Raw genomic sequence first — 70,366 nt, 5'->3', positions numbered from 1 at the left:
GCTAAACCTTGTTTTTTGACCTTCCCCAGAGGAAAAAATTATGGTCCTTTTAAAATCAAAGGCTGGGCCAAGCCTGCCTTGCCAGCCTCAAGTGTGGTTTTCCAAAGCTGCTGGGAAATTTAAGAACTTGGAGTTTACACCTAGGTATCTTGAAATGACATAATACTGAATTAAATGAGATCTGAGTATGCCTCATACAAAATCTAGAGGACACTATTAAATCTGTTGGTTGATTATGTCTTGCATTTTTAAAGTTTAGTCTTAATGTTACTGATTGAGAAATGAGTTGAAATTTAATTAATATCTCTTAATAATAATAAGTATATAATTTTTAAATCATATGTATATATATTTAATGGTCTTTTCAAGTTGGATTTCAAAACTATACTTGAAATCACATGGAAAGCTTTATCAAATAAAAAGTAATAAATATATTTTAAGTTTTTGCCTCTGAGAAAGGGCAAAACAAGTTATTTTGTTTAATATTTCTTAAAATACACCAGTGAAATTTTAAGATGTAATTTGAAATAACAAAAGCTCCTCACTACTGCATTTTGAATTAGGCTGGAAGTGGTGCAGCGTTTGCCCCTTGTGAATCAGAAGTTTACTAAATACTAAATTTACTTGCTTTGCTTTTTAAAAAATACTTACTTAAATTTACTAATCTTTGTAAGCAATTGAATCCTAGTAAAGTAAAATTCTTCTAAAAAGTTACTGAAGGCTTCCCATGATCCCTCTGTATATGCAAATAAGCCGAAAGGGAACGCCGTTTAAAAGCATTATTTTAAATTTAATAAAAAGGAGAAATTTTAATATTTTGAAATATCTTCCGCTAATATTTACAGGATAATCTAATGATTTGCTGTTAAAATACCAGATCTGAAAATAAGTACAGTCACCATAAATGTTTAATGACTTTGACTTGGAATACATGGCCTTGCGGCACTACCAGTCAATATCCAAGAAGTAGCCCTATAGGTTACTTTGTATAAAAAAGAAAAGAAAGATTTTTCTTTTTTAAGTTAAAGTTCTCTAAGTGTAATCTAACAGGAGAAAGACAAACCAGACACCCAACAGCCCAGAGACCACCTGGGGCATGGTAAAATAAAGTACGGTAACAATTAATTTAGGTAAAGACTGTAATTCAGATAACATGCCTAAGTTTTACCTAGTTTACCCAAGGACTCTAGATAATGTGTTTACCCAAAACTGTAGTTTAGATAGCATGCTGTCTGTTTCTGTAAATTGCTTTTATGTGCATTTATCCCAAACAAACTTACAAATTAATATTTACCTTGGATATTTTGAGAATGTGAAAGGATTTATTCCCTCCTGGGGAAGGCACTTAAGCATTCGGTATTGACCTCTCTTGACCTTTTTTTAGGAACAGCATTGCATACCTATAACAAATTATCTAACCAGCTAATTGACGATGTCCAAGCTCTCTCAGGCACTATCAATGATCTCCAAGATCAGATAGATTCCTTAGCTGAAGTAGTACTACAAAATAGAAGAGGGTTAGATTTGCTCACAGCAGAACAGGGAGGAATATGCTTAGCCCTACAGGAACGCTGCTGCTTCTATGCCAACAAATCCGGGATCGTCCGAGACAAGATAAAGAAGTTACAAGAAGATCTAGTGAAGAGACGGAGAGAATTATTCGAGAACCCCCTCTGGAGCGGATTGAACGGACTCCTGCCCTACCTGCTTCCTGTTCTCGGCCCCCTTATAAGCCTTCTCCTAATCCTAGCTTTCGGCCCCTGGGCTTTTAGAAAATTAACAGACCTTGTAAAACAGCAGGTTGATAGCGTCCTGGCAAAACCCATTCAGGTACACTACCATCGTCTAGCCATGTTAGACAGTGAATATGATTATAATGACTGCTAAAACTCCCTCCCTGCAGGGACAGCATGACGCCAGAGGGATGCTTGCCTACTCCCCATAGAAGGAGAAAGGCATGGGCACCGACCTGGGTGCACGGCAAAGCACTGCAAGGGAAGGTCACAAAAATTTTCGACCGCCTCTGGATTTCCCTGTGAGCACACCTGGTTTGCATAGAGGTTGGTATCCATACATAACTTTCGGCTCTGCCTCTCCTCCCCAAAAGATACCAAGAGCCACTGACGGTGGGACCCCACCATCCCACGGGAGGAACCAGGTCCCTACTCCCCCAGTCGGTTAAAGCCCACCCTTAATAAAGAAAAAGGGAGGAATTGTTGGGAGCCATTAAAGATATTGGCTTAAACAAAGCCATCTTAAGAACTATAAGTTTCTGGTTCCTCCAGAAACTCCTAATTACCAGAAACCACCTGTGTCTTGCAAATTGGCCAGCAGTTACAGATAAACTACCCTCACACAGCTGCTAAATCACACATCTCCACTGATAAACACACAACCATCCCGGAGCCTGCTAAACCACACATCTCCGCTGATAAGCACAGCCATCAAAAGCCTAATAAATCTCTAGTAAAAGGTTACTGCCCATAGACCCCTTTACCCACCCCCCTTTCCTAAAACAGTATATATTCTGCCGCTGTGAGAATAAAGTTTGAGGCTTGATCAGAACTTGTCTTGCCTCCATTCTTTCGTGTCCCTTGTTTGTCTCATTCTCCTAGGGTGTCTCTTCGTTCCCCCGTTGTTGTCCCGCGGGCAGGGCCTTATTCTGAGAGAAGAATGTACATGTCCCTCAGCTTGCAGCCTCCTCCTGTCCCTTCCCCGGAGAACCTGACCCATCCTTAGGCCCTGGAAGGTGCAGCCCCTTGTACCATGGGGTCTCCCACCACCACCACTGGCCAGAGCAAGGCCATCTATAATATAAAAAGTAGATCCAACCTTCCACATCCACTAGTAGGGAAGAGGGACATCCATTTTATAATGAGGAACTAACATGTAGCCACAAGGTAGCACGGTTTGGCTAATTTTTTTTTTAACAGAATTTGCCACAAATGGGTCTGTAATTTTTTTTCTCATTTCCTCATAGCCTCCTCCCACTTCCACCCCCAAGTATGCCCTTATGACCTAGGGACACAGCACATCCAGCTGTAGTTATTTAACTGCTGTATTGCGAGAGCCCCTGGAAAATGGAATCTGATTTAAGAAGAATAAAAAAAAAAGATCATAAAAAGAGTTAAAAACGGATGTACTTGGCTTTTTTTTCCCTTCTTTCCCGTGTTGATAAAGTACAGCTGTGTGGCAAAACAGATCTAACATTCAATGTGAGAAGCGTATGTGGATTGAGCACTTACTATATGCTGGGCACTGTGCTACATGGTGGGGGAGGGGAGCAGCCATGACTCACTACCGTTGAGCTGCTGCCCAACATGAACTTCCAGTCTGCGGGATTTCCTGACAGCCCATCTCCACCCCGGCTGACTCCACTAACCCGGCTGCCCCACTGGTTGCGGTGCATTGCTGAATAATCCTGCTTTCTGGGCGGAAAAGAATTTGGGTTCCTCTCTTGATGACAGTATCTTCAATATCCTAAGGTGTGGATGTATCTGTTTATTTCCTCCTTGTTGGTTGCTATTTTTACAAGAGACAGAACCTCAAACACTTAAAATACTAGCACTTAAGAATCTGAATGTTGATGTACTTTTTAGAAACTCCAGTCTCTCCCCACCCTCCTGTATATTGGTGCTAATGCTTATGCAGTTAGCATAATCTGTTCATCACGGACTAGCTTCTGGTGGACACTGACAGGTATTGACGGAACCATCTTCAGCAGTGTGATCCTGGTCAGGAAGAAATCATGATTGAAAATGAGTCAAAAGTTCCCCGAAGACCGACTGATAGACAAAAGGTGCTTAGCCTACTCTATGAGTGACAACAGTATAATTGGTAAAATAACAGCTAACATCCACTAAGTGCTTTACTGTGTGCTGGGCACTGTGCTAAGCTCACTATAAACATCTTATTTAGACCCTGCAGCAGCCCCAAGGGGGCAGTTCGCTACTGTCTCCATGTTACGGATGGGTGACTTGGCTTCAGAAAGAAGCCAACAGCGAGGGTTAGACCCCGGGTCTGACGCCTACCCACTAAATGCCATAAGAACTATTTTAAAAAGAGAAGTTGCGATTCCTGTCTTTTTGATATCTATCTATATACACGCCTATGTCTATATGTGTATGTCTATATATGGGCATGTCCATAATAGTCAACCTTGCAACACAAATATTTTAATAGCCTCACATTTCCATAGCTAAGAGGGGCCTGAATTCATTTTGTTGCCAGTCCCTGCTTTTTATCTGGGCGGTGGCTAGGCGCTTAAATAAAAAACAAAACACCCTGTTTGCATTCTTCTGGTTCCCCTCCGTTCCTAAGGCCTTTTCTCTGGGTTGTCCTGGGCAGCCAGTTGTCATGGCAACTGCCAGGCCGCCAGGAGTGGGTCAGGAAGGTGTGGCAGAGGAAGGGGACCCGGGAGGGCTTCCAGGACAGGGTCTCTCCCGGGGCAGTGCCATGCGGAAGCAGAAGGACCGCTCACCAGGGCCTCGGCGGGGAGGGCCACGGCCCGCCAGGACCGCCAGGACCGGGCTTGCTTTACTCTCCTTTCGGACTTGGCCGGGCGCTCGGTAGAGAGAGGCGGCTTCTCTCATTTCTGTGTGAGAAGGGCAGGAAGGTAACTTCTCCCCCGGGAGACGGATCGCGGGCAGCTTCCTCTCCACTCACCTGAGGCCCTGCTGCCAGGACCCGCCCTTCTCCACGAAGGGCTGCCTCTGTGCCAGTGCCCTGCTGGGCATGATGGGAAATCCCTCGTGGGGCATGATGGGAAGCCTGTCCTAGTGAATGATGGGAAATCCCTCGTGGGGCATGATGGGAAGCCCGTCCTAGTGAATGATGGGAAGCCCGTCCTGGTGAATGATGGGAAGCCCATCCTGGTGAATGATGGGAAATATTGGCTGGGAGACCCCTGCAGGTGGATTATGGGACGCCCCTGCTGGTGGGTTATGGGACGCCCCTGCCGGTGGGCTATGGGAAGTGTCTCCCCGACAAGGTTTCTAAGGGGTAGCAAAGGATGCCCTTCCGCATGTGCCCCGCATTCCCCGTTAGGGAAGAGGGAGCTGGGTTAAGCGCCTTTTGAGGCCTCCAGCGTTGGAACGAGCTGCTTCGATGATCACCCAGCACTTCTGAGACACCCAGGGGATAGGGGGTCGGGGGGTGTGGGGTACCGGGAGTCAGCTTAACGGCTCTCCCCAGGACTCCCCAGGCTCCAGGGGAGAGAGCACGTGCGGCTGTGCCTGACCTGCGCAGGGAGCAGCCTGTTTCTGGAAGGAGGAGTTTGGGTTTTGTCCAGTGGCTGCTGCTGGGGGCTGAGCGGCATCCTGTTGTGTATTCCGTCTTGCCTTATTTGGACAATTGCTAAACCTGGAGTGCAGTGAAACTACTGTATTGGAAGATTTTTGGGGGGGAGAAACTCTGACCAGTTTGCATGTGTGGGACATAAATCGAATTTTGAATTTTAGGATTCCCAGCACTGTGGCTAGGCACCCAGCTGCTAATGATGTGATCCAGAACAGGGTTTGCTTAAGCCACTTTCTGTTTGTTTTTCTTTCAGTCTAAGTAAAGACTTATTGAGCCGTGCTTCTCCGCTTCCTAAGTGGTTTAAGGCCACTCCCAGAAAACCAGTGATTCATCTAAATCGGAGGTCTGGGAGGCAGGAGAGGGTAGGGATGGACAGTAATGGCTCTTAAGTCAGAATACTTGGTTTGAGGCCCACTATCTGAATAATCTTGAGCAATAATTTTATTTCCCTGAGGTTGCCTTTCCTTAGCTGTGCAATGGGGAAATGACCATGAGGATTTAGTGAGATAATTCGTATAAAACTCTTAAAACTTACCAGCACAGTCAGAACTTAGCAAACAGTTACTGTCATTGTTAGAGCAAATTTGAAAGTTAAATTTCTGACAATTATTTTTATATGCAAAAAACTAACATTTATTTGTATATTCTTGATTACCATTCCAGATTTCTAACACTTAAAATATTTTTGATGTTTTTATTTTAAAGACATGCTCAATTGTAGTAAACGTGGCAACTGCCATGTTTAAAGAAGAAAATAATGACCTATTATTCCAAACTCCTCACGCCCTGGTCCCCACAAAAAAACTGTTATTTTAGTTGTTTATAATCTTTTCATCTTTGCAACTAATTAACAATATAATTGTAAGGTCTTGTGTGTTAATTTGCTTGTAAATGTTTCTTTTTTTTTTCACTAAGCCATGTGTTTGGGCCTGAGATTTGGTTAAGATTGCACCTTCCATTATTTCATTGTTTCTGAGGGAAAGGTCTGCATGGTTTGTGTGTTCAGAAAGATCTGCGGATTATTCATCTGTGGATTTCGCATCCATAATGCTGCCAGCAGGATCAAACTCTGTTTACTCAGCCATTCCTCCCCTTTTCCCCCACAGCAACAGCAAACACCACACCCTGGGGTGGGTGGGAGGGGACCTTTGTATGAATGGTTTGTGATTTCTTTCTTATTAGCATTATGTGGTTATCATAATAAATAACAATACATTAATAAAATATCATCTTTGATCCCCATGGAAGCTCTTTGAGATTGGTAAGGTTTATTCTACCAAGTTTACAGAATAGAAAACTGAAGCTAGGTGTACAAGTTTTGAGGGAGAAGAAAAATATTTTCTTTACCCAAGTTCTTCAGGTCTAATAATCAAATTAATGTGAGACAGATCAACAGGAGAAAAATAATCAAATTTGTTACATAAGTACATGTGGGGTTTCTTAAGAATATAGGACCTGAGAGTAGGCAATGCACAGGTAGATGAGGAGGAGCAGACCTTTGGTACACAAATTCATCCGGGCCACCCGGAAACAGTGGGACACAGAGGGGAGTCTAACAGACTTTGCTAGGTTCCTGTCTGCCTATCACACTTAATTCATACTATGATGCTAAGGTGAGGTTCTCTTTGTTTAAGCAGGTTTTTCTATGTGAATTTCTTTGAGCAGGTAAGCGGGAGGGTCAAAGATTCTTCCCGAGTCTTTTATTTCATAAAAACAACCAGCTTAAAATAATCAATATTCCAAAAAGGTATATTTTGGGGTGGCGAACTTTGCTTCTCATCAGTTGCCTGAGGTGACCAAATCTAATAAGCCCTGGGATCCCAGAGTTTGGGCATTCTGGCTGAAGGTGAGCAATGTTTTTCTCAGACGACAATGACTTCAAGACCTCTTGTTCTTCCATTTTGATAAATTATTTTTAAGACTTGAATATTAGATTTAAAGAAATAAAATCATTGGCTTATGATTACTGTGGAAGGTTTTAATTTCAAAAGCAACTAAGAGCACCATACAATATTTAGATTTAAGATGAAGCACTTATTTGTGTAATTTGCAAAAACACACTAGAAACTGGATATGCAAATGTACACTGGGCAGACCATATGGAAGCATAGAACTCTGGCCCCACACCTGCAGCGACCAGCCCCGGAAACCAGCCCGCTATCTGCAGTGAACACCCCACAGTGCCAGCTGCTGTAAGTCAGACCTGCGGGAAATCCGGTTGCTATCTCTACCAGCTGATCCAGGAACAAACAGTAGCCCTCTAACAACGGACCTCAAAGGGCCAGGACTTGATTAATGACGGAGAGTTTATCTCATTTTGTTCCTGCACTTACAACCTAGGACCAGTGACAGAAAGTTGAATTGGCACACTAACCCATCACCTAGGACTCCCTACTTCTACCTGGCTTTCCTGCTGACGCCCAACATCAACAACCTCCAAGCAGGGCACACCCAAGCCTTCCCCTTTTGCGCCTATAAAGTGTTCCCACATCTCTGCCTACCTTGGAGTCTGCCAAAGGCAAATGATAACGGCTTACTCCCTTGCTAGAGCAAGCTCTGAGTAAATAGTCATCGATTGTTCTCATTTTAATGGTCTTGGGTATTTCCACATACAAGAAGATTCTTTTAAGTAAAACAAATTAAAAGCAAAACAAACAGAAACCTCAACCACGGCTGGTGTGGCTCAGTGGATGAGCCTTGACCATTGAACCAGGGGGTGGAGGTTTGATATCCTGTCAGGGCACATGCCCAGGTTTCAGGCTAAATCCCCAGTAGGGGGTGTGTAGGAGGCAGCTGATTAATAATTCTCTGGCATCATGGATGTTTTTATCTCTCTCTTCCTTTCCCTTACTCTCTCTGAAATCAATAAAAACATATTTTTTTTAAAAAAAAACCCACCTCGGCCATATTTCACTGGCTTGGTTGAGCATCTACTGCGTGAAAACACTTTTCTAGGTGCACGGGGAGACACATATAAGGGTGGCACAGCTTCTGAGCATCCAGAAATGAGATAACACACAGATGACTATTATATGAGACAGAACTTGTCTTGTGTGTGATAAAGATGATTTGAGGTACTATGGGAGTTAAGAGAGAGAGAGAGAGTAAGCCCATCTAACTAGAAGTATCTATACAAGCTGCAGGAAGGAGTTTTCACATATTTAAAGTAAAAAATTAAAATACAGAGAAATATGCTTAATATATATGAACACACACATCACATAGAAGTGATATTGCATTTTGTCACACTCAGACCTTTAAAATAGATGATGGATGGATGATGGACAGATAGATGATACATAGAGTTGAAGTCCTTCCTCTTTCTCCAAGTCCCATACCTCCCCCCCCCCCCCACCGAGTTCCCGTATGAATTTGGAGATTTTTTGGGGGGGGGAGGAGTGGCCCCGTAGTTAGTCTGAAGAATGGCTATGCTGTTAATGGATAGAGCTGGGGGAAGGAAGGCATACCAGGGAGGGGGCATGGCACAGGCAAAGGCATAGAAGTGGGCGTGAAGGATGTATCTGGGGGAACTGCCTGTGGTTTGGTTTTGTATGAAGCAGGTAAATACAGGGAGGGGTTGGCGGGCCCTGAGGCTAAGAAGATGGCTTGGGCCTTGAACATGGAGATACTGAATTCCAGCGTGTGAGATTGGTCCGCATTTGGGTTGCTGGGTTGAGGAGGAGCGTGGGTGCTGAGAGGGCCAGAGGCTGGAGGCTACTGCTGGAGATTACAGGGTGCGTAGACGGCCTGGATCCGTGGTGACCGGGGAATTGGGAAAGATCAAGAGGGGCCTGTGCAGGCGGCGCCAGCCGGCTGCAGGAGACGTCAGGTGACGGGAAGAGGAGTGGAAGTTGTGTAAGTCCGTGCGAGCGCCTGGGCGTGTGTGCACGTGGACGTGCATCTGCTAAGAGGTCAGAGCTGCCTCCGAGTCAGAGATGCTTACGAACACGGCGAACGACTCAGAGGACACAGCTCTGTGGACCGCCAGCACCGCAGGGCGGGACGAGCCCGGAAAGGCGGGGTGGAGCGGCAAGTCCGCAGGTGCCCCAGACACCGAGGAGCGGGTCGGAAGGGCCAGTGCCAACACCCGGCAGGGTGAGGCCCTCTCTGGAGGTGGTCCCAAGCGCCTCCTGCGCCCCTTCTCGTTAGGGGCCGGACTCAGGGTGGCTCCGCGTTGGAGCATCACCCAGCAGCCCGAAAGCAGGGATTCCTGGGTCAGCCACGTGGCATCGGGTTAGACAGCGGGCGGGTACCGAGTCCGCCCCAGGCCCCGCCTCCCCTATCGTCCCGGGCGGCGATTGGCCGATGTGTCCCGTTGCTATGACAGCACCCGAGGGTTGCGGGGTGGCTCCTCCAGGCGCCGTCCCATCCCTCCGCCCGCTCCGGGAGGGAGGCGGGGCTGGACGCGTCTCTATGGCGACGGGGGACGCGGTGGTGGTACTTACGGACTAAAGTGGCGCCGGCGGCGGCGGCGGCGGAGGCGGGGATCTAGGTTGAGGCGAGGCCATGTCGGACCTGGGCTCGGAGGAGTTGGAGGAGGAGGGAGAAACTGATCTTGGGGTGAGAGCTCCAGCAGAGGGAAGGGCTTCCCGGGGTGCGCGGAGGCAGGCGGACCCCCGGAGGCCAGGTCGCGTTCGCACAATAGGGAGGTCTGGAGGCCAGTTACGGCCCCCCCCCCACTCCCGCCCCCGCCCCCTGCTCCGGGGGGCCCAGCCAGGGACGAAGAGCACGCGGGCCACAGTGGGCGCTGCGTCTTGGAAGTCGGTGGTGAAAGGGGAAACGTCATGACGTCAGCTGGCCACATCCCTTCTCGCTCTGTCCCCCTCCCCAACCCTCCTCCCGTTAAAGGCAAAGATTTCCAAGTCAAAGGCCCAAGCATCCTCCTCCCTGCCATTACCTCACCAGTTAGGTCTAGAATCAGCTGTGCTTTCTTCACTCTTGTGGGACCGACCCAGGTTATTGGAATTGTTCCTTGATTCAGGCAATAGGAGGTAAGGCACGCACAGTGAGGTGAGCGGGCTCTGTGTGAGCATATGTGGGGAGATTAACCTCTCTAAGCCAGAGGGAGGCCATTTCCTAGCCTTGACCTCTGTGTGTGCGCAGGGCACAGGGCTGAAATAGTTTCCAATTAACAGAAAAACCTAGCGCCTCTTCTGTGGCTACCATACCTTTTAACTAGTTCTGTACCTCCATCTCCCAGCTCCTACTTGCTTTACTGCTGCATGAGCCTCTCCATGCACTGGAGCCACCTGGAAGCCAGAAGTGCCAGGAGCCCAACCCTAGGCAGCCAGCGGCTGGTGCTGAAAACCAGGGCAAGCTGCAGTGATTTGCACTCCAGAATGCCCTGTGTGCTGCGGCGGAGTCCGGGACATCACTGGACATGAGCCGTGCTTGGTGGCCTCCTCTGCCGTATCTGTTACCCCTTCCTGGTTTCTCCCTGGAGCACTTAAAAAAATCCACTTGCTCAGGGTCTGCTTCTGAGGGAACCCAACCTACAACACCTGCCCAGTCAGTTGTCTAGTTTCTCTCCTCAAATGGCCCCACTGGACTTGTAACTTTTTTCTAAAAGTTGATTTCAGAGAGGAAGGGAGAGAGAGAGAGAGAGAGAGAGAGAGAGAGAGAGAGAGATATCAATGATGAGAACCATTGATTGGCTGCCTCCTGCACACCCCCTACTGGGATGGAATCTGCAACCCTGGTCTGTGCCCTTGACCGGAATCAAACTCAGAACCCTTCAGTCCGCAGGCCAATGCTCTATCCACTGAGCCAAAACAGCCAGGCAGGTTTGTAACTTTTTAGTGCCCAGGTATGGTTAGCTGCCTTTCCGAGGACTGGGAGGATTCAGTGGGATACTATTTATAAAATGCTTAGCACATGGTTGGCACTCAAACGGCGGCAGCTGTAATTATGCTGACTTTCTTGTTGTTGCCAGGAATATGAAGGGGAAAGAAATGAGGCAGGTGAGAGGCACGGCCACGGGAGAGCCAGACTGCCCAATGGGGACACCTATGAGGGGAGCTATGAACACGGAAAAAGACACGGCCAGGTCAGAACCGGTGACTCGCGTGGGTAGTTTTCTATATTTAATGCTCTACTAGCGAGTATTTAACTCAGGAATGATATGAATCCTATAATCAATGTGTTTCAGGGCATCTACAAATTTAAAAATGGTGCTCGATACACTGGAGAATACGTTAAAAATAAAAAACATGGTCAAGGCATTTTTATATACCCGGACGGATCACGATATGAAGGTAAAATGTTCTCGCAAAGCAGCTTCTTGTGCCGCAGACGTCTGCTTTTGGGATTGAACTCTTCTGTGACTACTGAGAAGAATGAGAAAGTTTAAAGTCCTCTGGATTAGTCAGTCACTCAACACACACACACTGTGTTCCTGTGTTCACAGGGTTGATGCAGAAACCAGAAAGCCTTGTAATTATGACAAATGGGACTGTCCCTGTGCCCAGCAAATTCTCCTCTGTGAGCCTGTGTCCTGAGAAGCAGATGCCAGAGAGGGAGGCTGCTGGGCAAGCACAGACCTTGGGGAGTGGGCTGCACCCAGGATGTCCAACGCTTGGTAGCATCTGTCTCTTTGAAGTTGTTTTTGCTGTCTCCATTTCTGGTAGACCTCTCTTCTGAGGAACACACTGCCTGTTTAGACCTGGTAGTGCCTTCACTGAGGGCGGCTGGGCAGAGAGGCATTCTGCCTTGTTAAACTAGTGTTCTTTTTTTTTTTTTTAAATATTTTTTTAATTGATTTCAGAGAGGAAGGGAGAGGGAGAGAGAGATAGAAACAACAATGATGAGAGAGAATCATTTATCAGCTGCCTCCTGCATGCCCCCTACTGGGGATGGAGCCCACAACCTGGGCATGTGTCCTGACCAGGAATCGAACCCTGACCTCCCTGTTTATAGGTCGATGGTCAACCACTGAGCAATGCCGGCTGAGCTAACCTGGTGTTCTTATTTCCGCGATAGGTCTTTACATGCCAGTGTTATGTCTCAGGAAGATCCTGGCTCCCTTATTTCCAAGAACCCCACTGCTGCCCCAGCACCATTGTCATCTGGTGGTGCCTATAGTGTTAGTCTAATCCCAACAAGGGATAAAGGAAGTTCCTGGGAAGAGAGACAAGTGGGGAGTGGGCACGAGCCTTCAGAAACTGTGCAGAATTCTGTGTTCTGGGCTTCCTTTCTGGGAAGAAGTTATCTAGTTTCATCAGATTTCCCCACAGAGTGTGACCCCAAACGACACGGTGTGACCTTGTCCAGGGGACCCCATCCCTCCGTGCCTTGGCTTCTCATTTGCAGGGAATTACTACATGTGGAACACGCAGAATCATGCTTGATGCATGGGGAACACCCAGTGAATGTTGGCTGCGTAACCACTTACGTGTGGGATGTCATCACCTCTTAGGAACCAGGGGTGAGGTGGGGAATGGAGTGAAATGCTGGCACCTGGCCAGGATCGAGCCTTGACGTGGTTGCTGGATCCCTAACCACACACAAGGCAGAGGAGTGTGGTGCTGGCACCGTTGGCAACAGGGCAGGCAAGCCCTGGTTTGAACCCTTGCTGTGCTGCTGGCCACACACACGTGACTGTGGCCCTGATGCATACACGGGCCCACCCCCGTGCTCAGTTACCGTGTGACTCAGCCTCCCTCAGCCAGCTTTCTACTCCATGCCATCCGGCCGGGAGGTAGGGGCCGGCGGGGAGTCGGAGTGGAAAGGGACAGCGGTGAAGGGGTGAAGGGCGGGTTCCCTTCTCACAGGGCTTGCTTTTGTGTCGTGTCTTCCAGGGGAGTGGGTGGATGACCTGAGGCAAGGCCACGGCGTCTACTACTATGTCAACAACGACACCTACACTGGAGAGTGGTTCGCCCACCAAAGGTTCGGTTCTCTCTTTAGTCCTATAGATAATTCATGTAATGAGAATATGACGATGTCTTATTAAGAAACAGAATCATGACAAAAGTTCACGTGCCAAGTCTGCCAGGCAGTTCAAACCCTGCCAGGCTTTCAGGCGAGGCTGCTGGACGATGCAGGTGCAGACCCATGGGGGAAAGCATGTGGGTCCTGCACCCCAGGGCCCTGGGGGGTGAGGGCACAGAGCAAGAACCTTCTGGGGACTAAGCCTCGGCTCCCAGGAGCACTGCTCTTCACGTGAGGACCAGCTGACCCGCAGGAAGGCCCCGCTGTCCGGCAGGCGATGCCCGCCCCATGCGTGGTCACAGGGAGCAGGAGCCATGCTCTGCTGGGGCAGAGATAGAAGATGATGGCCGTGACCCTGTGTCAGCCTAGGGCCCTCAGTGAACGGCCTGCCCACACACCCGGTAGGTTTCTTATGCTTCGGATCTAAAGGCTCTGTGCCCCTGTCTCCCCCAGGCATGGGCAAGGCACCTATTTCTACGCAGAGACCGGCAGCAAGTACGTGGGGACCTGGGTGAATGGACAGCAGGAGGGCGCAGCCGAGATCATTCACCTGAACCACAGGTACCAGGGCAAGTTCTCGAACAAAAACGTAAGTCAGCGGGAAGTGATGTTTGCCCGTGAAATCCTCAGTACCCCCTTCTCCCCAGCTTGAGTATCCGTGTGCCCGGGAAATACTGGAAACCCGGGGAAACCCTCCATCCCTCCGCATATGGAAAACAGGGCAATGGTGTCTACCTCTGAGCATCCGGATAACCCACAGAGGGCAGAGTTGGGGGGGCGGGGCGCCTGCCCAGTTTCTCTGCATCTCAGTAAATCCCAGTCTCTCCCAGCAGTGGCCGGGCACGTCCCCATAACACGGGGCATGTTGCCCTCTTGTGTGTGCTCAGTCTCACGGGGGAATCAGATGTGAGACCCTCGTTTGCCGGGAACGGCTGAACGTTTTCTGTGGTTGAGCATGTGGGGTTCTGACTTTCTCTCCCCTGGGAGGGGGGATGGGCGCAGGGCTGGAGCTGGGGAGGAAGATCATGAGCCCCTCCTCACCTGGTGGTTGTGGGACCGGAGAACCGCTTGGAGCACCAGACCTTGGGTCTGAGGCCTCCAGGTTGCAGTACTCACTCCGGTCATCTCCGTGGGCAGGACTTTGTGGCTCTGCTTGCCCTTCTGTCCGAGCCCTGGTGGGGTGCAGAGAAACCCCGACTGACTCAGAACCTACCAGCCTGGCGTTCCTGTGGCTCTGATCAGGGGCTGAGCAGACACTGTCCCTGAAGAAAGAGTTTGCTGGGCAAGTGAACGCTGTGAGATGTTGACATTGGGATTACTTAATGGATCCAGTGAAGGAGCCTCAGGCTCTCTTAAACTCAGATTTCATTTACATATGATCGAGCCCTAATTTCAGATTCTCCTGTTAGTCTTTGCAAAGCAGCGCATTCTCCTCAAACCTACACATTGCCCATGTGGTTCCCAGCATTGCCCATGTGGGTAATCATTAGGATGGAGATACACAGGTCAGAGAAGCAGCAAGTCTCGTGACAGATGCAAGGATGTGTGATAAGGATGTCATTTCAGATTACCAAGGAAATCATGGGAGAAGTCAAGAAATGGTGCTGGTAACCGTTTGGGCGGAAAAAGAAAATCAGCGTTTGTCCTCCAGCTTATAGATAAAGACGCTTCCTAGAAGAAATGAAGATTTAAATATAAACAAAAATCACTGCGAGAAAAAATAGGTTATTAACTTTGAAATGAGGAAAACTTTCTAAACAAAAAGCCAGGAGATTTTGCCTAATAAAAACCGTGCCATGCCAGCACGGCCAAGGGCGAACCTGAGGAGCGGTGGTGAAGGATTAAAGAAGACAGACAAAGAGAATACAGCTGGGGCCTGGTGGATCTCCCATGCCTGGATGAGGACACAGAAAGATCCAGCCTCCAAGCCGAGGCTTTATTTTATAGTCAAAGCAAAACAAGGAAGTAGTGAACATGGTTGCAATGTTTTTGTGAGTTTCACCTTGTTTTGGCAGAACTTACTGCACCTCCCACAGCCCATTAGCTACCGAGGAAGGAACTAGGGAGGGTTATAAGGTTAAGCTTAATTATGCTAAGAGGGCTCTGCCCTCCAAACTGGGACTTATTTGTGGCCCTGCCACAGGTCAGTCCGAGGCTTAACCCTGTAGCCGCACCCTACAAATAACAATCCCTTAGAGATTAGAAAATACTAGAAAGGAAATTTACTAGTAAGAGTTATATGATGAATGGGGTTAGGACATGTGCAACAGTTAATATATAAAAGACTCACATCAATCAATGTGATTTAAATGGTCAAAATATTAAAAAATATTTAACCTTACTAAATAACTTAAAAGGTATGACTTACAATGATTTGTTTATATATTTAAAAATGTAAAGATAGAACAAAATGTTAAGGTCCAGAAAAAAACAAGGGTTTGAGGACAAAGAGGCTCTTACTTGCTTCTGTGGGAGCCTCATTCTCATGTATATATACTGTGCAAACTTTTGTCCAGAAATGTTATTTCTGAAACTTTACCCAGAGGGAACTCTCCAAAGTGTACACAGTGATTTAACCCAGAATATGTTTACTCTGGCAGTCTTTGTCCAAGAAAAGTGTGAGCAGACCAAATATTGGCAATAGTGAATAAGTAAAATAGATTATAATTCTCAGATGAAATAAAATACAGGTTGACAACTGGTGCTGTGGAAGAACATTTGGACATATGGGAAGGTACTCATGCCATATGTCTAGTAAAAACAGAGTAGCAGTCAGTATATGTAATTATGATCAGATTTTAAATCAAGACCCCTCTGTCCTAGAAACAAGGTTACAGAGATTACATCAAAATGTTATTAGTAGTTCTGTCTCTATCTAGTTTGCCTGTGGCTGCGGACTTAAACTTTTATAATAAATGCATTACTTGTATAAAGGGATTAAATGTAGTTAAGTTTTTAAAAACAAACAAAATAGGCCGCGTACTTTGCAATTTCGTTAGCCGTTAGTTCTTAAACACATTCTTTGACCTATGTTGGACCTCCCCCCCCAGTCGCACGACGCAGGTAGGTTTTATGGGGGTAGCATTTCTAAAGCATTTTGGACTACCTATTGGGTGCTGACTCTCAAGAGTGAAGTACCTCTTGGTTTCTCTTTGCTTGTAGCCTATGGGCCCCGGGAAGTATGTGTTTGACATTGGATGTGAGCAGCACGGGGAGTATCGGGTCACAGATGCGGTAAGTGGCAGGGGATTTGTCGTCTCCTGCACTTGTGGGCAAGAGAGCTGCCCAGAGACATCGACCCCCTAGAGCAGTGGTTCTCAACCTTCTGGCCCTTTAAATACAGTTCCTCATGTTGTGACCCAACCATAAAATTATTTTCATTGCTACTTCATAACTGTAATGTTGCTACTGTTATGAATCATCATGTAAATATCTGATATGCAGGATGGTCTTAGGTGACCCCTGTGAATGGGTCGTTCGACCACCAGAGGGGTCGCGACCCACAGGTTGAACTGCTGCCCTAGAGGGAGCAGAGGAGAGTGGTGCCAGCTCTCAGGGACTTTCCCGTTTCCCCGCTCCTTCTTCACTTGCCTCTGTTAGTCTGGAACTGCATTGCCAGAACGCAACGAGATCATATCACAGTGATTGCTGAAAGCCAGGCCTGGTTTCCTGCAGAGAAACCAGCTAATTCTGAGCCAGCCAGAGGGCTCTGGGCAGGTCGGGCCCAGAAACAGTCCACTGAACTCTGTCACGGCGATGTCACCAAATCGTGCAACAAGCCAGTGCTTCGGGTATATTTGGATGACTCACGCCACTTACAATTTTCTCTTTTTGTTCCTTTCTAATACTTAACATTAATATTAATACTAAATTGATATTCTGTGGTTCGTTTTGAAATTAGCCAGCTAATTTGTCATTCTTAGGCATCTAAATGTGTGTGTGTGTGTGTGTGTGTGTGTGTATTCCTGCTATTATTGGCTGACTAAGGCCTGTAGATAATAGGAAATTTAGTAAAATACCTCAGGCATCACCCATCACTCCCCCAATCCCAAGGCTCACCCAGGGCACCCCACCAGGGCATCCCCCCACTAGGCAGGCCCTCAGCCCCCCTCTTCTCCTGGTTCCTTCCCCTGTGGTGTTCTACTTCCCTTGTATCACTCCACCACAGCCACCGTGTGCCCCAAAGCAGCCCGTGGTTCCCCAAGGTCTGTGGGTTGATGTCCACCTTCTTCCTGTGACCAGAATCTCAGTGACCCCCTTGGCCAGGTCATTTTCCCAGTTAACTGTAAAACAGGACATGGCTGGAATGATTGGTTTTGCTGCTAAAAATGAGGCCCCCACTACCCCTGAGCATCATGTCTTCTTGGTTCCCAGGACGTCCAGTCTGAGTGTGAGGAGGGTGTCCAGAAGTCCTCGGGACACGCCACCTTCCCACGCGGTTCTACTACTCAGCACGTTCATCTCTGTGTCGCCCCCACACCAGCCCCGAACTTAACACACATTTGACTGGCTTTGCTGTTCGATCGACAGCAACTGTTTCCTGCTTTCGCTCTCCCTGCGGTTGGACACCTCTTACATGGCCCTTGAAGGACCTGCTATTCACTGTGCTGCCACTAGTCACAAATCTAGCCTCCATGGTCTTATTGGTGATGGAGCAGTTGTTTTAACTTGTGAAGTGATAAAAAACAAACAAACCCACACACATCTTATTAAGTATTTTTCAGTTTTAGGCCCTTGGGGCAAAAGTTAAATTAGAAGTCAGTATTTCACCCCCTTCCCCTCTGGCAGCCACCACACTGTTGAGTGAAATCATATGGTTCTTAGCTTTTTCTGAGTGGGGAAGGGCGTCCTAATCTATGGTGACAGGAGGAGGTTTGATTTTGGGCGGTGGGCACACGGTGCAATATACAGATTTTGTAACATAAGAACTCATACCTGAAACCTGTATAATCATATTGACCAATGTCACCCCAATAAATTGAATAAAAAGAAAAAGAAGTCAGTATTTCAGGACGATGAGAAGCAAGTTGGAAGGACATCTAAGGGGGGAAACATTGGTATAGACCTCCACCGCCATCCACATTTGGGAATAACTCCGTGAACTAGCACACTTGACTCGAGGACCTTTGTCCACGGCGACCACTGTGCTCTGGTGAGGGTCAGACTGTGATGAAACAGAAAAGCCTACATTTTCACTTCTGGCTCCCAAAGGGGAGTGCAGTCCCTTAGCGAAGGGGTGGTGATCTGCAGCCATGGACCAAACCTGGTGGCAGCCTGTTTTGATTGTTTTTCAACTGTGCTAAAATACATACACTACTTGCAATTTCAACCATTTGTAAGTGTACACTCCTGTGGCATTTAATCCGTTCACCTGTCATGCAGCCATTACTGCCATCCATCTCTGAAACTCTTTTTATCTCCAAACTCTGTCTCCGTTGAACAATATCTTCCTCCCCCTACCCCCAGTTGTCACTTCTGATTTACCTTCTGTCTATGAATTTGCCTGTTCTAGATGTTTCATATGAGTGGGATCATATGAGTGGGATTTGTCCTTTGTGTCTGGATTTCCACTTAGTATAGTGTTTTCAGTGTTTGGCCATGTTCTAACAGGTGTCAGAATGTCCTTTTAATGGCTGAGTAACACCCATTGATGGACACGTGGGTTGCTTCTACCTCCTGGCTACTGCGAATAATGCTGCAGTAGACATTGGTCTATAAATATCTGAGTCTCTATGTTCAGTCCTTTTGGATGTATACCTCCGAGTGGCATTGCTGGGTCATAAGGTGACTCTGTGGTTAGTTTTTTGAGGAACTTCCCAGTTTTCCTTCGTGGCTGCACCGTTTACATCCTCACCCTCAGAGCACGTGGCTCCATGTCCTGTTTTGTAGATGAGGTTTCTGGAGCCCAGCCACACTGCTCATTTACCGTCACCCGAGGCTGTTTTGTGACAACGGCAGGGTGCGTAGTGGCCACAGACACCCGGTGGCCAGCAGAGCCCTGGATAGTTGTTAGGAAAGTTTACCGACGCTAGTCCTGGAACAATGTTTTTCAAAGTACACGTTGCAACCGTTTCATGACTCATGGCGTCAATTTAGCTCATTGTGAGCAACGTTTACAAAACTGAAAATGGAATAAAAGTGGATGCTGGCCATGGAGACAAGCACGTGGATTTGGCTTCAGGCCTGTGCTTCGTGGCGCGGGGTCGTGGCATGCCGTGGCTTTCCTCCTGTGGCTGAGCCATGGGAAGTAGCTGCTCTGGAATTTTATTTTCCCTCCAGAATCCTTGAAACTAGAGCTTCAGTCTTTATCCCCTTCAACATCGTTGCAAGGTTGTCTTAGCAGGCTGCGAGGCCTGTTCTTCCTGCAGTGTTAGCTGTATTATGTAGAAGGAATCTTAGAGCAGGAAAATGTAGCTGAGCGGCGCATGGAGAAGCGCATTTTGGCCTGGTCACATCTTACCTGTTCCAGGGCTGGGGAGTGAGTCCGCAGGCGTTCCAGGCTCCAGCAGGGAGTGGGTAGGCACAGTGTCCCGCTGCCCTTCCGTTTCCCATCCCAGTGCCTTCCAGAGCCGCGTAGACGGTACCTGGGAAGCCGGCAACTGATCTGCTCTCTGAATGGTGCTGTGATCATGCTCAAATGCACTGACACACCTGCCCTTTCTCTCCTTCCTCTAAGTACCCCACACCTCGTTTACACAAATGTAGGCAAGTTCACATTTTTAAACTTCAAATAGGAAAGAGTGGAAGAGGAAGAGGAGGAGGAGTCGGTAATAACTGCCGTTCCAAAATGGAAAGCTATCAAAATCACAGAGTTGGCCTTGTGGACACCGACCCTTGTTGAAGAGCCGCCGCCCACGGATGTGCCTGGCCAGGAGGAGACCCCGGCAGCTGAGGGTATGGCCCCTGCCGGCGTGGGGCGGGGCGGGCTGAGCACAGCCTCTGCATAGGCCGCTGTGGCCGGGCTCCTGGGGGAGCCACCACCTGGCTCCTCCCGTGTGCATGGGGTATGAGGGAGAGGATCTGGGACCCGGGCCTCCAAGCCCTGAATCAGTAGGACTGAGTGCATAGAGCCCAGCCATGGCTCAGGCCCTCGAACACCTTGGCTGACTCCATGGGAAGCCCCTGGCGCTAAAGTCCCTTGGAACACTTCTCCCCTCACCTGGGTCAATGGTTGCCTGTGGGCGTGGCCTCAGGAAAGCCAGCTGACAGCAGCTGGGGGACGAGCCCTTCCCAGAAGAAGGGTCTTCCCGAGGGGCAGTTAGGCGGCCTGGGATGCTGGAGAATTGCAAGTGATTAGAAGCTGGGTCAAGCTGGCCTCAGTGAAATAACACAGTTCATTGGCTCACACAGCTGGGAGGTCGGGTGGAGCCAGCTTCAGGCGTGGCTGGGTCAGGCCGCAGCTCTGGGTCTCTCCTCTCACAGGCAGGGGATCTGCTCTCTTCCCCTTGGAGACTCATCCCAATGACTTTATCAGATTGTCACCCAGTCAGCTCAAGAGCCCTGGGGAACAGAGAGCTTATTTCTCAGTCTGATCCTCAGAACCCTGGGGACATAGTCATCCTCCCAGAATGGTCACTGTGACCGGGGACAGATGCTCTGCTGGCCCGGCCTGGGCTGGAGCTGGGTGACGTCCCCTGGGGAGGCATGAGGGAGAAGCTGGGTGCGGGAGGGAGAGTGGGTCCCGAGCGGGGGAGGAAGCGGCCGCCCTGCACAGGCCTGCGCCCTGCTGGACGCTGTCTTCCTTTGTCTCTTCGCAGCCCGGGGAGAGCTTGGGGAGGAGGCCCAGCCCCTAGCGGATCTCTCAGATGGGGAGGCCGATTTCATGAGGCCCGGAGAGGAAGACGCTGATAACTTCAGGGAGGAGGGCGAGTACGGCCGGGAGGAGTTCCGCTTCGACAACATAGACCAGCAGGGTGAGCCTGAGCTCTGGGGGGTCACACACGCTGGGCAGGCTGGGAGGATCTCTTCCCTTTGACCCCCACCCTGGGCCAGGCTGGGAGAAGGTCTCTGAGCACCTTCTGTGAACTCACGTGGGACCCACAGGGGTGCTGCTCCTTCCCCGGTGCTCCTGCAAACCTCTCGCGACGGCAGGGACAGCAGGTCCCGCGGACACTCTCTCTCTGCTCTTTGCTAATCTCCGTTTATACCAGGCGAGCAGGCCTCCGCTAGAAACGCAGAGCTTGGCTGTGTGTTGTCACATGGTTTAGCAGGGCTGGGGCACAGGGGTAGGAGCTGGCAATGTTGGGAACCAGTCCTTTATCATAAAAAATATATATATTTTTAAATAGATTCTTAGAAGGGAGAGAGAGAGAGACAGGAACATCAATGAGAGATAAATATTGACCAGTTGCCTCCTGCACGCCCCCTACTGGGATGGAATCCCCCAACCCGGGCATGTGCCCTGAACAGGAATCAAAACGGTGACCTCTTGGTGCATGGTCAATGCTCAGCCACTGAGCCACACTGGCCAGGCGGGGACCAGCCCTTTTTAAATGGGTTTGACTGTACCATTAATCTAGAAGCTTCTGCCACTCAGGTCCTGGGAAGGCCTTCCCCACCCAGAACCCGAGGTGGGGGGAGCAGGAGAAGGGGTCTGGTGTGAGCAATACTCAGGATGAGGATCCGAGAACCAGGCTGGGAGAGAGTGGGGCATGACATCAGGACCAGCTGGTGTCTGAGACTTCAGGTTCCTGAAACAGCCTGGACAGAAGGACATTGCCTTGGCTCAGAGGTTTTAGCCTCCGGGACATTTGGCAGCATCTAGACTTGGAGGGCTGGGCAGGGTGGTGGGCAGTGCTACTGGCATCTTCTGGGGTGGAGGCCAGGGATGCGGCTAAATGTTCTATGATGCACAGGACAGCCTCACATGGACAACCATCCAGTCCAACATGCCGACTCGGCAAATAAAGAATTTTAAAATAGAAAAAAGTTCATATCAAATACTCATGTTTCCCTTTCCTTCCCAGGAAATGTGGGTTTCGAAGAAGATGACCCTAGACAATCCGATCCTCCAGACTAAGATGGGCCCAAAGTGAGGGGCCTGTGCCACCCAACGCCTGGTGCTCGGGGAGTTAACACCAATCATTACTGATCGTTCGTATTTAGTTGTTTGTGAAAATGGTTTACAGTTGCAAATAAAATTTTCATTCTCCTTTGTTGTTGAAATCGCCTGTGCTTCCAGTTCTTTAAACTAAGAGTTCCCAGGTTGCCTTGCCCTGGTTTTCAGCGTGTCTTCTCCTAGGATGAAGAATTGCCATACACCTGCCCCTCCATAGGAGATGGCGATGGAGTGGACTCCCGGCTGAGCTAGGACAGTGATTACAGACTGAATTCCCTCTCTCCTTTACCTCAAGACACTAGGAAAGCACCCAGACAATAAGAATGCCCATGCGATTCTCATAAAACACAACACGTATTTCTGGGAGCCCCCAAGGGAGCTCATGGGTGCTCAAGAAGGCATCCATTGGACAAGTTCAAATTGAGGTTTGACCTTTGACCCCACACCTGTACATCACAATCATGGGTCACATGGTTGTCCCTCTGTGTGTGTCTGTGTTCTAATCTACTCTTTTTTTTTAAAAAATATTTTATTGATTTTTTACAGAGAGGAAAGGAGAGGGCTAGAGAGTTAGAAACATCGACGAGAGAGAAACATTGATCAGCCGCCTCCTGCACACTCCCCACTGGGGATGTGCCTGCAACCAAGGTACATGCCCTTGACCGGAATCGAACCTGGGACCCTTGAGTCCACAGGCTGAGGCTCTATCCACTGAGCCAAACCGGTCAGGGCCTAATCTACTCTTTTCATAAAGATACCAGTCCACCCCAATGACCTCATTTTACTTTAATGACCTTTTTAAAGGCCTGTTCTGAGGTTAGGACTTCAACTTATGAATATGAGAGACACACACAATTCAGTCTATAAAATTCACCAATATGACTCATATCTAAAATATGCCAAATTTGGTTCTAAAATAAGACTTAATTCAGGGGAAAATGATGATGACTCTTCTCAGATAAACACAGGAGAGTGTTGGCCAGGTTGCAGTGGTCCCAGACCTGTCCCTAAGCAGTTCTCCAGCAGAGGCACCGAGTTAGGCTCCTCGATTCCTTTGCTGCTAGCCTGAGGCCAGCTGCCCCTCCCATTTTCACCACCTTCCATCCATTGTGCCACGAGGTATATTAATATAATTAATATCCACCATGTCAAAACCCAAGAGTCCCTTCCAGGTTTGTGTTTTCGAGCCCACAGGTGAGGAAATCAAGGTGCTCATGTCATGGGTGTTGGAGGTTGGAGTCCCTGGTAACAGGACGCCCATTTCCAGATGATGTCAGTGGGGGGTCAGACTAGGTTTGTAAACACAAGGACCAGCTCCGGGACAGGAAAGAAGGAAGAGGACAGTGGTCAGAAATCTTTCTTTCTTTGTTTAATATTTGGTTTCTTGTTAGTTCATAAAGTTGGAAACTTAGTCACTTCGATCTCTGCCCTTATTCAGCCCATTTCCCAGGACTCAGTTCTTACAATGAGGTTCATTCTGGAAGCCAAGAATGACAAACTAGACTTTTCTGTCATTGCAGCAGAATTTGGGGGGTGGGTCTAGTCAGAACCAGAATTATAAAATAGAAACAAAGTGGTGTTTCTTGCACACTTGACCTGGAGATGGAGATTTAAGCACCTCTCGGTGTCCCTTGCAAAGGACATGATGTGCCCCTCATATTATCCAGGGGCATGACACCCAGAAGACTTGCCCCTGGGAGGGTGAATCCAGACACCTGTGGACAACCCCAAATTTGTTAGTGGCCATTAGCTTGACCTGCAAAGCTTTTATTCTTCATGATGACTAGTGAGGTCGGTGTGGCACTGGGTACCCGGGGAGCAAGCAGGGGGCCTGGGGTGGGCAGCACATCCAGGGATGACTATGTCCTACTCTGAGCACTTGGATGGCTTTTCCTTTTTCTTCCGCAGGGCTGGGCTGAGAGGACACCACTGTGAGACCCCTATCAACCACCTGAACCAACTTCTCAACGTCAGAGGTACCATTTTACAACTGTCATCTGGGCAGATTTCACTGCCGTGGGTCCCTGTCTGGTTTGTCTTACTCATTATTCAGGGCAGAACCCATTTTCCCCATTTTCAAAGCTCCCCTCCCCTCTCCACTTGATCAAAAGAGATAAAGAAGAAGCTGAAAACAACCTACACCAAGGGGGGCGTGTCTCAAATCCTTACACCTGGGCCCCTGTAATAGCAGCCCTGATATGCTGGGGTGTGATGTGCTCAAGAATGCCCCCCGAAGCCTGGCCTGTTTGGCTCAGCAGTTGAGTGTTGACCCAGGAGAGGTCACTGGTTCAATTTCCGGTCAGGGCACATGCTGGGGTTGTGTGCAAGAGGGAGCCGATTGATGATGTTCCTCTCTCATCTCTCTCTCTCCCTTCCTTTCTCTCTAAAAATCAATAAAAACATTTTTTTTTTTGAAAAGAGTGGCCCTGAAAGATGTCCGCATCCCAATTCCCAGACTTGTGCATGTGTTCCCTTTCAGGGCCTTTGCAGATGGGATTGAGCTAAGGATCCTGAGATGCAGAGATGATCCTGGATTATCTGCACTGGATGGACCCAATGTCACCACAAAAGACCTTACAAAAGGGAGACAGGAGGGTCAGAGTGAGAGGCAGCGAGATGGTGGACAGAGGGACCAGAGAGACTTGAAGATGTGCACCACTGTCTTTGACAATGGAGGAAGGTGCTATGGGGCAAGGAGTGGGGGTAGGGTGCCTTAAAAGCTGGAAAAGGCAATGAAATAAATTCCCCCCCAGAGCCTCCTGTTGACCTGTTTTAGAACTTGTGATCTCCAGAAATGCAACAGAATAAATCATGTGTGTGTGTGTGTGTGTGTGTGTGTGTTAAAATTTGTGTTATCTTTACCACTCCGTGATGGCGCCTTGTTACAGCAGCAACAGGAAGCTAATACCCGGGGTGGGGTCACCAAGCAGCAGTTTCCTGGTGTTGGTCTGGTTTCTCCTTTTATGGAACGTTCTGCCTCTGTTTGCCCCACACAGCCAAAGAGTGATTGAAATACAAAAGGGAAAAACAGTTGGGAACTTGGCAAATAGGAACATCCTATATAATAAAACCCTGATATGCAAATTGACCGAATGGTGGAATGACCAGCAGAATGACCAGTCGCTATGATGCGCACTGACCACCGGGGGCAGACGCTCAATGCAGGAGCTGCCCCTGGTGGTCAGTGCGCTCCCACACGGGGGGCGCTGCTCAGCCAGAAGCCAGACTCATGGCTGGCGAGCGCAGCGGTGGTGATGGTAGCCTCTTTCGCCTCTGCTGTAGGCGAGCAGTAAGGAGCAAGGGGTCCCAGACTGCGAGAGGGCACAGGCCAGACTGAGAGAAACCCCCACCCCCAGTGAATGAATTTTGTGCACCGGGCCTCTAGTCCTATCTAATAATAGACAAACATGGTAATTGACTGTACCTTCACTATGCCTCCCATTGGCTAATCAGTGCGATATGCAAATTAACTGCCAACAAAGATGGCGCTAATTTGCATACTGCAGGCAGGGTGGGACAGCGCGAGCTGCCAGTGCGCTGCCATCCAGGGCAGGCCCGCCCCAGAAGCCCCAACAGCCGGCCTGCCTTGCCACCCGGGACCCAATTGGCGGGTCCTGGGCGGCAAGGCAGGCCGGCCCCAGAAGCCCCGGAAGCCACCTGATATGGTAGTAACTCTATCAGTAAGCACTTTGAAAGTCAGTGGCATAAATGCACCAAATAAAAGACAGATTATGAGGGTGAATCAAAAAACAAAACCCACTTTAAATATAAAGACACATATAGTTAAAAGTAAATGAATTAAGCTGCAGCCTGTTTTGCTCAGTGGATAGAGCATTAGCCCGTGGACTAAAGGGTCCCAGGTTGGATTCCAGTCAAGGGCATGTACCTCAGTTGCTGGCTTGATCCCCAGTCCCTATCAAAGCATGTGCAGGAGGCAACCAATCAATGTGTCTCTCCCTTTCCCTTCACTCTCTCTAAAATTCAATGGCAAAATATCCTTGGGTGAAGATTAACAAAAACAAAGTAAATGGATTAAGTAACATTAAAGAGATTATAAGAAAAATATATTCCAAATTTTGTTAGTTGTATAATGGTTATGTTTAAATTATTAACACCTAAGAAATTGGACGAAGGGTACATATAATATGCTGTAGTATTTTATAGTTTTTTTTACATGTATGAGATTATTTCAAATTGAAATATTAAAAAATTAATAAAATATTAATTGAAATGTGTATGCATTACATGAAAAATCTTCTAATTGCTTCTAGCATAATTTATTAAATTGTGCTAAAATTTACAAGGGTTCAATTAAAAAATATCTTAATTCTAAATGATATAATAGAAAATATATAATAGTGCAGTTATAAGCACATATCTGAAAATAAAAATTTAAAGAAGTGAATTTAAAGAAGGGATTAGCCAAAGAAAATATATGCACAACCCATGGACACAGAGAACAGTATGGTGATGGCCAGAGACAAGTGGGGGGCAAGAGCTGGGGAGAGGGGACAAAAGGAGGGAAATAGGGACATCCTATATAATAATAATAAAAGGCTAATATGCACATTGACTGAACGACAAAATGACCGGTTGCTATGATGCACACTGGCCACCAGGGGACAGACGCTCAATGCAGGAGCTGCCCCCTGGTGGTCAGTGCACTTCCATATGGGGAGTGCCACTCAGCCAGAAGCTGGCTCATGGCTGGCCAGCGCAGTGGTGGTGGCAGGAGCCTCTCCCACCTCCGTGGCAGCACTAAGAATGTCCAACTAACGGTTTAGACCCGATCCCTTGGGGACCTAAGCCTTTAGTCGGACATCCCCTGAGGGCTCCCTGGCTGCCAGAAGGATGTCTGACTGCAAGCTTAGGCCTGTACCCCCCGGGGAGTGGGCCTAAGTTGACAGGTGGACATCCCCCAAGGGGTCCTGGACTGTGAATGCGTGCAGGCTGGGCTGAGGGACCTTCCCTGCCCCCCCCCCCCCGCCCCCCAGTGCACAAATTTTTGTGCACCGGGCCACTAGTATAAAATAAAGTGGAAATAACCTTTGGTGTGTGTGTGGTGGGTCTTTAATCCCTGGAAATTAGAGTCACAGTTCTTATTGCCCTCCAAACCACATGGCAGACACAAGTCACAGGTGGCATCGGGCAGCTGAGCCTGCAGGGGCCACAGACCCACAGGTGGCGGCCAGGAACTGAAAGCCACAGCGGTCTGCCTGGAACATAAAAGTGCACTTTGTGCTTCTACCAATCCCATCAGGCGGGACTAAGGTCCCTTCCCAGCACAGTATCTTTCAGCCTCCGTACGAGTCTCGCCTCTTCCTTGTGAAGCTGTGCAAACATAATGGGGGCTCTCAGTTGCCCAGGATCCAGTTCCTCCAGTTAAACGCGGAGTTGGAGCCGTGGGTCAGTGTCTTCACAGGGGGGGCCACCAACGCCCACTTTCCTTCCTCTTTATTTTCCTCGCAGAAGCACATTCCCAGAGAAGGGATCTAGAGGAGAGTTACATCACTTATTAATACTTTATACCAAGTCAATTGATTTTAGACTCGTTCTAAAGCCAACGGACAGGTGCGCCTTGGAGGCTGGCGTGATGTGCCCAGACTGTCATTGCTGCCTTGACACGTAACAGGGCAGTTCTTAGGGGGGTAGGGGGGCGGCCAGGACAACGGGAAATGGGGATGTTATCAACTGGGGATGCTATCCAGTGGGGGGAGGTCAGGGGTGCTGCTAGCATCCCACAATGCACAGGACCCCTCCAAACAAAGTGTTATCCCGTCCACGTGTCTGGGGTGCCAGTGCCAAGGCTGAGAACCCTGTCTACCGTCAGAAGAGTGGCTTACAGTCTCAGAGTTAGCATCACAGAAAGATCCAGGTGATGACAAAGTGGAACTTGAGGCAACTCCTTCGTGTGTGAAATGAACGTGTTGAAGTAGATCTTTGATTCGAAGGCCTTTGCGTTTACCTGTTTTGCTTTTCTTTCCGTACTCTCCCTTTTTAATGTCTAGAAATTCCTTGGTCAGACAGAATTTGCAAAAATTCCATCACACGGGAGTGGTGGGGGGTCTAAGTGGAGGCTAGTGTTGACTCAGGGATGACGCCTTCCTTCTGCTTAGAGAGACTGGTGGGAGTGTGTGATAGGTGGGTGAGGGGCAAGCAGCAGAGTCTCTTTCCTGCTGCCCCTGACGAGAAGGCCCAGGGTTGGGCAGAATTCCTTGATGAATTTCTGACCCCCGAGAGCAGCTTATTTGGGGGTGGGGTGGTGTGGACATCAAATCATCAGCATAAGAATATTGCAGGCCCGGCCCGTGTGGCTCAATAGTTGAGCCTTGACCTATGAACCAGGAAGTCACGGTACCATTCTCAGTCAGGGCACATGTCTGGGTTGTGGCTCACTCCCCAGTAGGGGGTGTGCCGGAGGCAGCCGATCAATGATTCTCTCTCATCATTGATGTGTCTATCTCTCTCCCCTGCTCCCTTCCACTCTGAAAACAATAAAAATATATTTACAAAACAAAGAGAGTTATGGGAATTTGGAAACTCAAGGCTGGCATCTCCAGAAGGGAGGCCAAGGGCTGGGGTGTGGGTGGGGATATGATCACTAAAAGGAACGGGTTTTGGAACAGCAACATGGCATTCTCGCCAGCGCCTGCGTGTGCAGCGCGGCTGTCTGTGTGAGACGGGACCCCCGGGAGACCCGGGGCTGCGGGCACGGTTGCAGCGGTCCATGGGGGCAGCACAGGAGCACACGGGGAGACAGTGATGACTGCAGGAGCGAGAGCAACACTTTTCTCCAGGAGACCCTGAGAAAAACCTATACAGAAGTGTCCCAGTGTGGCCTGGGGGCGGGGGGGGGGGGCGGGGGGGCTCAAGCAATGCATGTGGACAATGGTCAGCTGGTGGTCCTGGAACCCGGAGAGCTCAGACATATCGGGGTCATACTTGGGAAACTCCACCTGGACAAGTTTCTCTCAGGTCCAGAGGGAACTGGGACAGGAGAGAGCGGGCACGTGTGGCACAGGTGACCCAGCGTCTCAGGTGCAGAAGCTCTTTGATGCTCTCCAGGTGAGAGAGGAGGGCCGGGAGGGGCTCAGGGAGACACAGAGCCCATGTGGTTGGACTCCTCTGCAGCCCCAGGCCCCTCGGGGCGGGGCGACACCTTGCTGCCACACCTGTGCAAACAAGCTGTGGCCAGTGGCACATGATAGTTTTGTGTGACGGAATCATGTCCAGGACTCGTTTCCTATCACAGCTGTTGTCTACACACTGTCCCCCCAGCCTCAAGGCCATTGTCAATTCCTTGGTCAATTTGATACAAAGACAAGGGCAGAGGGCGCATCTGACCCTGGGTAGATTGTGGGGGCAGGGGCAGGGGGTGGGGCCTCAGTTCCTGAGTCTGCCCGCCTCAATTCACCTCACTAACCGGATAAAGCAACCTTCGCCTTGTTGGGGACGTCCCACAAGTTGGTCCAAGTACCCATTATCCTTCTCGACATGTCTGTCACCGGTTTGATTTTTCCAGAACTGTTGACCCAGCCCAGCCAGCCCTGAGCACTCTGGCAGCTACGACAAGCTCTGTGTGTCCCATGGCTGGATGGCTCCCAAGGCAAGAGGTGGGGGTGGGAGGGGTGGGGGGGGGGAAGGTTGGAGTGGGGGGGAGGGGAGGCATGGCGGAGGGATTTCCTTTCTGCCTCCTGGGTCCCTAGAGCAAGCCAGTCCAGCTGTTGTCCTTTCTCTTTTTATCCAAATTGCTTGCTTCTTACTGGACCATCTGTTCAACTCCGGGAGTTGCAAGGAATTATCACGTGGACTGACCTTTAAAAAGCCCCGCGTCTTTTTTTATTTTTTTTTTTAAAAAAATATCATCTTGGCAGCAAATGGCCAGAGTTGCCACCCTGATGATCAAGATGACAACCTCGCCCCCCAGCTCCCTGCCCAAGGCTGCCCTGCGCATGAGAGCTTGTGGGCACAGTCTCAGGGGACAGGCGGGCCCCTCTGCCCTGCGCTGTCAGGCTGCTTGTTGTCATTCTGAGAAGGGCCTGTGATGACCCTGGGTTCTTGGGCTGCCTGACTTTGTGGTCCGAAGAGGAAGGGCGGGCACGTACCTTTCTCACCAGCTGGGCGAAGTCCGCGCAGTCCCGGGGCGGCAGCCTGAGCAGCGGGCGCGTGCAGGAGTCCAGCGTTGAGCCGTGGCCCACGATCAGGATGACGCCTGCTGGGAGGAAGAAGAACAGCTCAAGGTCCAAGCAGGCACAGGGAGCGCCTTTGTTAGACTGGAGGTCCCCACAGTTCCTGGGGTGAGGCTACCTCACGGTGCCCCCACACCTTGAGAGGCCCTGGGGGTAGAATAGGTGTGGCTGGTCATGGCTCCATAAAGCAGTCCCACCTCTCATGGTAAATGGCTGGTTCTTCAGAGGGTATCACATCCTCAGGCAGGGTCTGGGGTGGGACCTCGCGGGGATGTGAGCCAGCAGCGGGCTCTGAGCCGCCACCTCTCTCGGGACATAGTGGTGGCTGCCGCCCAGCCTGATCCGATGATTGGCTTGAGGACTATCAGCTGGCTGATCACGATGAGCCTGCCGATGACTCACGGTGGGTAAGGACATCCAGAGTCCACTGGCTGAGTGAGTCTCCCTCCGGTGACAGGACCTGGGAGCCAGAGCCAGGACAAAGCAGAGCTGGGGAGGCTCACCCCCTGGGAGTCAGGGAGGTGTCTGACTGGCTCCACCTAGAGGAGGAAATCAGGCCAGCGCTCCCTCGGAAGGCCAGGCTGACACAGAGCAGTCCCTTTATGCCAGTCACCTCCTAATGTGACTACAGATCCTCCACTGTGAGCCCAGACTAAAGCTCCGATCTTCTCTTCCTGTGGTATTTCCCATTAATTTCACGCTCAGATCTTTGGCCTCCAATCTCATGGTTGGGTGCTAGGGTGCTGTGCTGGGAGGTGGTATTTCAGACCCCACGGGAAGGCAAGGACTTAGCAGATTACGTAATGCCTGTGAAGGGCCCACCGGTGCCAGGGGATGGCTAGGTATGAGCGTTTACCTCCAGCCCAGCTGGACTCTCTGTTGCTTCCACACCTCTTGCCCTCCTGCCTCGCTCATGGGCCCTCCCCCTGGGGCGCATTCACCTCCCAACCCTCCTCTTCCTACCCAGGGCCGCCTCCTCAGGGCCCCGGCCGCTTGCCACACGCTTGGACCGAGGAGCTTGTTCCCTGCGGTGAGCAGCACACACGGTGCTCCGTGGACATCGGAGCTGACGGAGCCGTGGTCCTGCATCTGAGTTCCTGAAGGACTGCAGGGGGCCCTTGCAGGGGGCTCATGCCTGGCACTGACATTTGCTGGTGGCGGAGGCTTGCAATGGGACAGCCAGAGGGGTGGCGGGTGGGGCCCTGAAAGCTCAGTGAAAGGCCCTGTCACTTTCTGTCCTCTGATGTCCTGTGGCAATAACTGTAACAACAGGTGTTTGACAATTAATCAAATGTCACTGCGGTGTGGTTCCCCGAAGTACGTTCTCCAGGTTCAGATCAGTCAACAGGCAATGCGACCATCCTCAAGGCCAGGCGTGTTCGGGTGCCGGGTTCGGCCAGGCTTGGGGTCTCTTCCTGTAGACGTTTCAGTGACCCTCTGGGAGGGGCCAGGTGCTCAGCTGCCGCCCGTGCTCCTTGTCAGAAATTCTTCATCCCCGGAGCATCGCCGGGATGAGGGACAGGGACGGAAAGAGCGCAGGTGGGAAGCGGGCCAGTGGTCTCGTACAGACTCTGAGACTCTTCTTCGTGTCATTAATATTCCTCATATTCCAGATGTTGGTGCCCCTCCGCCAACAATATTCAAATTCCTCGAGGGTAGAGTGTGTCTTCTTCACTTAGACTGCCCACCATGTTTTGTTGGATGCTGGACACTTCGCTGTGTTCAAGACATGCTTGCTGACTTCAATTTCTAGAAAATTGACTTCTAACTTGTTACTATGGACATTTCCAATACACACCAGAGAAGGGTCTGATGGCACCCCACATACCTGCCATGGAGCTCCAACAGTTGCCCACATGTAGCCCATTTGTATCGTCTGTTCTCTACCCCAGTATTATTTTAGAGTACATCGCAAACATCACGCTGTCCCACAATGTACCTCTGTTTGCACCTCCAAGTGACAAGGACTTTGCATCTGTACACAACCATCCTGCTATTCTCACACCTAACAAAATTTACAAAAATTCTTTAATATTTCCATATTCTAAACCAGTGGTCGGCAAACTCATTAGTCAACAGAACCAAATATCAACAGGACAACGATTGAAATTTCTTTTGAGAGCCAAATTTTTTAAACTTAAACTATATAGGTAGGTCCATTGTTATTAACTTAATTAGGGTACTCCTAAGGCTTCGGAAGAGCCACACTCAAGAGGCCAAAGAGCCGCATTTGGCTCGCGAGCCGCAGTTTGCCAACCATGGTTCTAAACCGTATTCAAATGTCTCTAATGGTCGCAATGATCTACAGGCGTTTTCCCCACTGTCGAGCAAACATGTCCTGACATTTGGTTGTTCGGTTCCGCGCTTCTGTTTCCTAAGAGTCTGGCACAGGTGGTTTGTGTTGATCTCCCAGGCCCGGGTCCTATGGGCTCCCAGTCCTAGAACTGGGGTCCCCGGGCCTAAGTGGCGGGGGAGTATGTGTCTACGGGCTCGGTTACCGCAGAGGCAGCGATGTACCACTCTGTTCCTGGGAGTGGGGAGGAGGTTGGAGAATTATCAGGTTCAAAAATGGCCCTGCCTGGCTGGTGTGGCTCAGTGGTTGAGTGTCAACCTATGAACCAGGAGGTCACGGTTCGATTCCTGGTCAGGGCACATGCCCGGGTTGTGGGCTTGGTCCCCAGTGTGGGGCATGCAGGAGGCAGCTGATCAATGATTCTCTCTCATCATTGATGTTTCTATCTCTCCTTCCCTCTCCCTTTGGCTCTGAAATCAACAAAAATATGTTTTAAAACATGGTGCCGTTTCCAGTGGTAAGACCCCAACTCCTGGGGCTGCTCATCCCGAGCCCGGCGGAGGCACTCACCGTCCTGCGGGCAGCTGCTGACGATCTGTTCCACGCTCACCGCACACCTGTGCACATACTCGTCGTAGCTCTCCGCGGGCAGGAGGGAGGCGATGGGGAACGCAGGCCTGTGGGGGAGAGAGGGAGGGCTGCCACCCTGGCCTGCGTGGGAGTGGGGATGGGGGTGTGACCTAGAATTGTGCTGTGGTGACTGGAGAGGGAGTGTGTTCTCCAGGCTGGCTCTGCTCAAGGCTCCAGTCTGTGTTCAAACCTGGCAAAGGGCTGGTGTTCAGACCCACGTGCATGTGCATTCTCACTGAGCACCACAAGGGGCCTGTGATGGCAAAGAGCCAGCCACTGGCAGAGAGCGGCTCAGGTGCTCTCTTTGACCAAACTTGGAGCCCTTCTCAATTGGCCCGAACTTTCTGCTTTCATGCTTGTCCCTGTAGGGTCCATTTTAGCAAGAATCCTGCTAAGTCAGTTTAGCAAGAATTCCCCACCTGCATATCTGATCCCTCTTCCTGATATCCAAGCAACCCCTCCCCCCAACCCCTCCCTGTCTGACCATCCTGGTCTGCCTTTAGCAGGAATCCTGTTAGGTCAGTTTAGCAAGAATCATGATACCCTCTTAATATTTTCTCCCATCTACCAACTCTGCACCCTGCTTGTCCTAATAGCATTCCCAGGTGAGTCCAATCTCTCCCCCTGCACAGCCCCTATTGCAATGGTCCCTCCTTACCGTCTTTAACCAGAATTGGAAAACCCAGCGCAGGCGCCGTGAGGAGCGCATACCTGTACTCGGTGCTGACGTTGAAATTCCCCTCCTTCAGCTCCTCCAGGGTCATGAGGGCCGGGGTGGTTTTGCCCGTCTCCCATTTGGTCCATTCAAAGATCCCGGGCTCCACTCTTATCTTTATTTTTCTCTCCAGTTTGAGCTCTGCAGTCAACAGAATACAAGTGTTTATCTTTTTCAGTGTCTGTTTTGGCTTTATGCAAATAAGACTCTTCCTAGGTCTAAATAACACCTTTCAAAAATGTGATATTTTTTTCTTGGCCAATATTGTTTTGTGATCACCCAGGGTTCTGCTATTTCTGAGACAAAAACCACGAGATAGCTGGAAGGTATCCGAGGAGTGATGACCCTCTGTCCACCAGGGAAGGACAGCCTCCCAGTCTCCCTGCACCACCAGCAGCAGGCCCACCCCGGTGACCGTCCTGGTTGCCTAGTGCAAGCCTACAGCCAGATCAACACTGGGCCTCGCTGTGGGTCACGGATGAGAGCCCACCAATAAGGACTTGGCCAATACGACCCAAGGAGAGGATGGAGCTAATCGTGGGGGGTGCTAGTCACACTGGAGTGTCTCCTGACAAATTCACCAGACTGAGCACAAGCTGACGGATGGAAGGGAGCTGTCTTCTGGGACGTTCTGACTCCTCCCAGCTCACCCTTCCCAAGCACTTTATGGCTTGACCAAAATGCCTATGAAGTAAGACCTTCTCTTTTTAAGTGGAAAAAACCCCCAAACAAAACCTTAATGCTTTTATTTGAGATGGAAAAAACTACATTAAGCTCAAATGCTGGCAATAAAATCAGTTCTCAAAGGACCCAATGGATGGGCCCTTTGCAAGCAGGTTTAGAACAGAGTGGGCCGGGCTGCAGGCCCCTGCGTGCTCCCCGGCTGTGAAGGGCTCCTGTCCACTGAGAATACATCACACAGAGGAGCAGTCAGAAGAGTTTGCCAAGTGGGGCTGGCCACGCTTCCTTTTCAGGACATCTTGTAGGCCGCTGCTCTGTGGTCACACTTTGGGAGGTGGTCCATCTGGACGCTCACGGACATGGCATTGAAATAAAGTCTAGCATGTTAGTGTCTCAGATGTCAGTCTGAAAAATGGGTTGGTCATGTCCGAAGCCCTATGAAGAAGGCTCAGCACCCTTGTTTTTCTGAATTAGCAGAGGATGCGTCAACATGTGCCCTTTAACAGGCATATTAATAATAATGATAATAATATTCTTTCTTTTTTGGGGGCGGGGAGAGTGGAAGAGAGAGGAAAAGATAGAGAGAAACATTGATGTGAGAGAAACACATTCATTGGTTGCTTCCTACATGAGCCCTGACCAGGGCCTGGGCTTGGGAGGAGTCTGTAACCAAGGTACATGGCCTTGACTGGAATTGAACCCAGGACCCTTTGGTTTGCAGGCCAATGCTCTATCCACTGAGCCAAACTGGCTAGGGCAATAATATTCTTATTATCCCAATATATAAAAAGCCAGGGGCCCTTATGACCGAAACAACTGGACGGCCGGCCGAACAGCAGGCTGCGTGGGGCGACAAGGCCGGCAGGGGGGTTAGTGAGGGATGACCAAACGACTGAACAGCAGGCTGCATGGGGCAATCAGGCTGGCAGGAGGGGAAGTTGGGGGCGACCTGGCCAGCGAAGGGAGCAGTTGTGGGCTACCAGGCCAGCAGTGGGGGCAGTTGGGGGTGACCAGGCCAGCAGTGGGGGCAGTTAGGGGCAACCAGGTCATCGGGGGGGGGGGCAGTTAGGGGTGATCAGGCAAGCAGGCAGGTGAGCAGTTAGGAGCCAGCAGTCCCGGATTATGAGAGGGATGTCCAACTGCCAATTTAGGCCCAATCCCTGGGATCGGGCCTAAACTGGCAGTTGGACATCCCCTGAGGGGTCCTGGATTGGAGAGGGTGCAGGCTGGGCTGAGGGCATGAATTTCATGCACCGGGCCTCTAGTATAAAATAAAAGTCAACTCTAGTGGTCCCGCCAGGACTTTACTCCACTGACCTCACCATTTTTCTCTACTATTCACCTCCCCTGGCCTCTAGCTCCCCACCTTACCTGGCTTACAATCCACAGTCAAGGACCCTCATCCTCTTGTGTGCACCCCCAGCTCCTCTCCCCTCTCTTGCTTTACTACTCTCACTTCCTGAACCCGTGCGGAGTTAGACCCAGCTCTCCATGCCAGCACCCGGAGGAAGCCCCACGTCCAGCTGATGGGTCTCGGTGTGAAGTGCTCCCTGACCTCAGTGGGCTCTGTGTGCTGCCCAGTGGCCATCCTCTATTCCCAGGCCAAGTCCTGGCCCCTCTCCCTGATAAGATCTCATACCTTCAGAGCTCCTCAAACCTGCAGTGGCCCTCCCCTTTCTCATGCTAGCTGGGGACCTGACTCCTGTGTCTCTGAGAAAGAAGAAGCCAGCCCCTCCTCCACATTTGCCCATCTGCGACGTCTGTGTCCACCTGCTCTCCCTCTGTCCTGCCACCGTGGAGGGCTTGCTGTCTCTGTCATGGTAAACGACATCATGTCCCTCCTCCCCACACAGGGATGGCAGGGAGGGTCCAGAGGGAGGAGCAGAACCAAGGTCCCCCAAATAGCTGCCCCTCCGGGCAGGCAGGACTGTCCTTCCTCCTGCGGGGGAAGCCCAGCAGCTCTGCCAGGGGCTCTCTGATACACATCAGCCTCTGATGGTGCTGGACAGCTCCCAGCAGCCAAGTCCCTTGCCCTGGGAGTCATGCTTTTTGGATCTGGAATGACCACCGCAGTTCCCAGCTCTCTGGCTTTCTGAATGTCCCTCCCGAGAAGTTTTTCTGTTTTTTTTTTTTTTTTTTAAACAGAAGCTGCTGAAGGTGGACAGCGTGATGACAAGCCCCGGTACTCAGTTACAATCCTGGCATAGAAATGTGAAGGGGCTCAGAGCCTGCTAACAGTTCTGAGAGGGCTGGTCCATAATTGTCTAGGACTCAGGTGGCCATTCATTGCCTCTCATCCAGTTCTCTCCTCTGCTCATCACCCTGTCCCCTTGGAGAACAACCATGAGGTCAAGGCAACCTGAGCAGCTCCCTGAGTTCTCACCCACCTTCCAGGATGTGTTTGGCTGTCTGCACACAGCGGAGGGCCGGGGAGGCAAAGACGGAGGTGATTCGGATGCCGCTGTCCAGTAGTGCTTCTCCTGGGAAAAAAGCAGGTGGGAAATGCCTCTGTATATCTGTGACTTCCCATGGTGGCAGCTCCGACGGGAGGCTCACCACCTGAGGAAGGCAGGACCTTAAGTGGCTCCAAGATCTCCACGCCCTGCTGTACACACTCTGGGCATTCCCTAAAGTACACGGAGCCTGGGAATAGGGTGAGGTGGCACTCCTGTGACTATGTTATATTTTATGGGAGAAGGGAGATCACCGTAGGTAGCCTGACCCATTCAGGTGAACCCATTAAAAGCAGAGATTTTCTCCGGCTGCCATAGGAGTCAGAGAGATTCAAAGGCAGAGGGATTCAACATGTAAGACACTCTTCCGCTGGCTTCCAAGATGGAGGGGCCACGTGGCAAGAAATGTGGGTGGTCTCTCGGAACTGAGTGTGGCCCTGTGCTGACAGTGGAATGAGGACTTCAGTCCTACAACCACAAGAAACTGACTTCTCCACAGCCTGATGAGATTGAAACTCTTCCAAGAGTTTCCAGATGGGAACTCAGCTCAGTAACACCTTGAATTCAGGCTTTGAGGCCCTGAGCAGAGAACCCAGCCACACTGTGTCTGCGTGTCCGATCTACAGAACTGTGAGCCAACAAGTGGGTGCTTGTTCAGCTCCTGGTAGCTTGTTCTGAAGGGATGGAAACCGGAAGCTCATGGAAGCACACTGTGAACCACACTTCCTCTTGCAGCATTAGAGGGCCTCATCCTTGGTAAAGAAGGGGACCTCTTCAGTAGAAGCACTAAAGTCAGGAGGTTTTAGTGGGTACTGCCATGGGCTGAATTGTGTCCCCCCAAATTCATATGTTGGAGTCCTGACCCCCAGTGCCTCAGAAGGTGGCTTCCTTTGGGGATGGGTTCTTTACACAGGTGATCAAGTTGAGAGGAGGTTATGATCCAACCTGATTGCTGTCCTTATAAAAAGGGGGAAATTGGACACAGACAGATCACACAGGAGAAGACGGCCATCTGCAAGCCAAGGAGCGAGCCTGGAGCAGGTCCTTCCCTCACAGCCTCAGAAGAAACAAACCTGCCCACACCGTGATCTCTCCAGAACTGTGAGACGATAATTTTCTGTTGATGAAGCCACTCAACCTGTGGTGCTTTGTTACAGCAGTCCCAGGACACAAATACGGAGGCTGACAATTGCCCGCATATCTACCCATTCACAGATACTCCCAAATACACACATGGAGACGGTGCAAGCTTCCAGGCGAGAATTTAGGCATGAAACACAGAGCTGCACAGGTACTTTACAGAAAGGACACACATACCCACACACAGCACACACAGACACACATACACACATGGTATGTACACGCACACACAGACCCACACACCATACACAGAAACACACACCTACACCACAGTGTGCGGCAGGCGAAGGAGCCCAGGCAGGGCTGTGGGGGGCAGGTCACACTAATCCGTGGGAGTCCCAACCGTGTCATATCCCTAACTCCATGTTAAGTGACCTCACATCAGTGATTCTGACACCAGCCTTGGTGTGAGCACACTATTTGCACAACTGAACTCAGCAAATGCTACAGAGCTGTCCTGCCTGCCCAGATGGCCAGGGACTAAATGCTTACGTCACACCACGGGGGCTGGGGGGCGGGGGGCAGGAACAGCAGGTCCCAGTGAGTTGCTTCTGTTCACCAGCTGTGTGACTCGGAAAGCCCATGTGCCTTCCTGGGTCTAGACTTGAGTTTCTTACTTCATAGAATGAAGACCAGATGAACTCAATGGCCTCTTTTAAAAAAATCCAACATGTGGAACCAGAAACCCAGACATAAAACAAAAGCCCAAAGTGATGGATTTTGAAATAAAATCAAAGAGGGGATGTGTGTGTGTGTGTGTGTGTTTAAATGACACCCTTAGTGCACACAGTGGTCACTAATTATTTTCCTTCCCTCGCCATTCTTTCCATACCTTTCGTTCCTCCTGAATTCCCCAGCCATCTGTTCCTGAGTCAAATAGCTGAGCTTCCACTTACTAGCTGTGTGACCTTGGGAGTCTTACTTAACCTCTCTGTGCCCCAGCTTCCTCATCAGCAGAAGGGGGGGGGGTAATGCTACTACAGACCTCAAAGGGCACAATACTCATTAATGACAACCATTGCCATGATTATTGTTACTATTCCTAATAGAATGACCCCCCAACATACCTGCCGTTCTGGACTGGAAAATTCCACAAGACGATAATGGCGGGTCGTTTTCAAAGCCTTTGATGCCATTGCTCCGCTGGGGCAGGCTGCAAGGGAAGTTCAGGTCTGGCCGGTAATACTTCCCTAAAGCACACATACGCACCAGACGTTTAGTTCCCTCCAGTTAGCGCCACAACACTCCCAAGATCAAGGCCCACGTGAGAAGCATGGTCAGCATTTAAATTGTTACCTCTGTGTTTCAATCAAATGCGTTCTACAACGTGGATTCAATTCGAGGAGAAAATGCTGCTTTAATGCGCACACAGTTCCTCCAATACAGGAAACTCAGGTTCCAGCCCCAGATCCCGAGACCCCCTCTGTCCTCTCCTGGCCCTTCCTGAAGATGCGCTCAGACAATTTTCCTGATGAAGAGCCAAGTGTCTCCATGACTGATAGAGCTTAATTTGATAAGAATCTCAAGTTGGCATTAATTAATTAGTGAAATTTGACCATTCCTATAGCTTAAGTGTGTCATATTGCTGATGGGGACGGAATCCATATGGCCAGAGGTGCCCTTGTGTTGTGCATTGTTCAGTCAATCACTTGAGGAGAGACTGGAATCTAGGGATTCCTTGGACTCTCTCCCCCAAACCCCCGTCCATGGTTCACTTAGACCTGAGCTTTAATCTGACAGTCAGGTGCAAATCCTGGCACCACCAGTTACTGGTTGTGTGATTAGAAGCAAATGACTTGATCTACTTTATCAGTTAAAGGGCAGTGGTTCTCAACCTTGGCTGCACATGAGAATCACCTGGGAATCTTTTTAAAATCTGATTTCTGGGCCTCATCCTCCGGAAATTCTATTTCTTTGTTATCGGGTGGGGCCACAACATTAGTAACAAAGAAACAGAATTTCTGGAGGATGAGGCCCAGAAATCAGGATTTTAAAAAGATTCCCAGGTGATTCTAATGTGCAGCCAAGGTTGAGAACCACTGGTTAAAGGGGGAATGTTTCGATGAATCATTGAGATAATGCTCAGAACCTGGCTCCCATAAGAGGTCAGTAAGAGGTCGGTCTGATCTCATTGTCAAATTATCCGTCATCCTACAGAGGACACCACTCCACTCCAAGACCTCACCTCCTCCCAAGTCACCCCCAAACCTGGTGCAAAGGGTTCTAGCAGCTCAGGCCCGTGTATACCACATGGCAGCATCTGACTACCCCACACCAGCCCCCCTCAGCATCCTAGCCCTTCGCCAATGCAGAGGCAGGCAGTGGCTAGTTTGCATGCTGTGATTTTAGTTTTCATGCATGATTTTCCTGAAAGCTCCCTCCCTGGAAATTCCACTGGCAGAAACTGTCTGAACCATCGACTTTAAAGGCCATTAAAAGTCTGTGCTTTTGTTGGCTACTCGAGAGCGATGAAGGGGGAGGAATGGGTAGCCCTGATGCCGGCCAGCTGTGGCCTGTAGGTGATGGAGAAGTTGCCCAGGTAATGGCCAATCATCTCAGGCTTGATATCCACCTGGTAGAAGGACTTGTGGTTGTACACGCCCACCTCGCTGCCCACCATCTCCAGCAGGATGATCATGTCCTGCAGGTGCGCATGCGTTTTCACCTCTGCAGGCTTCTCCGTGGGCGGGGCCTCCTTCTGGCCATCAGGCAGGGCTTCAGCAGTGAGTGCTCCTTGCTCCTTGCTCCGCAGGCCCAGGCTCAGCCACCACTGTGCTGGGCACTGCACAGCTACATCAGCTGCTCGCAGGGCCGGTCAAGCAGCTGACGGAGACCCACACCACGGTACGTGAACTTGTGGAAGGTCTGCTTCTTCTGCTCCACATCCCCCATCTTGTTGGTTCTTTGGAAAGGACCACCCACTCTTTTTTAAAAAATGTATCTTTACTGTTGAAAGTATTGCAGGTGTCCTCCCCACACCCTACTGACCCCCTCCACCCAGCTCCCTTCCCCTTCCCAGGCCTTCCCCGCACTATTGTCTGTCCATGGGCGATGCCTATATGCATGTAAGTTCATTGGTTAATCTCTTCCTGCCCCCCTTCCCTCTGAAATACTTTAGTCTGTTTCATGCTTCAATATCTCTGGGTCTTTTTTGTTTATCAGTTTATTTTGTTCATTAGATTCCACATATAAGTGAGATCATGTGGTACTTGTCTTTCTCTGACTGGCTTATTTCACTTAGCATAATACTCTCCAGGTTGCTCATTGCTGTCTCAAAGGGTAAGACAGCCTTCTTCTTCTTCTTCTTCTTCTTCTTCTTCTTCTTCTTCTTCTTCTTCTTCTTCTTCTTCTTCTCCTTCTTTTTTTACAGCTGCATAATATTCCATTGTGTAGATGTACCACAGTTTTTTTTTTTTATCCATTCATGTACTGATGGGCACTTGGGCTGTTTCCAGATCTTAGCTATTGTAAATTGTGCTGCTATGAATGTAGGAGTGCATATATTCTTTCTGTTTTTTTGGGGGTTTTTTTTGCTTTCTTAGGATATATTCCTAGAAGTGGGATTACTTGGCAGTTCCATTTTTAGTTGAGAAAGTTCCACACTGTTCTCCATAGTGGTTACACTGGTCTGCATTCCCACCAGCAGTGCACTAGCGTTCCTTTTTCCCACATCCTCCCCAGCACTGTTGTTTGTTGATTTATTGATGATAGCCATTCTGGTAGGTGTTAGGTGGTTCCTTATTGTCGTTTTAATTTGCCTCTCTTTGATGATGATTAGTGATGTTGAACATTTCCCCATATGTCTCTTGGCCTTTTGTATGTCCCTTCAGGTCTTCTGCCCATTTTTTAATTGGAGTGTTTGTCTTCCTTTTGTTGAGTTGTATGAGTACTTTATATATTTTGGAAATTAACCCCTTATCAGATGTATCATTGGCAAATATGTTCTCCCATACAGTGGGTTCCATTTTCATTTTGATGATGGTTTCTTTTGCTGTGCAGGAGCTTTTTATTTTGATGTAGTCTCATTTGTTTATTTTTTTCTTTGTTTCCTTTGCCCTAGGCCAGTGGTCAGCAAACTCATTAGTCAACAGAGCCAAATATCAACAGTACAACGATTGAAATTTCTTTTGAGAGCCAAATTTTTTAAATTTAAACTATATAGGTAGGTACATTGTTATTAACTTAATTAGGGTACTCCTAAGGCTTAGGAAGAGCCACACTCAAGGGGCCAAAGAGCCACATGTGGCTCACGAGCAGCAGTTTGCCGACCACGGCCCTAGGCGATGTATTGGTAAAAATTCTGCTCTGTGAGATGTCTGATATTTTGCTGCCTATGGTTTCTCCTAGGATTTTTATGGTTTCACAACTTACAGTTAAGTCCTTTAGCCATTTTGTGTTTATTCTTGTGTATGGTATAAGTTGGTGATCTAGTTTCATTTTTTTGCATGTACCTGTCCGATGATCCCATCACTATTTATTAAAGAGACTCTCTTGACTCCATTGTATGCTCTTGCCTTTTGTCAAATATTAATTGAGCATAGTGGCTTGGGTCGATTTCTGGGTTCTCTGTTTTATTCCATTGATCTATGTGCCTGTTCTTGTGCCAATACCAGGCTGTTTTGAGTACAGTGGCTTTGTAGTTTAGCTTGATATCCGGTATTGTGATCCCTCCAACTTTGTTCTTATTTAGCAAGATTGCTGCAGCTACTTGGGGTCTTTTTGGTTCCATATAAATTTTTGGAGTATTTGTTCTAGATCTGTGAAAGTGAAGGGCTTTATTAAATGCCAAAGTACTAGCTGTGTTTGCTTCTCTTTTTTTCTTCAAAGACAAGGCCCATCAGTTGTGTCATCTTCTCAAAGGCTTCTTGGATTCAGAAGATGTCAACCTTCTCCACTTAGGTTTTTTGCCTTTGGTGACACTTTGAGGTCATTGTTAGAGACAGAGAGCAGAGCTCAGAAGACCAGGCCATGGGGTAAGGCTGGGTCCTGACGGAGTGGGGTCTACAGAATAGGGGGTGCTCTGGGCCAGCACCACTGGGAAGTCAGTGGCTCTATGAGGGGGTGAGTGCTTAGGCCAGAAGTGAGAAGAAATCAGGAGGAAAACTGGAATCAGAGGAGAGGCCAGCAGCGCCCCCCAAATGCCCTGTTGTCATTGATTAAACAGCGCAGTCTGTGAAGTGCAGATGAATTAGACTGTGAGCACTCACTTTATCAAGGGGTTCTTTATCCTGTATAAAGATCACCAGGAGTTTCCTTTAATTTCCTTTAATTTCCTGGTAATTTCGGTGCCTTAAAATATTTTCCCTAATAGGTGACTTGATCTTTTGTCTAGATGACCAAATACTCTTCCTCACATCCACCTATTGTCCTACTGTTTATTTCCTGAGATTTGTTGTCTCTACTTGACCTTGTTTTGTAGAAACAACCACAGCACTACCTCTGTGGGCTCTTAGGGGTATATTCAGTCATGATGTCATCTGCTCAGAATTTTCCTGGTGTGTGCTGGTCATCTGCCAATGGTTTTCCCAATTCATTTCCTCCTTTCTTGGCCTGATGGGCTCCTGGAGGGATCCCCAAAGGCCGGACTAGCCCAGCTTCTGTGAATGGATTTTATCACTGTGTTCACTCAATACCTTCATGCATGCAGTTAGCCTTGGCTTAGAAATTGTGGCTCTCCATTAGGGGACAAGCACTGATACAGATGTGGATCCTCAGTACGGAGATCAGCTTGTGGGTATGTTGTATTTCCAAGCACTGTTAGTAGTCTTGGCATCCAGAGGGGTGCAGTTGGGGTGAGCAAGAGACACGCTCAAAAATATATCCTTTGGTTAAGAAAGACAAACATGGTAGGGAAATGGCCACCGCAGTGAAGATCAGCTGGGAGAGATAGGGCAAGTTGATTGTGAGATAGGGCACGTGCTGGCACCTGAGGGTACAGAGACCGCAGGCCAGGGTGACTTGTTTGGAAGTCAGGGCTGCACTCACTAACCAAATACTATGCGTGCTGTGGGAGTAAGTGGACTGGCCATGTGTCACATCAGTGGACTTGCTTACTATTAAAGCTGTTCCTTCATTTCCCACAATGCGTTTGACCTAAGAGACTCATAGACAATGCACACTCTCAAATGCTTCCATGTAACCCCTACAGGGAAGATGTAGCATGCATCCACTCCCTGTGTACAATTATACGGTACCCTGGGGAATCTAGCTCAGAAACCCAGGAAGCAGTCTCAGTTGTTAGATTCATCTTGTTTCTGTGGTTAGAAGCAGCCCGGCCTTGACCCACCGTCAGGAGTGGAGCACTGCTGCAGCCACGACTTCCCGAAGATTTGGTCCACTCTCTCCCCGTGGCGCACCACCAGCACGCTTCTCCTCACGATGGCGGCCTGCGATGGAGGAAGGGGAGAAAAGTTGGGGTAAGCAACAGACATGCTAAAAAATGTGCCCATCCGTTGAATAGCATAGCCAAACATGGTTAAAATGTGCAATTTAACATCTGCATTAAAAGACTTCTTCAAAAACAGAAGTCGTCCAGCAGCTGGCCTGGGTATGGGTGCCTTCCTTCCTTGGTCCATAGCTACGTCCCATTTTACCACCATCATCACAGTGAAAGAGGACCAGGAATTGCAGGTTCCAATGTCTTTAATTTCTTTCACCCTTTTATCTCCTGAGCATTATCACATTATAAAGGAAATGAAAAGAAACAAAATGCCCAAATCATAGCACATTAACTTCTCTACTCTTTGGCTCTTCCAAGTCCTTATCCCTTGTCTTAGTCCATTCCAGCTGCTCTAACAGAACACCACACACAGGTGCCTTATAAGCAACAGACATTTATTTCTCCCAGTTCCAGAGGCGGAAAGTGCCAGAGGTCAGGGTGCCAGCATGGTTGGGCGAGGGCCCCCTGCTTAGCTGCAGACTTCTCTCTGTGTCCTCACGTGGTGGAAAGGGCAAGGAGCTATCAGGTCTCCTTTATAAGGGTACTAATCCCACTCACGAGGGCTCCACCCTCAGGACGGAAGCACCTCCCAAAGGCCCCACCTGTTAATACCATCACCCCGGGGCCTAGGGACAAGGCAAAGCAAGTGCCATGATCGTCTCTTACTGGAGTGCACAGCTGTTTGGTTCTGGATGCCAACACCCACCTCCTAGGGCGGAGCTCCAGGCGGAAAGCTGTCTTACAAATTTGCATATGGTGGCTCAGGGGTTGCCTATACTGATACCAGGATGCCTCTCCCCTCCAAGAATGAATATGAAAATATCCTGTCCCATTCCCTTGTCCCTACTTGAGCCGAAAGTAGTTTGCAAGGCACACAGGTGCTCCTGGCTGCTGTCTGCTTACTGACCATCTCAAAGTACTCTCTGTGCGTTGGGATGAGGGTTTGGATTTGGGGCATTTTCTTCCCTAGAAGATCCTGGAGTACTTTGACTTTGAAAAGCAGAGCTTGGCAACAAGAATATTTAGATACAGTGACAGGTCCGTGGGGAATGGAATGACTGAGCCCTGGGGTCCACAGAACAACATGGTTGTGCTGACTCTTTAGTCATGGGGTGCTGTATGTGTGTCCTGTGGCTGCTGCAACCAAGTGCCACCAACTGGGTGGCTTTAAACAAAATAAATGTATTCCCTCACAGTTCTGGGTAATAGAACTTTGAAATCAGGGTGTCCGTGAGGCCGTGCTTCCTCAGAGGTTATAGGGGAGGGTTCTTCCTGCCTCCTCCAGGTCCTGGTGGCGCCAGCAAGCCTTGGCTTGTGGCCACATTGCTCCAACCTCTGCCTTGTGCTCACGTGGCCTCTTCCCTGTGTGTCGTGTCTTTTCCTCTTCTGCATATCAAATTCTCTCTGTTTTCCTCTCATAAGGACAGTTGTGATTAGATTTAGGGCGCCCGGGATAATCCAGAATACTCTCCCCATCAAGACCCTTCACTCAGTCCCATATGCAAAGGTCCTTTTTCCTTATAGAGTAACATTCACAGTCCCAGGGATTAGGAACACCTATCACTGAGGACATTGTTCAGCCACTACATGTCCATTTTGCCAAACTTGATGCCACAGTTTTCTTTTCTTGCTGTTTGGAGGGGGCACACGCTGACCAGGTGAGAGCGTTCAGAACTCAGGAGGCGCCTGTTAGGTTTTCATGCATTTAAAGCACCAGTGAGCTCAGACACAGGCCGAGCGGTAGTTAGCGTAAGTCTTTCATTCCAGCTTCTCCCTGCCCATCAATCTGGAAAGGGGGTCCAGTCTTGGGGAGCCCCCTGGTTTGTTTCTGCTCTCACACTCTCCATCTGGTGAGTCCAGGCTCCACTGCACCTTCCAGAGCCTGGGCAGTTTGGGGGTGGGAGCCCCGTTTTTGACTCTGTGGTGGCAGGTCTCTAGCTGCCGTCAGCGGCTCCTCTGCCCTGGTCCATTCTCTCTCACTGGAGACCTGGCTAACGGCGATGCCGGGCTGCCTCCCCAGCGTCCAGCGTTTTGTGCTCAGCTTTTGTCTGAACTGAGCCCACCCCAGCCTGGAGGCAGCCTCCGGGGGACTGACGGGTTCTTGGGGATGGAGTTTTGGACTGAGGGTGATTCAGTCGGGAGTCTTGGTCAGGGCCCTTATTAGGTCATTCCATGGTTTATCCAGTGAGATCTATGGGCCGGGCCTGAGCCAGGCTCTGGGACACAGGATGAGCCAGATGCCGTGGCCCTGCCCTCTGGGCAGGAATGGTCTCCCAGCCCCAGGGCCTGGCCTGCAGTGGACAAGGGACATACCGTCTCATGTAATTCTTGAAACAGCCCAATGTGGGAGGCGTTTAGGTGTCTGCACTCCCATCAGCTTCCCAGCCTCTGCAGGCCTCAGTCTCCAGATCTGTAAATTGGGGATGGAGTGGGACTAATGCCCCCTGTGCTGGTTGGGGTGGTAGTGGCTGGAATGAAAGCCTAAAGTAATGGGTGTGGCACAGAGTGGGGACGTGGAGGGACTGCTCACTCAGGCCACAGAGGCATTTGCACTGGAGAGGAACCGGCCAGGGGCCAGCTGCAGGTGCTGCCCGGCCCCTGGGTTCCTCATAAGGGAAGGTTGGGACTCTGTCCAGAGGGGTGCTGCCTGCTCCTTGGGGGCCCTGCCCACGGCCTTCACCCCGATGCTCCCCATGCAGGTGGTGGGCTCAGATGCCCTTGCCGTGCCCCTGACCCATGTCCTGAGGCTGCCATCGCCTCCTGTCACTGAGCTTGAGCCTCCTTACCTCCCCCAGCCTGACTTGTAAGCTCAGAAACTCCATCTTTCAGGGGCCCAGAAGGAGGGGACTTCATCAGGGTCACCCAGCTTGTAATGAGAGAATCGGGTGAGAGCTCTGGATTCCAGGCAGGGCTGTGTCCCTGTCCCTTCCCTGCCCTGTGTCCTAGCGTCTTGATGGGTTACAGCCATGTGCTCCCTGTTCTTGCAGACTCAGCAGGCCTCTCTGGAGTGCAGGCTGGTTCACAGCTGTTGCGGGGGGGGCGGGGGCGGGGGCGGTTTCACCCTGTGCCGAGGTGACAGAGCAGCAAGGTGCCTCAGCCCAGAAGGGGAGGGCCTCCTGCCACCCCCACCCTGTCTGTGCTTTACTCCGGGAAGCAGGCGGGTATGTGTCTATAGAACAAAAGCCGCACCCGTGAGGCTGTGTCTACTCAGAGTTAATCCAAAGGGCCCCACTTTACAGAAAGGGCTCCCTCACCTGTAGGGCCTGCAGGCTGCCGGCGCTCCTTGGCCGTGGCGGGGGAAGGAGCTCCCCATTCCGCCTGCTGCTGGCTTCACCGTCCTTTCTGGGGTTCGGGTCCACAGCCAGACTGAAGGTGTATGTCCTGTGGGAGAGGAAACGAGGTGCTGCGTCAGGATGACGTGGGAAGCACTGGTCTTGCTCGAGGTGTACACGTCCAGATGGAAGGTCACGGTGGGGACGAGTGAAACGATGAGGTCAAAGAGCTCGGTGCTCAGCACGGAAAAGATTCCGAGTAAATGGTGGCCGTTTGTCACCATCTCGCCGCCTGGTCACCAAATCTGTAAGTTGAAGTCCTGAATCTTTGGGACCTCAGAATACGACAATATTTGGAGATAGGGCGTCTTTAAAGAGGTAATTAAGGTAAAATGAGGTCACTAGGGTGGGCCTTATAAGAAGAGGAGACAGGGACACAGACACACAGAGGGACAACCATGTGAGGACACAGGGAGAAGACAGCCATCTGCTTGCCAAGGAGAGAGGCCTCAGGAGAAACCAGCCCCATAGACACCTTGATCTTGGACTTTCAGCCTCAAGACTGTGAAAGAATAGTTTCTACTATTTATCCGCCCAGCCCGTGGTACCTTGTTACAGCAGCCTGAGCAGACTGTACAACAATCTCTTAGAGTCACCCTCTGTAGTAGCCAGAGGTGTAAAGGTCGGCATGGTTGGGATACAGGAATGAACGAACAGTGAACACACACTTAAAGAGCTGTGCAAGCAGGAAAGGGACAGGTGCTCTCGTGGGAGAGTGGGTGAAAGCAGTGCCCGGATGTTGTAGGCCATGAGGAAACTGCTACCTGTCCCGGGAGTCGATCACGATGCAGGGGTGGGTGGGATTCATGAGCTCTGATGACTGAAAGAAAGGACCATGGAAAACCATAGGATAAGAGGGGGTGGGCTGACGGGGTGCCCTGAATGAGAGTGTCTGAAGGAACTGGAGGGGCCAGAGGAGGAGAGTGACAGAGGAACAGAGAACCTATGGCCAATGGTCACACATCCTCCTGGAGCAAGCAAATGTCCATGCCCCCAGGGGAACACTCATTTTGTAAAAGGAAAGGTCATCTTTATAAACTCAATTTTAAAATAATCTACAATCAGAGCAGAGAAATGGGGCAGCAGCTAGAGAGGGAAATGGGAAAAAGGAAATTGTGCGGGATTTTGTTTTTAAGTAAACATGGGAACAGCATGTTTGTTTGCTGGTGGGAACGATCGGGGAGGTCTTAGGAAAAGTAGATGATGCTGGCACGATGGTCTTGGAGGGATGGGATGCAAGCACCAGAGGCCAGTGTCTGATGAGGGAGAAGGGCAGCTGGTGTAGAGACTGCAGGCGGGTGGTGTGGTGGCGACAGCAGGTGGACACGACCTGTCATGTTGGGTGGGAATGAAGAATACAGTAGATGGCATCCTGGTTAAATGAAAAGTTAGACACAAATCAGCTGGTGGGCAGAAGTGCCCCAGGGCTGTGTGTCCAGGGATGCCTGGGCCACAGGTGGTGCGATGACAGAGGAGGAGAAGGAGGCAGGTGATCTGATCACGCAGGTGCCTGGGAAGGGACATCGCCTTTGTTACTGTTTTCTTAAGAGCATTGTTCCCAACTGGCTCTGTGGGCTGTAGTATTCTTGACGACTTTTCACATGCAGAAACCTTAAATTTTAAGCATTTAATCATCATTATGAAAGGCAGACTTAATGCCCTAGCCTGTTTGACTCAGTGGATAGAGCATCAGCCTGTGGCCTGAAGGGTCCTGGGTTCGATTCTAGTCAAGGGCACAAACCTTAGTTGCAGACTTGGTTGCAACTCAGGCACCTGTGCAGGCAACCAATCGATGTGTCTCTCTCACAATGATGTTTCTTTCTCTCCGTCTCTCTCCCTCCATTCCACTCTCTCTCTAAAAACAAAAAATCAATGGAAAAATATCCTTGGGTGAGGATTAACAAAAATAAATACATAAATAAAATGTTTTAAAAAAAGAGAGATAGAGTTAAATGTCTCTTTAAGACCTCTTCCATCCCTTATGTGCTCTCAAAGCTCTCCCCAGAGAGTCCAGAAATCAGAAATACACTAATTTAAACTGCTTTCTATTTTTAAATAATTTTCTTTTTCTGTTTAATGCTTAGCTTTGCCAGGAATTAGTTTCAGTGTATGACTTGAAATCATGCAAAATACCATTTATTTTACACCCATTCTTTCCCTACTTCTTTTCTTTAAGTATGTTTTTAAAATTGATTTTTAGAGAGAAAGGGAGAAAGATAGAAACATCAATGAGAGAGAAACTTCATAGATCAGCTGCCTCCTGCACGCCCTCTACTGTGGATCAAGCCCATAACCCGGGCATATACCCTGACCAGGAATTGAACTAGTGGCCTGTTGGTTCCTGGATCGATGTTCAACCACTGAACCACACTGGCCAGGCTATTTCCCTGTTTCTGATGTAGCTATTGGATGTGAACGTCTCAATATCCCGCGTGTACTGCTCTGTTAGCTGTTCTGTCTCACCAATGTGTGTTTTCCTTTTCCTCCAGCCAAAACCATATTATAGATTTGTCACACATTTTTAACATCTGGTTGGGTAACTACTCTGATTGTTTTTATTTTTCCAAGTTTTCTTGGCATATCTCTCCTGTTTATTCTTCCAGATAAACTTTTCAGCTATTCACGGAAGTTCCAGAAAATGACGCCACTGGGATTTTTCCTGGAATTTTTTAAAACCTGGAAATGACTCCAGGAGGCATGACTATGTTCACATGATTCATTCTTTTAAATCACGAATGTGGTGTGTTTCTAATAATTGGCCCATTTGTTGAGTTTGCATTTCTCTTATAGAGGCCTCAGGGCCCCAAGTTCTCATTAAACCTCTAGCTCCCAAGCCCCCATCCTAAGACCCTGAGGAGGAACAGAGCCGGGAGCATCTCAGGGGCACCTGTCCTGCATCATCTCAACCATCCAGCGCCTCAGGTCGCCTGCTTCCACCGCCATGGGCCACGTGCCGTGGACCATTCGTCACCCTCACAGAGTTTTGCTTTAGTCAATGCATTTCTTACATTGTCTGCAACTTGTACCTTCTCTTTCCATGACGTTGCCTGTCCTGTCTTGAGCTGTAAACTCCTATGGGTGGTAACCAGGTCGAATAGACTCAGCGTGTTCATTTGAAATGTGAGCTTTAGCTGAGCATAGGCCCAGAACACCGATATTATAGTCGAACCATTGACATTTCCCACTTCAAATGCACACGCTCTCAGTAGCGAAGGCGCTATTCATAGTGTCTCATACTGACACAGGAAATGTTGGCTGGTTTCCTCTTCCTGCAGGCGAGGCGGGGACACCCGCACCCTGCTTGTGGCTCACCGTGTAGACAGCAGTCTCGTTATCTATAAATAACATCCGTGCAATTTACAGTTAGAGACAAAATTGACTTGTTTTTGCTAGTATTTCCAGTGCAACGCAATCAAAACGACCATGGGATTGGCAACGAGAGGAGAAAGGACCTCACATTTGAATATTTCTGTTTTTTTCTTTAACTTAAAAGAAATACCTACGGGTTAACTTATACCATAGATGTGTTTAAATTCTCCCTGGCTTTTAAAAGGGGTTGTGTGGATAAGGTCCCCGTATTAGTTGCTAAAGCCACCATAACAAGGTACCACAGACTGGGCGGCTTAAGCAACAGAAATTTATTCTCTCACAGTCTGGAGGCTGGATGTCCCAGATCCAGGTGTTGGCAGGGTTGGTTCCTCCTGAGGCCTCTCTCCTTGGCTAGTAGATGGTCGACTTCTCCCTGAGCTCTCATGTAGTCATCCTCTGGGTGTCTGTGTCCTGATCTCCTCTGCTTATAGGACACCAATCAGATTGCATTGGCGCCCACTCTAACAGCCTCATTTCAACCAAATCTCTTCCTGAAAGACCCCACCTCCAAGCACAGTCACGTCTTAGGGTGTCAGGAGTCAGGGTTTTCACCATATGAGTTTTGGGCGGACATAATTCAGCCCAGAACAATACCATCATTCCATCGGAGCTGCTTGCCACCAGCTCACGCTGTGGTTTTGCAAAGTTACAGGCTCAGTGTTGGACACCTCCTCTCGGCTAGAAGGTGACTAAATGTTCTCTAAGCCCTACCCCCCGGGCCTCTCTGCTCTTGGTTCTACGATATGCTACGTGCACTGTTCTGTGTGGAGGGTTGAAAACTACTGCAATTCAAGACTACAGTCCTCCATCACCTCTGATTCTTTTCTTCACAGTAACAGATAAACATTGTCCTGTGAATTGTTGTCAAGGAAATCCAGGCTACTGGGACCATCAGTGTATAGGCTGAGGTTGTTGTACTGGTGAGGGATGCCTGATGTTTTAGTTGCCAAGCAATGAACATCGTAGCTGCAGACTCACACCTGGAAGTGTGTCCCTGAAGGACTCCTCCCGCATCTGCTCCCAGGTGCTGTAAGGCCGGCAGTTCTTGCTGACTGGGTTGCACAAGCCGACCAGTGCAGGGGCCAAGGCTGAGCCCTGCAGTTGATGCTGCAGGGATATCTACATCTGCCCGCAGCTAAGCTGGCCTCTGGACAGTGCCATCTGACCACAAGCCCACTACTCAAAGCTTTTTTTTTTTTAAAAGCAAGTTTTAAAAGGCTTGGTCAGGACCCTGAGTCTGACAGCACACTGGCTATCTGCCATTCTGGCCAAGAATCATGTCACAGTTTGCCTCACTGCTCCCCTAGGGAGATGGGCTGCTTCTAAAACACAGCCAAGCAGACGCCCCACAGCCTAGTCTAGTACTTACTTTTCTCTCCTTTGGTTGCAGTTTTCATTAACATTTACTAATTCCTAAGGGAAATTTGTCTCTGAGGAGAACAGTCACAGAAATGTCAGGCTTAAAGGCTGGAATGATTATTTTGGTGCCTGACATTAATTGTGAAGTAAAAAATGTTATAGCCACAAGCTTATCTGCTACAGGGTCTTCTAGAAACATCCAGGTTGCCAATTGCCTGGTGACAGTGAAACTCTCTGGTCTTGAGCAGGGAGGAGACCTGCTGAAGGACAAGGGCCTCGGGAAGCCCCATGACCCCCGGAACTCAGTCTCCTGGAACCGGCATCTCCTCTCCTGCTGGAATAGTGTATTGGATCAGATGAGGATGGAGTTGGTATTAAGAGGAAGCAAGCACTTCCTTAACTGTGTGACATCATCTAGCCTCTCTACCCCCTGGGTCCGAGGGTGCTCAGCCATCCAGAGGGAGGGAGGGAGGTATTTGATGATCCCTGCAGTCCCTGGTGGCACCACCATCCTGTGATTTTGTGGCGGCCCATGGGATCCATGACCCTGTCTACACCTGCAAAATTGTGCTTGTCCTGAGCAACTGGTCTACCCGCCTGTGGGATGGCTGTGGTCATTGGTAGAAGCCACAGCCTTGCTCCCATTGGGTGTGGGACAGCTTGGAGCCGGGACCTCACAGCATGCACCTGGGGCACAAACCTCAGCCCTGGATCATCTGACTTCTCTCCCTCTGACCCAATTTCCTTATAATCTTTACTTTTAAAATGGAGTAAATTCTACTTTGAATAAGTAATGCATTTATAGCATTCAAATTATAAAAAGTAAGGAATGGTTCTAGAAAGTCTTCCTCCCATTCCTGTTCCATCCTCCCAGCTTCAACCCCCACCCCTCACTGGCACCTCTGTTAGAAGTTTCTAGAGATTCTCCTTTCCAGGGAACTTTGAGACGGAGACTTGCCTAAAATACATATCATGCATGTATATGCATAGCCAAGTATGTCTAACTTCATCCTTTCTCCACAAATGGTATTATACACACTGTTCTGCAACTTACCTAAGATGTTTTTCAACTTACCTAGGATTACATAAAATACTTCCTCATGACCATTTCAAAAAATTGCGACTATTGTATTGTGTGGATGTACCCAGTTTAGCTCACTGGCTTATTTTTAAATTTAGTTATCTCTTCCATAGGCAGTTTAGGTCTTGGTTGAAAGCATACACACACCTTTTCCCAGTTATCCACTCAAATGCCATTTAGGTGCTGCCGTGAAGAGATTTTGCAGATATGATTAAAGTCCTTAATCAGTTCACTTTAAGTTAATCGAAAGGGGGAATGTCCTGACTGGGCTTGACTTATTCAGTTGGAAGGTCTTTAAAAAAGGCTTAGGGCTTCCCTGAGCTCAGAGATTCCAAGTAGCAGCTGTGTCTGCAACTGCTCATCCACCTGCCCATGCATGATATGTATTTATATGCAAGTTTACTGGATTGTCACACCCAGACCACCAGCTTTCGCTCGCCCATGGTTTCCAGGCAGCTGTGGGCTCCTTCCCGTCCTCTTGCCTGCCCTTGCTTGGCCAGTCACAACAATTGCACAAGGAAATTCCCTGTAATAAATCCATATATGTACATGTACATACATGTGTGCAATGTATGTATATGTTATAATACAAATAATACAAGCAATATAACAAAATATAAATTATAATTATAAATAATTAAATATTACCTATAGACTAGTGTGTATATATGTATATATACATACACAAGGTGAGGCAAAAGTAGGTTTACCATAACGAAAATAATACAATAATCAATAAATAATAATCCAAGAATAAACTCTTGTTTTGCATACTCACAACTGTAAACCTACTTCAGCTCCACCTTATATAATATAAAAATTACTGTTAAACCATAATAGAAATATGGATCTTAAAGGTGTTGCTGGTGAAGACTCAGAAGGAGTGAGACACACATTATAGGAAACTGAAGGAAGGGGTGTCCTTATTATGTAGTGGAAAAAAGTTTAGTGAAATTGTCTGTGGAAAGCAGAACTTGTAAGTGAGGAAGCTGGTTATGTGGCTAAGGACACATCCATGCAGTGTGTTAAAGGTGTGAGGAGAGAGAGAAATTGAGGGAAGAATCTATCTATATATATATATATCCTATCTAATAAAGAGGAAATATGCTAATCGACCCTCATGTTGTTGCAATGATGGCAGAGCCCACAGCTAATAAGGAAGGAATATGCTAATTGACTGCCCCACCCTAGAAGATGGCAGCACCCACAGCCACAAGATGGCTGGCAGGGGAGAGCAGTTGTGCGCGATCAGGCCAGCAGGGCAGGGCAGTTAGGGGCAACCAGGCCAACAGGGGAGGGCAGTGGGCGGGGCGGGGGGCAGGCTGGCAGGAGAAGGCAGTTGGGGGTGATCAGGCCGACAGGGGAGCGGTTAGGTGTCGATCAGGCTGGCAGGGGAGTAGTTAGGGGGTGATCAGGTTGGCAGGCAGAAGCAGTTAGGGGCAATCAGGTGAGCGGTTGGGAGCCAGGAGTCCCAGATTGTGAGAGGGATGTCCGACTGCCGGTTTAGGCCTGATCCCACAGTGATCAGGCCTAAACAGGCAGTTGGACATCCCCCAAGGGTTCCAAGATTAGAGAGGGTGCAGCCTGGGCTGAGGGACACCCCCCCCCCCCCAGTGCATGAATTTCATGCACCGGGCTTCTAATATATATATATGTATATACATACATACATATATATATAAAGAGGTAATATGCAAATTAGGCTGGGACGCTGTAATGGGTCATGACCAGACAGGAGGAGGTTGTGCCCATAGGTGAGGCTGGAGTGGAGACAGAGACAGACACAGGGGGGCCTGCCTGAGCTGGCGCAGTGGCTCCGGTGGCCTGGAGCGGACACAGACAGGGGGGTAGGGGGGACCTGGGGTAGAAGTCAGGTGTGGGTCCCGGCCACCTACGGCGCGGGTCTGGCCCAACTCCTGTGGTGGCCTATGGGGTGCCTCCTCCCATGGTGGGAGGTGGGGCGCCTCCTTGTGCGATTTCAATCGTGTGCTGGGCCTCTAGTTGTTAAATAAGAGGAACCAGTACTTGGTGATGGTGAAAATCCTCAGACTCTTCAGGTAATGTTAAAGATGCCAAAATTAAGAAATTCTAGCCCCGCCAGTGTGGCTCAGGGATTGAGTGTAAACCCATGAACCAGGAAGTCACAGTTTGATTTCTGTTCAGGGCACATGCCTGGGTTGCTGGCTTGGTGACAGGTAGGGGGCGTGCGGGGGGCAGCTGATCAATGATTCTCTCTCATCATGGATGTTTCTCTCTCTCTCTCTCTTTCTTACTCTGAAATCAATAAAAACATAAAAAATAAATTCCAGCTGAAGTCACGAGGAGTGACTGACATTAATTATGAAGTAACTACTCTAAGGAAATGAATTCTGTCAACAACCATGTGAGCTTGTGGGAGGACCCCCAGCCTCAGAGAAGCCCCCGCCCCAGCCAAACCTGCCTGCAGCCTTGGGAGCCTCTGAGCTAAGCCATGTCCAGACTCCTGACCCATGGAAACTGTGGGAGAATACATGGATGTGGGTTAGCTGTTAAGGACATGATCACACAGCAACAGGAAACTAACAATGTACCGTAGGGCCCTACCGTTTATCCATTGGGTGGAAGGATAAGTAAAACCTAGCACAGGACCTCTGAGGTAATTTATACCCATAAGAAGGAAGTGGTGTTGTGCAGTCTTTTGGGATTACGGTCTTAGAAGCCATTAGAGTAATCCATGTTTTCTGCACGTTATCAGCAGAAAACCACGAATCAGCCAGGACACTTACCGTATCCCTGCAGGGAGAACGTGGCAGGCACGGAGAAGGCAATTTTTACCAACGATGGGATGGTCGGGAAGCAGGCCAACACTGTCCCCACTGTTTTCAGGGGGACGCTCTCGGGCACGAACTCAGAGACCATTGGGCTGCCGCTAGAGGCGACGCTCACCTGTGCTTCACCCAGGTGTCACACTCGCTGGCTCGCTCCGTGTAGTTCTCCGGCAGGAAGCCCCGGCAGCCGGTCCGCTGCGAGATCCCGATCGCCCAGCCCTCGCTGGCTTCCTCCTGCTGAGTGGGGTCCACGAAGATGTACTCGCCGGGACTTAGTGTCAGCTCGTCCACGTTCTGGGGCTTGTAGTGAAACAGGGCCCGCAGGGTCTGGGAGAGAGGCAAAGGTGGTCACGGCTCCCTCAAGGACGTGTGCTGGGAAGGACGACCGTAGGAGGCTCGCTGCTCTGGCTTTCAGGCTGCCTGGGGGGCTGTGTCCCCAAGACACTCCCCAAGCCTTTGTCTGATGACAGCGCAGAATATAACAAAACACAGCATAGAATCCTTTGGATAGATTTAGAAATGAATGTTGGTGTCTATCATCTGTCTATGCATGTATGCATCTATCTATCTATCATCGATCTATCATCCATCATCTCTCTACGATGTCTGTCATCTCTCTATCTGACCATCTTTTCATCATTCATCTATCATCTATTCATCTACCTACGTACCTACCCACCTACCCATCTATCTTTGTGCTTATATTTTATATGAAAGATCTCAAAGTATAATCAGACTTTTACATCTACCTTCCTTGCTGTGAAGTTTCTTATAGCTTCTCTTACAACATGGAACGTGGTGGATTCATTCATACTTATTTTGTGCGTCTGTAAGGAGCACTGCATGGTTTCCATTTGAACGAATCAACTTAGTGAGAGAAGGTCTTTGCCCAAATCATTATCTAAATAAATTAATAAGCAACACAATATATCGATAAATCTTTGCAATCCTCTATTTTTAATGACCAGAAATGCTTCCATTTATTTTTCCCCCCAAGTTGTGTGTCTGTAACTGATACAGGGCGGGGCAAAAGTAGGTTTACAGTTGTTTGTATGGAAAAATAATACAATAATTAATAAATAATATAAGAATAAACTGTTTTGTGTACTCATAACTGCAAACCTACTTTTGTCCCATCCTGTATATATAAAGAATGCTAGTTACAAATTGCACGAAAAAAGAAATAGTTTTAGAAAAAGAATAGAAGGTTTTCCTTCTACTAAAATACTTCCAGTGGAGGGCTGCTGGGGTCAGTGCTTGGTCGGAGGGGCCGTTCATGCATTGGTTCCTGTGGGAGGACCCTGCCTGCCTGCCCGTCCGGCCACTCACCTGGTAGTGCACAAAGCGCATGTCCCGCGAGTACAGCGCTGCGGTCCACTGGCAGCTGTGGCCCGGGTGCACGGCTCTGGCCAGCTGCTCCAGCGTCCTCTGGTGGTGGGGGTAGAACTTGTGGGCCAGTGTCAGGTGCAGCTGCTTGGTGCAAGGCTTCACGGTGCAGTCTGCAAAACCGGGTACACCCAGGGATGCCCGCCGTCAGCACTGCGCGGCCAGGATGGCTACGCGCCCAGGCTCAGCAGCCCAAGCCTGTGTACGTGGCCTCCCTGCCTCCGCCCTGGAGCACCCTCGGCCGGCTTATGCCATCTCGCAGAGTTCACCTTTAGAGGAGCTGGTTGGGTACCTGCAGATTCTATAAGGAGGTGTAAGAGAGGTGGGAGTAGAGATGTGGATTTTAGGGGGTGTTTGGGGCCTATCAGTTTGTAAGCGAGTTGCCCAAGCAGTTGGTTAACATGGACGAAGTAGACGCTTCCCTCCCTGTCATCAGGGTGTCATCAGCGGCCAGGGCTGGCGGGTTCACTCTCTGGGTCAATGACTGTTCAGCTGCAGAGTCTCAGGAAGAAAACACCTTAGGCCACGTGACTCTGTTAAACAGGACAGTCCCTCCGAGCCTCTGCCCTGCCCTTCCGCTGACTGTGCCCTGCCCCTGCCCCTGAGGGCGTAGGAGGGGCCAGCTCCAGTGTCTCTTGGACACCGCTCACTGGCCCTGGTCCTCCTGGGGTCTCTGCCCTCAGGGCCCAGCCCTCAGGTCCTCACTCAGGGCTGTCGGGCCAGCCAGGGTCTGATTTCAGCGACGACATGAGCACTTTATGTTCTGGGAGGTGGTGACCGACGGACGGACGGACAGACGGAGCAGTTCTGAGTTTGGTGTCAGGTGGCCCTGGCTTTAGACGCGTCTGCCCTACAGGGGACCACCTGTCTCAGCCTCCGTGGCGACAGCAACAGCACGAGGTTAGTGAGGCTGCCTGCTGGGGCTGCTGTGGAAACCAGGCTCTCTGGAATCTCAGTAATTATCAGTTACGGCCTCCCCTCCCCCGGGCAGCACACACCAGCACACAGGCCTGTCTCCCCTGAAAAATGTCTCGGGTGCTGCGAGCACTTCCTGAAGCCCGGACGTGGCAGCCCCGCCCATGATTCACCCGCCTTTAGTGGCAAACGAGACCATGGAGGTGAGAAGCCTGAGGCAGGAGAGTGAGTGGGTGTCGGGGAAATTCCTTCTCTTGGGTGTCTCAGAGGTGGGGGCAGGGCCTCACCACATGAGTCAGTGCGGCCTGAGAAAGACCCACTGCTCTCCGCATCTGGGCTATCAGGGAGTCACCCTGTTTCTGAATGGGCCCTTGTCTTTTCTTCCGTCTGTGCCCTGTGCCCATGGGAACGTTTCATTGGGGTGGAACCCAAGAGACACTGGAGCTGGCCCCTCCTACGCCCTCAGGCTCAGGTGCAGGGCACAGGCAGCAGAAGGGCAGGGCAGAGGCTCCTCGGGGTCCAGTGATGGACATGAGGTCAAGGCCGATCTCTCAGGACCGTGGCTGCTCAGCATGAAACCCGGCCCGTGGGGAGTGAGACAGAGCTGGACTCGAGATCCGGTTCCACCACCCACTGGGTAGGAGACTGTTGGTTCCCTAGGGCTGTTCTCATCAATTGCCACACACTGGGTGGCTTACAACAGAAATGTGTTCCCTCAGAGTTCTGAAGATAGAAGTCTCCAATCCAGGTGTTGGCAGGGCTCACTCCCTCTCGGCCTCTAGGGGAGGGTCCTTCCGGCCTCTCGCAGCTCCTGGGGGCCCCAATCCTCCTTGGCTGTGGCTGCATCACTCAGTCTCCACCTCATCTTCCTGTGGCCTCCTCCTGGGTCTCCTCTCTTCTCACAAGGACACCGACACCAGTGATGGGATTTAGGGCAAATCCTACTCCAGTGTGACCTCATTTTAACAAGTTACGTCTGCAAATACCCTGTTTCCAAATAGGGTCCTTCTCTGTGGTTGTGGGTAGACAGGGATTTTAGGGGACCCTAATCAACCTATGACAGTGACCTTGGGCAGACATACTACCCTTCAGAGCCTCAGAGCCTCCATTTGGGAAATGGGCCAGGAGACCCACTTTTTGGGGAGGTGTGAAGACTGGCATTTGGAGAAAAAGGAATTTTGTTGATTCTCAGAGAATCTTTCCCCAAGAAATCAGGAGAGAGGACTAAGCTCATGCCTAAAAGTTAAAAGAAACCAGCCAGGACTTGTGTTTTACACACAGCACTGACTTGGTGAGGGTCGCCGCTCAAGGTGGGCACAGGGCTGGGAGAGACCCCTGTCCCCCTGGGTGCCCACCAGCCGACAATCCGTGTCTTTACAGAGCCCCACACGTCCACCTGGGACAGTTTCCTCAGCGGCTGGGATATGGCAAGTGTTTAGAAAACCATTTGAAATCGATGCAAACAAGGCTAGTCCCACTTTGAGAAGACACTGCTGGTTCTCAGAATCTGTTTGCGTTCCTGGTGAGGACACCTGCTCCCTAGGGAGGAGCTGGTGAAATCGTTCAGCCTTGGCTTAAGGCCGTATCAGAGAAGTCGCTTGGCAAGGGAGAGGGGGGAAGGGGTATGGCCAGGGCAAGGATGGGTGCACCCCTGATCCAGGCCCAGCCGGCTGTCCGACCATCGCTGTGCTAAGGACCAGCCTGCATGCTTCCTGCGTGGGATCCACCCACGGTGTCCAAGTGGGGAGAGCATAGCCCCCCACTCAGAGGGGCCACTTTCTATCGACCCGGCCCAGTGTGTTCGACTGGCTGGGACTGCCTACCTGCCAAGATAGCTGCTTCCGTGGCGAACGTCATGGCGAATTCCCGGATGATGTCCGCAGGGCTGTCGTTCACGAAGAAGCCGAGGTAGCTGACGGAAGAATGGAGAACCAGAGGGACCGCCGGGGGGAAGGTGCCCAGCACCTTGTCTCCAGCTCTCTTTAGAGCCTCGTACAGACACTCCACCTTCTGGTCTTCACACTGCGGGAAGGGACAGCCATGTGCTCGCTCAGCTCTTGTTACCAGGCCACCATGTCAAACTGAAATAGAGGCCTTTCAGAGTGAGAGGCAACAGCATTGACTGTGATCAAAGACAAGAACAGCTGTGTGGGAAGCACGGATTCAGGCACAAGACAAAGACCAGGGTATATTGATGGGAAAGGGAAGGGGGGCAATTACATCCATAGAAGGAAGGCATTGCTGTTGGTGCAGATAAGCCACTATAGCGACACTAATTCTAAATGATGTTTCTAACTTTCAGCCCAGGAGTCACCATAGCTGCTTTCTGGTTATCCCTGCGGACAGCCCTTTGGGAAACAAGGTTGCTCAGGCCCAGTCGAAGGTTGTTTTGCCTGTTCTAACATTCCGAGCTTTGAGGCATGAGATGTGCAGGGCATTTCTGGGATGGCAGCTCCGGCTCCATTTTAAAGTGGCTCCATTGATTATCATTTTAAAATTTTTAATAGATTTTTATTGTTGACAGTATTACAGATGTCTCCCATTTTCTCCCCTGTACCCCTTTCTGCCCAGCCCCTACTCCCCCACCTCCCCCAGCTGAGGTCTCCACCACCCTGTTGTCTGTGTCCATGGGCTATGCATATCTTATCTAATAAAGAGGGAATATGCAAATTGACCATGCAGTAACGGTCAAGATGGCTGCGTCAACAGCGGAGGCAGGGATTCCATAACACAAGATGGCTGCGCCCACAGTGGAGGCTGAGTTCCCGTAAGGAGCCTTAATGAGTAATCAGCAGGGACTGAGGCTGTGTGCCACCGGGCCAGGGCAGGGGACCTGAGGCTGTGCCTCCCCGCCGGGTTGGGCTTGACAGGGGACCTCAAGGTATGCACCCTGCCCCAGCCTGGGCTGGGGGACCTCAGGCCATGCACCACCCCTTGGCACTGGGCTGGGGGACCTGAGGGTGCACTGGGGGATCTGAGGCTGTGTCCCCCGCTTGGTGCCAGGCCAGGGAACCTGAGGCTGCGCCCCCCCGCCCAGTGGGGCTTGACAGGGGTAGGGCCCGCTGGGTCTGGATCTCGCCCAATGGGGGTGCGGCCGGCTGGGTCTGGGTCTTGCGCAATTTTGAGGTGCCACAGGTGTGTGGGGACTTGACTCTGGGTCCCGCAGTGTGCCCCAGACTCTGACAGAAGGAAGATTTTCATATACATTTTACTAATTTTCTTTCATCTCTGACACTTCTATTATAGAGAAAGGGCAAATAGCAATATTAAAATATTTCCTCTAATTAATCCCCTTTTAATGTGCACAAATTTCGTGCACCAGGCCACTAGTAAGTATATAAGTTCTTTGGTTTCTCTCTCCTGGTCCCCTTACCCCCACATCGAGGTATGTCAGTCTGTTCCATGCCTCCATGCTTCAGGTCTTATTTTGTTGGTCAATTAATTTTGTTCATTAGATTCCACAAATAAGTGAGATCATGTGATATTTGTCTTTCTCAGATTGGCTTGTTTCACTAAGCGTAAGAGTCTCCAGGTCATTTAGTATTTTTAACACCAGTTAAGGTAATTAATAAAAATTATGCCACCGAGCGAGCCTCTTTTCTGTTCACAACACTGAAGCATAATTGATCTGGTTCATGTGTTTGGGGTTAGGGATCTGTGCTATACCTGGTCCTCAGTATCTTAGAGAGTTCAGGTTAAGATTCTTTGTGGAATGGAATATTCCTTCAAGGTTGGAAATCCCTTGCCACTTAACTACAGTCCCTCAGGCCCTGTCATGCTGACTCAGCCTCCGCATCACATCCTGAGCCAGCACCCTTTCCGTCCTGTGGCCCAGGGCTATGCTCCGCATGGCAGCCTCTGGTTCTGGAGGTTCTGTAGACTCCAGGGCAGCCACGGTGCACTGCTCAGAGCCTACAGCGAGGAAGGCAGTACCTGTGCACCTGGGGGCTGACCTGTGACCCAGCCACAGGCCACCCTCCCATAGTGACCGGGTCAGTCATGGCCCCTGGGGGGGTCTCAGCTCTCAGGCTCCCCATCTTTCTGGGAGCAGCAAGTGCAGGTGAGACTCTGGTGTCCCGTCTCCCCCATTCCCATCCACAGGTGTCAGCTCTGCAATATGGGGCGCGGCTACGGTGTTTTGGCCAGGTTCAAACCTCAGACTAATGAAAGGACAGGGTCCTCTCATTGCCACGTGCAAATCCCAGCTGGAGGGCAGGGCCCACCCAGCACAATTATAGCCAATGGCTGTGGTAGTAAGCTTGAACCTATGGTCCAATCACGTGGCCCCACGTGCCTTGTGCTAGAGTTCAGGTGCATGTAGTTGAGTAGGGTTGGAACTCACGCCCCTGCTTTGCCTTGTGGCATCTGCTATAAAATAAAGACACGGCTTGTGGGCGCTGGTGTTGTCTCCTCATCAGGGAGCAGCGTCCCACTGAGACCCAGCTTTCATTCTCTTATCTGTCTTTCCTTAATCCTTTCACCCGCCCCCCCCCTCCCACTCAGTTTACCTTTGGCGGCAACACTGCAAGGCTTGCCCTGCCTATCCTTCCTTCTCCTTTATCCCTCACGGGTGTTTCTCCCACAGAAATCCCCTCCACTTCCAATTCTGGGGGCTGCTTCTTGGAGGACCGTGAACCAACATGGACTCTGCCCCCCAGTTCCCTGCACTCAGTTCTCTCTCAATACTCTCCCTAGTTCCAAATGCCACTCCTCACCCCAAAGCTGCAGGCAGGCCCCCAGCAGTCACCTGGAGAATCTTGCCTGAACTGCCCGGCCTGACTGCTGGGTGGAACCCACAGAGTTTGCTGGCACCAGGGCCGGGCCAGGGTGTGCCCTCTCCAGGTTGTTCTGGGGGGACCACAGAGGAAGTGGTGTCTGTCCCTCCCTCCCTCCCTCCCTCCTTCTCACACCTCTTTCTTCTCTTCTAAGCAGCCCAGGAACCCTATGGAGCTGCCTATTGGACCATTTTCTAAGTCAGGGCTGGTCCCCCGGGCAGGGAACAGTCCTGCATTTGTGACTGGCCAAGCTCACCCATTCCTCGGTTGATCCATCACACATTTCTGAAGCACGTCCTCTGTTTCAGGCACCATGCTAATCTCTGGGGGTACAAAGATGAGGGAAGCCTCCACCTTTACCCGAGGGGTTCTGTCTGGTGAGGGATGCAGAGATGCCCAGACACATTGTCACACAACAGGAAAGTAGTGCCAATTGAGATACAGACAAAAGGAAGGTGGGAGCACAAAGGGCAGCCATCCCTTCTGCCTGGGAAGCGGGGAAAGACTTAGAAAAGGGAGGGGATAAACGAGTTGGGTTCTGCAGGATGACTAGGAGTTGACCAGATAAAGGTGAGGAGGAAAGTCAGGGACATCTCACACAGAGGTCAGCTAACCCTACAGCTGTGGACGCCCCGTAAAAACAAATCATGTGGCTGCCCTCAGTGTTGTCCCATCCCTGCCGAGTCATCACCGAAAATGACTTCAGCTGCCATGGTCATGAGCCTGAGAGGCTGTCGGGGCCGACTCACCGTGAAGAAGTCACAGAGCGTTATGTGAGGGAAGACCTCGTGAGCTCTGTTCTTGGTGCACTGCCGCCTGCTCTCCCTCCAGAACTCCTGGAGCTTCTCCAGCAGGGACCCCGTGGGGCAGAGGAAAAGGGCGTACTCCTGGGGGATGGGGTCATCCAGAGACGGGTCATTGCAGTGACAGCGCAGCCTGCAACAGAGAGCGGCCACTGTCACCGGTGTCCTCACAAACAGTCTCTCCCCCGGGAGGACAGAGTACAGGCCGTGCTGAGCACCCGAGGCCACATCCACCCGTCCTCCAGCCACCTCACCGTCACAGCCCCAAACGTTAGCTTCCCGTGGCCGCAGAGGGGCCCGGAGTTCACTCAGGGTTCAGGCCCAGCTTAGTCTGATCGCCTGGTCAAAGGTCAAGAAGTTGAGAGAAAGGTGACAGTGAAGTAAAACCTGGTCTTCAGATGACCTTTGTGGTCCAGCCATCCCCTCAGTGTTGAAAAATGTTGTGGAAAATACTCTCATTTTAATTTTATCTCACACTTCCCATTCAATGTAAAAATCAAACCCACGAAGAACTAGACAAAATTCAGGTGGCTATGATATTTCCTTTCACCTCAGAAAAAGTTATTTTCGATACCAGGGAAAAGAATATACAAACCAAAACTCAAGTTCATTCTCCTTAATAAGAAAAATGAGAATTAAAACAACCATTTGCTCACCTGTCAAATGAACAAAATGTTTTTCAAAGGATGAAGTTATGCTCAATGGTGTAGAGGTGCAGTGAGCTTTAAGGATGCATTTGTGCCTCCTTTGTATATGGCAACTTGCCGGTAAGTGTCAAGAGCCTTAAAATACCCAGCCCATTTGAACTAATAAGTCTACTTCCAGAAAGTTAGCCAAAGGGAAAAACAAAACTTATGGAAAAAAATACATGTATGGAATACTGAATGTAGGGCTATTTACAATAGAAAAGAAGGACAAACTAGATAAATAATAGTGAATTTACGTATCTGTTTATTAGAAATTGTGGTTTCGAAGAATTTCTAATGACTCAGGGAAGTGCTTGTGAGATGATATTAAGTTTAGAAAGTAGTAGGCAACCACTCAGGGAAAACATTAGTTACATGAAAATACATCTCCCTAATAGTAATAAAAAAACCCATCCCCCTTATCCTGGCTCCTCCCCCTTCACCCTGGCTCCACCCCCTTCATCCTGGCTCCTCCCCCTTCTAGAGGCAACCTCAGTGGTTAATCTGCTTTGTTTTCTTCCGGATACATAAGCAATAAATTCATAGATAGCACTTGTGTGTGTTTTTTATATAAAACATAAGCCATTGTTGAAATTATTCTGCCACTTGCATTTTTTACTCAGCAATGTTTTTCCGACTCCCCCAGGCTAATACATACACTCCTGGTTAAGCGGGAACCTTCTCAGGACTGTGGAACATCCCATCACCTACGCACATATGTGACTTCCCTTCAGCCATCCCATTGGTGGGCATTCAAACAGTTTCTTTTTAACACTGTAATTAAGGGTCTTGTTCCTGCTTTTGTAGCCCCTTTGTATTTCTCCGGAGGATGTCCTTAGACTTGGAACTGTGGTTTTGGGCTGTTACACACACTTTCAATGTTGATAGACACCTCACGCTGCAACCAGGAAAGGAAGAGGCCACCCCTTTCCTCTCCCTCACCAACCCTTCAAGGTCCTGTTGTCTTGAAGGGCAGCTGAATTTGCAGCTCCCTGGTTATGAGTGAGGTTGGGCCCACTCTAGACCGAGCCTGGGGGATCCCACTGTCTCCCAGTTCCTTGGTCGGACTTCTAGTCTCATGGCGGAGGGACCAACCAGGGCCGTCCCAGCGGCGGGCTTGGTTTCCAATTGAAATCTGGCGGCTGACTAGAGCGAGCCTGGCCCAGAGCCTTGGTGCTTCTCTGTCCTGGGGAGGGGCCATGTGCTTTGCCCTTGGCCTAGAGTTCCTGGAGGAGGAAGGGCATTCCCACCAAGGGCATGCTGGACACTCAGAGACCCCCTGCAGTATCTGCTGTCTGCTCCGTGGAGGGCACCCCAGCCTCACGGGACCCGGTCTCTATTGTTTGAGTTCCACTGCGGCTGTTTCGGGGCAGAGTGAGGGGACTTCCCGCCTAGGGCAGATTGGTGGCATCATGGCACATTCAGGCAGGGCCGGGTTCTAGAGAACGGGGTGCCCTTTCCAGATTCCCAGAGCAGACAACCAAGGCCCGTGGGCGGTATGCAGAGTCACATAGCTGGTGGGTGGGAACTGCCTGGAACCGGGGCTCCTCACCCGCCCCCCGACACCTGGCGCCCCTTAAGAGCACCTTGCGGATGCCACAGGGGACATTTACAACCCCTGGAAATCCTCTCCCCATCAGAGGGGCCTGGCGAGTGGCAGCCTCTATTTTATGTCAGCAGAGGGCTCTTCGCGGGGTGTGCAACAAGTCACGTGGCTTGTTTTCTTTCTTGACAACCGATTTTAAGTGAAGAGAGCCTTGTTTCAAGCTCTCTCTCTCTCTTGTTTTCTGTTTTAAACGTGGATTCCTTATTCCCTTCCCTCAGTGCTGGGTGGGTTGGCACAGAAGTGGCCCGGCCCCGCCAGACTGCCCTGAGCACCTCCCTGGCCCACCCTGCGAGTCCTCAAGCCACAGGCCCTCCCGTGTGACAGCCCCACTCACCAGTCTGCGGCCTCCTCCGCCGTCTTTCTCCCAGTGGCTGCCAATGCCTTCAGCCTACAGGAAAGCGGAGGCAAGGGCATTCAGAACCCGCCTTCCAGTGTGTGTGGAAGGGGCGAGAGGCGGGGGCAGCCCTGCCACACAGCGGGCCCTGTCCCTTGCCCCTTGTCCCCCAGGGGCTGGACACTTTCAGCTGGATGCAGCGCAGGCCTCTGTCCCCCCCGGGCCCTCGCTGGCTCTGTGGACATGAGGACCTGCTCGCCGGCCCTGCCCGTTTTCCTCTCAGTCCTGGCATGGGGGCCAAGGGCTCATGCCTGAGGTCCACCCACGCCTGCAGTCTGTCTCCCCCGCCCCCCGTGTACCCTGCACCGGGGCCAGGTGGACACACTCCTGGTCCTCCGGGCGGCCGGAAGGGTCACAGCCCTGGCTTGCACACGTGTCTCCCCGCCAAATGCAGCCCCGCGCCCACACACCCATGCTCTTCCCGGCTCGGCTCAAACGTCGCCCTCCAAAGCCCGCTCCAAACCGCCTCCGGGTGGGCGTGCAGCCCCTGTGTCCCGGCCACGCACACGGTCACCTTGCTTATCGGCTCAGTGAGCTCATGTCCGCTATCCTCCCCTGCCAGCCTGCGGTCCCTGCGGCCTGACTGTGTCTTCTCACCGCTGTAACCAGGAGGCACAGTCACTGAGCTCCATGTAACTGAACCGGAGCAAACTGAAGAGCATGGGATCCGGCTAAAGGCAGTGGTTCAGGGACTCAGCCCGAGGTGGCTGAGGGTGATGCGGGGATCGGGGGGGGGGGGGGGGGGGCGGGCGGCTCAGTGATGCTAGGTGGCCAGTACCGGGGGGATGCGCCTGCCGGAGCGGTTCCACCAGAGAGGCCTCGGCTCAGAGACTTCCTGGGGCGCTTCAGACTAATGAGGGGTTTGAAACAGGTCTCCTACCCCCAACATGCGGCCGATGTTTAAGTTGGAAGGAATTTTGAGTGTGTGTCCCGGCTACAGTGCGAGCAGTGTGACAGAGGGCGGCTTTCTCGGTGCTTTAGAGAGTGGGGTCTGGGTCCTGCCCGAGGTAGGAAGTCACCTGCTCTCTGCCCCAGTGTCCCCCTCTGCCCCCCCAATGTCAGGTGCTGGGGATGGGGGCGCACACGGCAGGCACCCTGCTCACACTGCCTTCTGCTCCATCTCACAGGCCCCGGGTTATTGTGAACATAGCGTGAGGACAAAGTGTAGCTTCTACATTATTCCATCCGATTTGGTTGGGATTTCGTTACAATGTTCAAGGGAAGTTTGCCCCCTCCCAAATCCAGGGGTAGCTAAGGGGCCTTCTGGTGTATTTTCCATGTGGATAACCTTGGAAAGGACCGGCTCTAGGAAATCGGTTTTCTGTGGCCCCTGTAACCCAGGGTCAGTAGCACAGCTCATCGCTTTGGGGATTTCTTCCCTCGCCGAGAGGGGTGACTCCTACGGTTCAAGTTTTCTACGTGTGGGCTTTTGCCTTGGACACGCAGGATGGTGCTCACCCAGTCGATTCTTAACCATTTTGTTTCATTTTCGGGCCCTGGAGTTTTTTCCTAAGGACGGATGGTTTCCTGCACCATTTAGAAACATCCTCACCTCACAGGTCCCAGAATTAGAGACCGACGGGGTGGTGGGGCCTTTCAGATTAGAGTTTGAAAAGTCCTCTCTGAGGCACTGAGCTGCCCACAAAGGGTACAATAGGCCCCAAGCTCCTCCACACCCTGAGAAATGGGGCACCATGGTGACACGTGGTTTCCAATGGTCACAAATTCAGGCCCCCCCCCCCCCCCCCCGCAAACCGGCCAGCAGAGTTGGTCCTGATCCTATCATTTAAAGACAGCGGCAAAGGGCCTAATTTAGCAGCAGCACCTCGCCTTGCGAGGCGCCCCTTCGACAGGAAATAGGTGCTCGGAGCGGCCTGCAGGTTTGTGGCCGGGACCTCAGAAGGGTCAGGCGGGGTGCCAGGGGCAGGTGCCCAGTGGCGAGTACTCACGCGGTGTGTGCTGGGAAGCCCAGGCTCAGGAGGGGGTCCAGGAGGGAGGCGGCGCTGCGGGCCTTGAGCTTGCTGTTGACCTTGGCGTAGACCTGGGTCTCCCCGGCTGCCATCTCTTCCTGCCTCCGACTGAAATGAGCAGATAAAGCCAGAGAGGGAGCGGCAGGAGAGGCTGAGGCTGTGAAGAAAAACCTCAAGCCTTTTTTGATCTCTCTGACAAAACCTAATATCCTGTTTGCATGTGATACTGGTTTTCAGAAGGCTCTTGGCAGGGTGCTGGGGTGCGGTGCCCATCCACCCTGTTTCCACAGTGGGTTCGGGTCCCAGAGGTCCCTGTGCAGAGCCAGCCTTGGCTCTGACTGGGCGGCACTGGGAGCAAGTCTGCATGAGAAGGGGGAGGGGGAGGGAGCCGGGGCCGAGGGTTCTCCACTGGGGTCCGAAGCCACAGAACCTGCCTGACCCGGGGTCTTAGTGTCTTAGTGCAGACAAGACATTGCACTGTACCTATCTTCCGTGCTCACTCTACAATTTTTTTTGGCTCTTTTTGTTATTCATTGACTTCTTTTTTTTTTTTCAATTTTAAAAGCTTTAAAAAAGTTTTTATGCATGCAGCAAAGTTGCTGAATTGTATATGTGCCGCTCAATGAATTTTCATAAAGTGAGCACATGCCCCTAACTCCCCAGGGCCAGCAATAAAACTGGCTGTCAACCGGGGCGTTCTGGCTCTCCCATGGCAACCTCTGGAGACATTTTTGATCCTCACAATGAGGGGGGCGGGGGTGTTTGTTACTGGCATCTAGCGGTTGAGGCCAGGGATGCTACAAGTGCACAAGGGGGCAAAGAAGGGCCCAGCCCAACACACCAATAGCTCCAAGGCTGAGCAATTCTGCTCTTGAACTTACCAGGATCTCAGGAGCTCCCCTGCCCCCATCCCCGCCCAGCCTCCTACTTATCTCTTCGGCCCCTAAAAAAGCAACCACTCTGCTAGCTTGTACATCAGTTTTTGAACCTTGTATAAATACAACCATATAGCATGTGCTCTTTGGTCCAAAATTATGGGTGTGAAATTAATCCACATA

General features: G+C 50.3%; 2 protein-coding genes across 3 annotated transcripts; one reads left to right on the top strand and one right to left on the bottom strand.

Annotated features, from left to right (window-relative positions):
* The first annotated feature begins 9,716 nt into the window (after nucleotides 1-9,716).
* On the top strand, nucleotides 9,717-22,389 carry RSPH1 (radial spoke head component 1). The gene is made up of 9 exons (XM_081088018.1): nucleotides 9,717-9,858; nucleotides 11,231-11,344; nucleotides 11,447-11,552; nucleotides 13,095-13,185; nucleotides 13,681-13,816; nucleotides 16,390-16,461; nucleotides 19,962-20,121; nucleotides 20,985-21,140; nucleotides 22,194-22,389. Exons 1-9 carry the CDS (start codon nucleotides 9,805-9,807, stop codon nucleotides 22,244-22,246), a joined length of 942 nt encoding a protein of 313 aa, XP_080944144.1. The 5' UTR covers nucleotides 9,717-9,804; the 3' UTR covers nucleotides 22,247-22,389.
* Nucleotides 22,390-27,335: 4,946 nt separating this feature from the next.
* UBASH3A (ubiquitin associated and SH3 domain containing A) lies at nucleotides 27,336-69,506 on the bottom strand. 2 transcript variants are annotated; one of them, XM_081088209.1, is made up of 14 exons: nucleotides 69,288-69,506; nucleotides 67,279-67,332; nucleotides 64,599-64,785; nucleotides 60,898-61,096; nucleotides 58,103-58,272; nucleotides 56,892-57,100; nucleotides 48,080-48,206; nucleotides 44,673-44,772; nucleotides 39,454-39,576; nucleotides 37,181-37,273; nucleotides 34,109-34,253; nucleotides 33,338-33,444; nucleotides 30,391-30,497; nucleotides 27,336-27,777 (listed from the first exon to the last, which is right to left on the bottom strand). In XM_081088209.1, the coding sequence occupies exons 1-14, from the start codon at nucleotides 69,398-69,400 to the stop codon at nucleotides 27,640-27,642; spliced, it is 1,872 nt and encodes a 623-aa protein (XP_080944335.1). In that variant the 5' UTR covers nucleotides 69,401-69,506; the 3' UTR covers nucleotides 27,336-27,639. The 2 variants fall into 2 exon arrangements, with proteins under 2 accessions (XP_080944335.1, XP_080944334.1); XM_081088208.1 differs by having other exon boundaries at nucleotides 30,391-30,500; nucleotides 69,288-69,431.
* Nucleotides 69,507-70,366: the final 860 nt, after the last annotated feature.

This window comes from Myotis nattereri (assembly GCF_964212035.1).
Source record: "Myotis nattereri genome assembly, chromosome: 3".
Taxonomy (NCBI): domain Eukaryota; kingdom Metazoa; phylum Chordata; class Mammalia; order Chiroptera; family Vespertilionidae; genus Myotis; species Myotis nattereri.
The sequence above is the reverse complement of the archived record's forward strand: the minus strand, read 5'-3'. Positions and strand labels throughout refer to the sequence as shown.

Bases quoted from the DNA above. Each gene is read 5' to 3' on its own strand.
- RSPH1 (XM_081088018.1), top strand. From the start codon at position 9,805: ATGTCGGACCTGGGCTCGGAGGAGTTGGAGGAGGAGGGAGAAACTGAT. The intron at 16,462-19,961 runs GTAAGTGGCAGG...AACTTCAAATAG, and splicing joins AGTATCGGGTCACAGATGCG to GAAAGAGTGGAAGAGGAAGA. The intron at 21,141-22,193 runs GTGAGCCTGAGC...TTTCCTTCCCAG, and splicing joins CGACAACATAGACCAGCAGG to GAAATGTGGGTTTCGAAGAA.
- UBASH3A (XM_081088208.1), bottom strand. From the start codon at position 69,400: ATGGCAGCCGGGGAGACCCAGGTCTACGCCAAGGTCAACAGCAAGCTC. The intron at 58,273-60,897 runs GTAGGCAGTCCC...CCGGTTTTGCAG, and splicing joins GGAAGCAGCTATCTTGGCAG to ACTGCACCGTGAAGCCTTGC. The intron at 27,778-30,390 runs GTACGTGCCCGC...ACTCTCCTCTAG, and splicing joins TCGCCCAGCTGGTGAGAAAG to ATCCCTTCTCTGGGAATGTG.